General features: G+C 43.5%; 2 protein-coding genes across 3 annotated transcripts in view; one reads left to right on the top strand and one right to left on the bottom strand.

Moving 5' to 3' along the window:
• tmem198aa (transmembrane protein 198aa) overlaps positions 1 to 29,800 on the top strand; it is a 29,998-nt gene extending 198 nt beyond the window's left edge. The window contains exons 2-6 of the mRNA XM_029702058.1: positions 10,718 to 10,953; positions 11,974 to 12,167; positions 13,518 to 13,663; positions 21,174 to 21,469; positions 29,282 to 29,800. Of these exons, the coding sequence (XP_029557918.1) occupies positions 10,718 to 10,953; positions 11,974 to 12,167; positions 13,518 to 13,663; positions 21,174 to 21,469; positions 29,282 to 29,437 (1,028 nt within the window). The 3' untranslated portion in view covers positions 29,438 to 29,800. The remainder of the gene's footprint in view (positions 1 to 10,717; positions 10,954 to 11,973; positions 12,168 to 13,517; positions 13,664 to 21,173; positions 21,470 to 29,281) is intronic.
• A 12,388-nt stretch (positions 29,801 to 42,188) lies between these two features.
• On the bottom strand, positions 42,189 to 62,742 carry LOC115155439 (desmin). Of its 2 annotated transcripts, XM_029702056.1 has the most exons (10): positions 62,069 to 62,742; positions 56,874 to 56,934; positions 55,978 to 56,073; positions 48,835 to 48,996; positions 48,099 to 48,224; positions 46,696 to 46,916; positions 46,123 to 46,202; positions 45,544 to 45,629; positions 45,241 to 45,279; positions 42,194 to 42,760 (listed from the first exon to the last, which is right to left on the bottom strand). In XM_029702056.1, exons 1-10 carry the CDS (start codon positions 62,644 to 62,646, stop codon positions 42,719 to 42,721), a joined length of 1,491 nt encoding a protein of 496 aa, XP_029557916.1. In that variant the 5' UTR covers positions 62,647 to 62,742; the 3' UTR covers positions 42,194 to 42,718. The 2 variants fall into 2 exon arrangements, with proteins under 2 accessions (XP_029557917.1, XP_029557916.1); XM_029702057.1 differs by lacking the exon at positions 45,241 to 45,279 and having other exon boundaries at positions 42,189 to 42,760; positions 62,069 to 62,741.
• Between the last annotated feature and the right edge of the window lie 9,347 nt (positions 62,743 to 72,089).

Raw genomic sequence — 72,089 nt, 5'->3', positions numbered from 1 at the left:
CGTTAATCCACTGGGCAAAAAAAAAAAAACGGGTTGAATAAACATTGTTTCCATGTCGTTTGTACAACAACAACAAACAAAAACATGATTTGTGATGATGTTGAATCAACGTGGAAAACTGTTTTTTTTTTTTTAAGTCATCAACGTAAGGGAATTTTTTATTTTTTTTCACCTAACTTCTTACCTATATTCAATTACACGGTGGGATTTTTGTTGTTGTTGATTTCACATTGAATTCAGGTTAGTTGACAACTCAAACAAATGTAAATCAAAACTATATGTTGAACTGACGTCTGTGCCACGTGGAAAGTTACCACAACCCGCTTCTTTGGTAAGACCATAGAGATAATGTAATGTAGAATGTAATGTGTATTCTTTGGTAAGACCATAGAGATAATGTAATGTAGAATGTAATGTGTATTCTTTGGTAAGACCGTAGAGATAATGTAGAATGTAACGTGTATTCTTTGGTAAGACCGTAGAGATAATGTAGAATGTAACGTGTATTCTTTGGTAAGACCGTAGAGATAATGTAATGTAGAATGTAACGTGTATTCTTTGGTAAGACCATAGAGATAATGTAATGTAGAATGTAATGTGTATTCTTTGGTAAGACCGTAGAGATAATGTAGAATGTAACGTGTATTCTTTGGTAAGACCGTAGAGATAATGTAATGTAGAATGTAACATGTATTCTTTGGTAAGACCGTAGAGATAATGTAATGTAGAATGTAATGTGTATTCTTTGGTAAGACCGTAGAGATAATGTAGAATGTAACGTGTATTCTTTGGTAAGACCGTAGAGATAATGTAATGTAGAATGTAACATGTATTCTTTGGTAAGACCGTAGAGATAATGTAATGTAGAATGTAACGTGTATTCTTTGGTAAGACCGTAGAGATAATGTAGAATGTAACGTGTATTCTTTGGTAAGACCGTAGAGATAATGTAATGTAGAATGTAACGTGTCCATTGTCTATCAGAATGACTTTTAGTTCATCTTAACTCCACAGCAACGTGTTTAGCTTGTCTTATTGACGATAATCACCATAACCGCTTGATTTTAATGTGGATTAAAAAAAAAACTGTCACGTCGTCTCGATTCAGAGCGACCGATCTCAGTTAATTGCTGTTGGTTTATAACATAACAGCTGTCATCTCACCACGCTTGTTACTTCTCAATCTGTTGTGTGATCGAGACAAACCAAGAGAAGGGGGAATAATGTATGTTAACAGTTTGTTTGTTAGTCTTCTTCGTTAGAGCAAGAAAAAGACAATTGATTTTATCCTCCTTCACTTAACGCACAAAATATATAACCTGGTTTACCCAGACGAGCTGAAGAGCAGGAGGTTGTTAATAACCTGGTTTACCCAGACGAGCTGAAGAGCAGGAGGTTGTTAATAACCTGGTTTACCCAGACGAGCTGAAGAGCAGGAGGTTGTTAATAACCTGGTTTACCCAGACGAGCTGAAGAGCAGGAGGTTGTTAATAACCTGGTTTACCCAGACGAGCTGAAGAGCAGGAGGTAGTTGATAACCTGGTTTACCCAGACGAGCTGAAGAGCAGGAGGTTGTTAATAACCTGGTATTACCCAGACGAGCTGAAGAGCAGGAGGTTGTTAATAACCTGGTATTACCCAGACGAGCTGAAGAGCAGGAGGTTGTTAATAACCTGGTTTACCCAGACGAGCTGAAGAGCAGGAGGTTGTTAATAACCTGGTTTACCCAGACGAGCTGAAGAGCAGGAGGTTGTTAATAACCTGGTTTACCCAGACGAGCTGAAGAGCAGCAGGTTGTTTAACAGGGCCTCAGCTGTAGTTTTCACCCAGATTATAATCTGATGGTTGATCCTTGTGGTAGAAGAAGACAGTGGGCTGGGAGTCAGAGTACAGGAGCACATTCACTAATGAATATAGAGACTTCCCTGTGTCCCAAATGACATCCTATTCCCTAGGACCCGGGTCAATAGTAGTGCACTATGTAAGAGACAGGGTACCATTTGGGACAGATTAAAGGATAAAGTCTGCTTCTCTTTCTCTCTCTCTGTCTCTCTCTCTCTCTCTCTCTCCTCTCTCTCTCTCTCTCTCTCTCTCTCTCTCTCTCTCTCGTTCTCTCTGTCTCTCTCTCTCTCATTCTCTCTGTCTCTCTCTCTCTCTCTCTCTCTCTCTTCCTCTCTCTCTCTGTCTCTCTCTCTCTCTCATTCTCTCTGTCTCTCTCTCTCTCTTTCGCTCTTTCTCTCCCTCTTTCTCTCTTTCTCTCTCTCTTTCTGTCTTTCTCTCTCTCTTTCTCTCTCTCTTTCTCTGTCTTTCTCTCTCTCTCTCCCTCTCTCTCACCGTCTCTCTAGCTCCTCTCTCTTTATCCCTATGTCTTCCTCTCTAGCTCCTCTCTCTTTATCCCTATGTCTCCTCTCTCTCTCTCCTTAAGCTCTCACTTGACTATTCATCATTAAAAAGGAATAATTGTCATAAGATATAAGCTCAAATGTTCATAATTTAAAGGAATAGCATAACTAGGTTAACTCAGCTATAGAAAATGTCATATTTTTATGCAACCTCCCTCTCCCAACCCACCCACCCAGCTCTGTACAGTATAGCTTTCCGCTTGTCTCTTTCTTTCTTTGACTCTCTCTCCTTTTTTTCTCTCCCATCTCCTCCTCCATGCTGTCTGTGTATCTCTGATCTGTCTCTATATCTCTCAGCCAAGCCTGACTATCTGTCTGTCATTGACCTGTCTCTATATCGCTCAGCCAAGCCTGACTGCCTGTGTAGCTCTGACCTGTCCCTATATCTCTCAGCCAAGCCTGACTATCTGTCTGTCATTGACCTGTCTCTATATCGCTCAGCCAAGCCTGACTGCCTGTGTAGCTCTGACATGTCTCTATATCTCTCAGCCAAGCCTGACTGCCTGTGTAGCTCTGACCTGTCTCTATATCTCTCAGCCAAGCCTGCCTGTCTGTCATTGACCTGTCCCTATATCGCTGAGCCAAGCCTGACTGCCTGTCTGTCATTGACCTGTCTCTATATCTCTCAGCCAAGCCTGACTGCCTGTGTATCTCTGACCTGTCTCTATATCACTCAGCCAAGCCTGACTGCCTGTGTAGCTCTGACCTGTCTCTATATCTCTCAGCCAAGCCTGACTGCCTGTGTATCTCTGACCTGTCTCTATATCGCTCAGCCAAGCCTGACTGTCTGTGTAGCTCTGACCTGTCCCTATATCGCTCAGCCAAGCCTGACTGTCTGTGTATCTCTGATCTGTCTCTATATCTCTCAGCCAAGCCTGCCTGTCTGTGTATCTCTGACCTGTCTCTATATCTCTCAGCCAAGCCTGCCTGCCTGTGTATCTCTGACCTGTCTCTATATCTCTCAGCCAAGCCTGACTGCCTGTGTATCTCTGACCTGTCTCTATATCTCTCAGCCAAGCCTGACTATCTGTGTAGCTCTGACCTGTCTCTATATCTCTCAGCCAAGCCTGACTGCCTGTGTAGCTCTGACCTGTCTCTATATCTCTCAGCCAAGCCTGACTGCCTGTGTAGCTCTGACCTGTCTCTATATCTCTCAGCCAAGCCTGACTGCCTGTCTGTCATTGACCTGTCTCTATATCTCTCAGCCAAGCCTGACTGTCTGTGTAACTCTGACCTGTCTCTATATCTCTCAGCCAAGCCTGACTGCCTGTTTATCTCTGACCTGTCTCTATATCGCTCAGCCAAGCCTGACTGCAAATAACATAATATACTGTGTATAATATAATGATAGACTGTATATAACATAACAATATACTGTATATAACATAACAATATACTGTATATAACATAACAATATACTGTATATAACTTACCAATATACTATATATAACATAACAATATACTGTACATAATATAACAATATACTGTACATAATATAACAATATACTGTATATAACAGCAATATACTTTATATAACATAACAATATACTGTATATAACATAATCATATACTGTATAACATAACAATATACTGTATATAATGTAATCATATACTGCACAGAATGTAATCATATACTGTATATAATATAGTCACATACTGTATATAATATTTTCACGTTTTATTAGTTGTATGTACGGGATACACATGGTATACAAATCAAATCAAATTCTGACTAAAATACAGTAGAATAGAATACAGTATATACATATGAGATGAGTAAAGCAGTATGTAAACATTATATAAAGTGACTAGTGTTCGATTATTAAAGTGACCAGTGATTCCATGTCTATGGGGCAGCAGCCTCTTAGGTGCAGGGTTGAGTAACTGGGTGGAAGCCGGCTAGTGATGGCTATTTAACAGTCTGATGGCCTTGAGATTGAAGCTGTTTTACAGTCTTTCGGTCCCAGCTTTGATGCACCTGTACTGACCTCACCTTCTGGATGATAGCGGGGTGAACAGGCAGTGGCTCGGGTGGCTGATGTCCTTGATGATCTTTTTGGCCTTCCTGTGACATCGGCTGCTGTAGGTGTCCTCGAGGGCAGGCAGTGTGCCCCCGGTGATGCATTTGGCAGACCGCACCACCCTCTGGAGAGCCTTACGGTTGCGGGCGGTGCAGTTGCTGTACCAGGCGGTGATACAGCCCGACAGAATGCTCTCAATTGTACATCTGTAAAAGGGTTTTAGGGGCCAAGACACATTTTTTCAGCCTCCTGAGGTTGAAGAGGCACTGTTGCGCCTTCTTCACCACACTGTCGGTGTGGGTGGACCATTTCAGATCGTCAGTGATGTGTACGTCAATGAACTTGAAGCTTTCCAATTTCTCCACTGCAGCCCCGTCGATGTAGATAGGTGCGTGCTCCCTCTGCTGTTCCCTGAAGTCCACGATCAGGTCCTTTATTTTGTTGACGTTGAGTGAGAGGTTATCTTCCTAGCACCACTCTCCCAGGGCCCTCACCTCCTCCTTGTAGGCTCTCTTGTCATTGTTGGTAATCAGGCCTACTACTGTTGTGTCGTCTGCAAACTTGATGATTGAGTTGTAGGCGTGCGTGGCCACGCAGTCATGGGTGAACAGGGAGTACAGGAGGGGGCTGAGCACACACTCTTGTGGGGCCCTAGTGTCAAGGATCAGCGAAGTGGAGGCATTGTTTCCTACCTTCAGCACCTGGAGGCGGCCCGTCAGGAAGTCCAGGACCAAGTTGCACAGGGCGGGGTTCAGACCCAGGGCCCTAAGCTTAATGATGAGCTTGGAGGGTACTATGGTGTTGAATGCTGAGCTGTAGTCAATAAACAGCATTCTTACATAGGTATTCCTCTTGTCCAGATGGGATAGAGCAGAGTGATGGCGATTGCGTCGTCTGTGGACCTGTTGGGGCGATAAGCAAATTCGGAGTGGGTCATCGGGTGACAGGTAGGGTGGAGGTGATATGATCCTCAACTAGTCTCTCAAAGCACTTCATGATGACAGAAGTGAGTGCTACAGGGCGATAGTCATTTAGTTCAGTTACCTATGATTTCTTGGGTACAGGAACAATGGTGGACATATTGAAGCAAGTGAGGACAGCAGACTGGAATAGGGAGTGATTGAATATGTCCATAAACACTCCAGCCAGCTGGTCTGTGCATGCTCTGAGGACGCGGCTAGGGATGCCGTCTGGGCCGGCAGCTTTGCGAGGGTTAACACACTTAAATGTCTTACTCACGTCGGCCACGGAGAAGGAGAGCCCGCAGTCCTTGGTAGCGGGCCACATCGGTGGCACTGTGTTATCCTCAAAGCGGGCGAAGAGAAAGTGTTTAGCTAAGCAAGACATCCGTGACGTGGATGGTTTTCCCTTTGTAGTCCATTATTGTATCTAGACCCTGCCACATACGACTCGTGTCTGACCCATTGAATTGCGACTCCACTTTGTCTTTGTACTGATGTTTTGGCTGTTTGATTGCCTTACGGAGGGAATAACTACACTGTTTGCAGTGGTTCGCGCTTTCAGTTTTGCATGAATGTTGCCATCTATCCACGGTCTCTGGTTTGGGTAGGTTTTAATAGTCACAGTGGGTACAACATCTCCTATACACTTCCTGATGAACTTAGTCACCGTATCCTTGTATTCGTCAATGCTATTCTCAGAGGCTACCCGGAACATATCCCAGTCCATGTCATCAAAACAATCTTAAAGCATGGATTGCGATTGGTCAGACCAGCTTTGAATAGTCCTTTGCACGGGTACTTCCTGATTGAGTTTCTGCCTATATGAAAGGAAAAGCAAAATGGAGTTGTGATCAGATTTGCTGAAAGGAGGGCGGGGGAGGGCCTTGTAGGCATTTCGAAAAGTTGTGTAGCAGTGGTCCAATGTTTTTCCAGAGTGAATACCACAGTCAATGTGTTGACTATAGAACTTTGGAAGCGTTTTCCTCAAATTTGCTTTGTTAAAATCCCCAGCTACAATAAATGCGGGCTCAGGATATATGTTTTCCAGTTTTGCATAAAGTCCAGTGTAGTTTGTTGAGGGCCGCCGTGGTATCGGCTTGAGAGGGAATATACACATCTGTGAATATAACCACAGAAAATGATCTTGGGAGGTAATACAGTCGGCATTTGATTGTGAGGTATTCTAGGTCGGGTGAACAAAATAACTTGAGTTTCTGTACATTATTACAATCACACCATGAGGAGTTAATCATGAAACATACACCGCCGCCTTTCTTCTTCCCGGAGAGTTCTTTAATCCTGTTTGGCCTAGGGGGCAGTATTGAGAATTTTGGAAAAAATATGTGCCCATTTTTAACTGCCTCCTACACCAACTCAGAAGCTAGAATATGCATATTATTGTTCAGGTTTGGATAGAAAACACTCTGACTTTTCTAAAACTGTTTGAATGGTGTCTGTGAGTATAACAGAACTCCTATGGCAGGCAAAAACCTGACAAGGTTTCACGCAGGAAGTACCCTGTCTGACAAGGAGTCGTGCGTCTTGCATCTGTTTATTGAAAAGTAAGGATCTTAGCTGTAACGTGACAATTCCCAGGGCTCCGATAGGCTCTCAGAACCCGGGAAATACCTGAAGGTTTACGAGGCAGCCTCAGGCTGAAACACATTATCGCCTTTGGCAAGTGGCCGATCAGAGGACCTTTGAATGAGGCGCGTGCACGATTTGCTCCTGAGGAGAAATTTAATTCGGCTGTTTAGGCTCAATGCATATTCCCGGTCGGAATATTATCACTTTTCTACGAGATAAATGGCATAAAAATTGGTTTTAAACAGCGGTTGACATGCTTCGAAGTACGGTAATGGAATATTTAGACATTTTTTGTCACGCCAATGCGCCATGCTCGAGACCGTGATGAAGCATTCTGATAGTGTCTAGAACTCACGAACAAAACGTCGCTGTTTGGATATAACGATGGATTATTTGGGACCAAACCAACATTTGTTATTGAAGTAGAAGTCCTGGCAGTGTATTCTGACGAAGAACAAGCAAGGTAAGACCATTTTTCTTATAGGAAATGTGATTTTGGTGGAGGCTGACCTGGGTGTGTGTCTAAATAGCTAGCCCTGTGATGCCGGGCTATGTACTTAGAATATTGCAAAATGTGCTTCATCCGAAAAGCTATTTTAAAATCGAACATATCGAGTGCATAGAGGAGTAATGTATCTATAATTCTTAAAATAATTGTTATGCTTTTTGTGAACGATTGTGAGGTATTCTAGGTCGGGTGAACAAAATAACTTGAGTCTCTGTACGTTCTCACAATCACACCATGAGTAGTTATTCATGAAACATACACCCCCGCCTTTCTTTTTCCCGGAGAGTTCTTTATTCCTGTCTGTGCGATGTACTGAGAACCCAGCTGGCTATATGGATGGGGACAGTATATCCGGAGAGAGCCATGTTCCTGTGACGCAGAGTATGTTACAATCCCTGATGGCTCTCTGGAAGGAGATCCTCGCCCTGAGCTCATCTATTTTATTATCCAGAGACTGAACATTAGCGAGTAATATCCTCGGAAGCGGTGGATGGTGTGCACACCTCCTGAGTTGGACAATAAGTCCACTCCGAATACCTCTTCTCCGCCGGCAGGGTTTTGGAGCTGGAATAAGTTCAATTGCCCTGGGGGGTACGAATAAAGATTCCATTTCGGAAAAGTCGTATTCTTGGCCGTATTGCTGGTGAGTTACCGCTGCTCTGATATCCAAAAGTTGTTACTGGCATGATGTAATAACACAAAAAAGTTCTGGGCCGATAATGCAAGAATTAACACGCAAAAAAAAACGAATTACTGCAAAGTTGCTTCTGTCAGTGTCATTTTCGCATCCAACTAAATTCTCACTTGCAGGTTCCTTCTCGACAATGCAACAACAATAAGAACTAATAAAAGATAAGAATATACGAACGTAAAGTAAATAGAATTAGAATTAAATAAACGTTTTAGCATAAGTATAATACAGGAAGGCACAATGTATAGTCCAATAGTTACACGTTTTGGGGAAGGGAGGATTGGGGGGCAAGTGTTTAAATTGGTGCAATATTTAGCAATCATCATAATAGTCTGATTGCAGCTGTTGTTATTTGTGTGTGTGGCATGAATGTGTGTGTGTCTGTGTGTGTGTGGCATGAATGCGTGTGTCTGTGTGGGTGTGTGGGTGTGTGTCTGTGTGGGTGTATTGGATGAATGTGTGTGGTTGGGTGTCTGTGTGGCTGTGTGTCTGTGTGGGTGTGTGTCTGTGTGTGTCTGTGTGGGTGGGTGTCTGTGTGGGTGTGTGTCTGTGTCTGTGTGGATGTGTGGGTGGGTGGGTGTCTGTGTAGGTGGGTGTCTGTGTGTCTGTGTGGGTGAGTTAGTGCAGTTATCTCAGACTCTCTAGACTAACCTGTTGTGTCTCTCTCTCTCCTCCTGCAGGCTACCGCTGCTTCAAGGCAGTGATGTTCTCTAACCTCTCTCTGGTCACTCCTTGGTTTCTAACATGTCTCCTGCCTCTCTCTCTCTCTCCTCCTGCAGGCTACCACTGCTTCAAGGCAGTGATGTTCTCTAACCCCTCTCTGGTCACTCCTTGGTCTCTAACATGTCTCCTCTCTCTCTCTCTCCTCCTGCAGGTTTCCGCTGCTTCAAGGCAGTGATGTTCTCTAATCTCTCTCCTGTCTGGCTCTAATCCAGGGGTGGGCAACTTTGATGGGAGTGGGGGGGAGATTTAGAAATGTTATAATGAATTTCTTGCAATGCTTCATATTTTGCCATAGGGTGGAGAGAAATATTTGCAATGTTTGCAGTATGATATCTGAGTGTGACTGACTAACAAAATCAGTGGGGGGGGGGGGGGGGTCCCCCGGCCAGTAATTCAACCATGATAACAAGTTTAATAGCTGGCACCGAACCTAATTTAGCAATGTAAAAAATGTTAGTGGACATGGGCTAATTGACTGACTATCAGAGACATGTGGTCCCATGTGGCTCAGTTGGTAGAGCATGGTGTTTGCAATGCCAGGGTTGTGGGTTTGTTTCCCACGGGGGGCCAGTATGGAGAAAAAATGAATAAAATGCATTCACTACTGTAAGTCGCTCTGGATAAGAGCGTCTGCTAAATGACTAAAATGTAAATGTAAAATAACAAGTCTAAAAAAAACTGCTTGTGGACAACCAAGGTTAGAAATGTCATCTTGGTGTATTCGATTATTCTGTCAACAGTAGGTTGAGACCAATGACATATAAATATATATAAACCCTGGATTGCTGATACTATGTTTTAGACATGGAGAGGCTTTGAAGCCACCGGTCCTCCATATTGGAACTCCTCAGAAAAAACTGCCTTCCATATGAATGAATGGAATTTTACAGTATTTCATTTAAAATGTTTCAAGGACAAAATTACGTGTTTTTAAGTATTTTTCGTTGTTGAAGTGGGGACAGTAACATTAGCGTCAGGAGCGTCGTAAAGGACAGACCAAGGCGCAGCGGGTATCGTGCTCGTCTTCTTTTTTTATTACGAGTGAACACTTAAACAAAATTAACCATATATAAATATTAACTAACGCCAAACAACAGTTCCGTAAGGACACAAATACTATACAAAAAACAACCACCCACAAAACCCAAAGGAAAACAGGCTGCCTAAGTATGGCTTCCAATCAGAGACAACAAAAGACACCTGCCTCTGATTGGAAACCACACTCGGCCAAACCTGGAAAACGGAACATAGAAAATGAAAACTAAAACCAAAATCCACTAGAGCAAAAACCCCAAAACACACAAAACAAACACCCCCTGCCACGCCCTGACCATACTACAATGACAAATAACCCCTTTACTTTTCCAAACATTGTAAGAAAAATAGTTTTAGATATTATATTTATATAATATATATATATATTATGTTTAGCTCACATAATGTATTAAGGTATATGTAATAGATTTAGCATGGCAAAAACACATGTAGATTAATACATGCATTTTAATTATCTATAGCTCTGTCTCTAACATGTCTGTCTGTCTGTCTGTCTGTCTGTCTGTCTGTCTGTCTGTCTGTCTGTCTGTCTGTCTGTCTGTCTGTCTGTCTGTCTGTCCTTCAGGCTCTAACATGTCGTCTGTCTGTCTTTCAGGCTCTAACATGTCTGCCTGTCTGTCTGTCTCTCTGTCTCTCTGTCTGTCTGCCCTTCAGGCTCTAACCCTCCTCTCCTCTCCTCCTCGCAGGCTTTAACCTGTCTCTCTTTCTCTTCTCCTCCTTTCAGGCTTTAACCTGTCTCTCTCTCTCTCTCCTCTTCTCCTCTCCAGGTTACCGTTGTTTCAAGGCGGTGATGTTCCTAACAGGCTTGATGTTTGGCTCCGTCATCATCTTTCTGCTGTGTTATAAAGAGCGTGTTCTGGACACCCAGCTGAGCGTGGAGGCCTCGGTGGGAATCGGCCTGGGCATCGGTACCCTCTGTGGCCTGGTCACCATGCTGGTGCGCTCTGTTGGACTATACATGGTGGGGCTCCTGCTGGGACTGCTGCTGGGCATCGCCTCACTGGTAAATAAGAGAATACAGTCTTTATCTGTGTGTGTTTGTGTGTTTGTTGAGTGTGTGTGTGTGTGTGTGGGGGGGAGTTGTGTGTTTTTTGAGTGTGTGTGGGGGTGGGGTTGTGTGTTTTGTTGAGTGTGTGTGTGTGTGTGTTTTGTTTAAGTCTGGAAGAAGATTAACACATTTGTATTTTTTTTATGTAATTCCCCTTTTAGTTGCACATCTAGCGAGTGAGGAATGTCTAATGTAATCTTCTAGTGATGGTTCTATACTGCTGCAGCTCATTTCATGGCAACGTTTACAAATAATTAATAATAGATTCAAATGGTATACTTCCTCCTGATATACTTCTGCCAGGTAAGACTACTTTGCAGTTAACATTTAATTGAGAAGGTTTTGGGGGAAGTATTTCTGTCAACCCACAAGACGGTTATAACATCAACTGTCTAGAGTGTGTGTAGCAAATGGGCGCACCAGGCCGAAACGGGCGCACCCGACCGAAACACCGAAACGGGCGCACCAGACCGAAACGGCACACCAGACCGAAACGGCCGCACCAGACCGAAACGGCACACCAGACCGAAACGGCCGCACCCGACCGAAACGGGCGCACCAGACCGAAACGGGCGCACCAGACCGAAACGGGCGCACCAGACCGAAACGGGCGCACCAGACCGAAACGGGCGCACCAGACCGAAACGGCGCACCAGACCGAAACGGGCGCACCAGATCGAAACGGGCGCACCAGACCGAAACGGCGCACCAGATCGAAACGGGCGCACCAGATCGAAACGGCGCACCAGACCGACCGACAGGGCAATATTGCTGGAAATGAATTGTCAGATATTGTTTTAGGTTTGGCATTTTAAGCCAATAGAGGCTAGCCAGTGGTGGGATATGTTAGATTGATTAGATAGTAATTGGGAGATTGCATTGTCTGAGCTTGCGCTATCAAACCAGGAAATGTTTTCCTGATGTACTATTGGCTATCTGAATAAAATAAAACTTAACACAAATCTCTCCATTCAGGTGGTAATGGAGGAATTCCACCACCCCCGGACAGTGTGGGTTCCGCTGGGGGTGTTGTTGGGGTCAGGCATGCTGTTCGCCGTCCTGACCCTCCAATGGCAGCGCTTCTTCACCACCCTCTCCACCGCTGTGTTTGGCTCGGCTGTCATCACCGTCACTGTGGACTATTTCATCGAACTGTTTGCTCTTGTCAGGTATATTAAAGACACATATATTATATTATATATTACAGATGCATATTATATATTACAGATACATATTATGTATTAGAGATGATATATATTACAGAGGATATTATATATCACAGACATATATTATACATTGCATATGATATTATAAATTACAGATACATATTATATATTACAGATACATATTATATATCACAGATAAATATTATATATTACAAATACGTATTATATATTACAGATAAATATTATATATCACAGATACATATTTTATATTACAGATATGATATATTGTAGATGATATTATATGTTACATATGATATTATATATTACAGATTATATTATATATTACATATGATATTATATATTACAGATTATATTATATATTACATATGATATTATATATTACATATGCTATTATATATTACAGATTATATTATATATTACATATACATATTTTATATTACAGATTATATTATATATTACAGATGATATTATATATTTCATATACATATGATATATTACAGATACGTATTATATATTACTGATGATATTGTATATTACATATGATATTATATATTACTGATGATATTATATATTACTGATGATATTATATATTACTGATGATATTATATATTACATATGATATTATATATTACTGATGATATTATATATTACTGATGATATTATATATTACATATGATATTATATATTTATATGATATTATATATTACAGATGATATTATATATTACAGATGATATTTTATATTACATATGATATTATATGTTACATATGATATTATATATTACATATGATATTATATATTACATATGATATTATATGTTACATATGATATTATATATTACTGATGATATTATATATTACATATGATATTATATGTTACATATGATATTATATATTACTGACGATATTATATATTACAGATTATATTATATATTACATATGATATTATATATTACATATGATATTATATATTACAGATGATATTATATATTACAGATGATATTATATATTACTGATGATATTATATATTACTGATGATATTGTATATTACTGATCATATTATATGTTACTGATGATATTATATATTACTGACGATATTATATATTACAGATTATATTATATATTACATATGATATTATATATTGTAGATGATATTATATATTACTGATGATATTGTATATTACTGATCATATTATATATTACTGATGATATTGTATATTACTGATCATATTATATATTACAGATCATATTATATATTACTGATACATATTATATATTACATATTATATTATATATTACCTATTATATATTACAGATGATATTATATATTACAGATACATATTTGAGAGGATCAAGGTGGCTCCGCCCCGTCCTGTCTGCTGGTTCACCTGGGTCATCATGGGGGTGTGGCCTGTACTGGCATTGCTGGGGGTCCTCATCCAATGGAAGGTCACCGCCGAGGGATACTCACACACTGAGGGTAAGTCTGAACCCTAACCGTTAACCCTTAACCCTTAACCGATACTCACACACTGAGGGTAAGTCTGAACCCTAACCGTTAACCCTTAACCCTTAACCGATACTCACACACTGAGGGTAAGTCTGAACCCTAACCGTTAACCCTTAACCCTTAACCGATACTCACACACTGAGGGTAAGTCTGAACACTAACTGTTAACCCTTAACCCAGCACCACCCCAACATCAACATATGTGAAAATGGCGCCTTTTTTTGTAGTTTTTTGGGGGTTTTGTAGTTAAAAAGATCGAGCATGATGAGCTTTTCATCGTGTGATTTTAACCACTTATCCTCATCTAACTTTTTTACCTCAAAACATAGACATGCCCCATTTTCACATACACTATACACTGTATACAAAAGTATGTGTACTCCCCTTCAAATAGGTGGACTTGACTATTTCAGCCATACCCGTTGCTAATAGTTGTATAAAATTGAGCACACAGCCATGCAATCTCCACAGACAAACATTGGCAGTAGAATGGCCTCTCGGAACAGCTCATTGACGTTCAACGTGACACCGTCATAGGATGCCACCTTTCCAACAAGTCAGTTCGGCAAATTTCTGTCCAGCTAGAGCTGTTATTATGAAGTGGAAACGTTTAGGAGCAAAAACGGCTCAGCCACGAAGTGGTAGGCCACACAAGATCACAGAAAGGGACCACCAAGTGCTGAAGCGCGTAGCGCATAAAAATCGTCTGTCCTCGTTCGCAACACTCACTACCGAGTTCCAAACTGCCTCTGGAAGCAACGTCAGCACTAGAACTGTTGGTCAGGAGCTTCATGAAATGGGTTTCCATGGCCGAGCAGCCGCACACAAGCCTAAGATCACCATGCTCAATGCCAAGCATTGGCTGGAGTGGTGTAAAGCTTGCCGCCATTGGACTCTGGAGCAGTGGAAACGCGTTCTCTGGAGTGATAGATCACACTTCACTATCTAGCAATCTGATGGACGAATCTGGGTTTAGCAGATGCCAGGATAACGCTACCTGCCCAAATGCATAGTGCCAACTGTAAAGTTTGGTGGAAGAATAATTTTCTGGGGCTGTTTTTCATGGTTTTTCATTTCCAGTAAAGGGAAATCTGAACGCTACAGCATACAATGACATTCTAGATGATTCTGTGCTTCCAAATTTGTGGCAACAGTTTGAGGAAGGCCTTTTCATGTTTCAGCATGACAATGCCCCCGTGTACAAAGCGAGGTCCATACAGAAATTTGGGATGAATTGGAATGCCAACTGCGAGCCAGGCTTAATCTCCAAATATCAGTGCCTGACCTCACTAATGCTCTAGTTGCTGAATGGAAGCATGTCCCCTGCAGCAATGTTCCAACATCTAGTGGAAAGCCTTCCCAGAAGAGTGGAGGCTGTTATAGCAGCAAAGGGGGGGACCAGCTCCATATTAATGAATTTTGGGGGGGAATGAGATGTTTGACTTGCATGTGTCCACATACTTTTGGTCACATAGTGTATGTTGATGTTGGGGGGGTGGTGCTGGAGGTGATGGTGCTGGAGGTGAATATGATGTTTAACATTTTAGAAGTATCCCTTTCATCAGGTTCTAACCGGCTTGTAGTGTGGTAGGAGGTAGGCTATATACCACCACAGAATCAGCGGTTTCAGAGAACCAGAGTTATTTTTTTACCATATAACAAGACATCACACATCTAATGTGATAAAGCTGTGAAAATGTGATGCCTTGTGATCAAAAGCAAAAGGGAGGAAAAGAAGCTTTGGAGGAGGTGGTGGCGTGGTTCTGATCTGGTGGTTGTCACAGTACCAGCCTGGTTCCCCCCCCCTTCTACCCCTGGTCTCCCTGGGTTAAAAGTTTTTGATTACTGGGCTTTGAAGGGTGTCAGGCGATAGGAAGAAGGGGGGTAAGAGAGAGGTGTGAGGGTGAGTGGGGGCAGGGAGAGGTTGACGGGAGGCAGGGTGGAGGACAAGAGGAGGCGAGGGGGCAGAGAGAGGGTAGGGGGCAGCGAGGAGGACAATAAGGGGCAGGGTGAGGATGGGGTGGCAGTGATGAGGGTAAGAGGGGGCAGGGAGAAGGTGGGGGGCAGAGAGAAGGTAGGGGCATCAAGGTGGACAGGAGGGGGCAGGGTGAGGATGGGGTCAGCGAGGAGGACAGGAGGGGGCAGGGTGAGGATGGGGGGCAGCGAGGAGGACAGGAAGGGGCAGGGTGAGGATGGGGGGGCAGAGAGAGGGTGGGGGCAGAGAGAGGGTGGAGGGCAGAGAGAAGGTAGGGGCAGCGAGGAGGACAGGAGGGGGCAGGGTGAGGATGGGGGGCAGCGAGGAGGACAGGAAGGGGCAGGGTGAGGATGGGGGCCAGCGAGGAGGACAGGAGGGGGCAGGGTGAGGATGGGGGGCAGCGAGGAGGACAGGAAGGGGCAGGGTGAGGATGGGGGCCAGCGAGGAGGACAGGAGGGGGCAGGGTGAGGTTGGGGGGCAGCGAGGAGGACAGGAGGGGGCAGGGTGAGGATGGGGTCAGCGAGGAGGACAGGAGGGGGCAGGGTGAGGATGGGGGGGCAGTGATGAGGGAGAGGGGGCAGAGAGAGGGTGGGGGGCAGGGTGAGGATGGGGGGCAGTGATGAAGGAGAGGGGCAGGGAGTGGATGGAGGGGCAGTGATGAGGATAAGAGGTGGTGAGGGGGCAGAGAGAGGTGGGGGGGCAGGGAGAGGGTGGAGGGCAGAGAGAAGGTAGGGGGCAGAGAGAGGGTGGAGGGCAGAGAGAAGGTAGGGGCCAGCGAGGAGGACAGGAAGGGGCAGGGAGTGGATGGGGGGCAGCGAGGAGGGTAAGAATTGATGAGGGGGCAGAGAGAGGGTGGGGGCAGAGAGAAGCAACGAGATGCAGAGAGATGGGCGAGGAAGGGCAAGAAATCCATTAAGTGGAGACGCTGACAGATGTTGCCTCTACCTCTCTGACAGATGCTGTCTAGGCACACATAAAAAGAGAGATCCCCATGTATGACACAAATTATCCTGCTACTGCTGCTGGTAATGAACAGGGAACAGTATTATTAAATCTGATCAAACTTTATTTGTCACATACACATGGTTAGCAGATGTTAATGCGAGTTTAGCGAAATGCATGTGCTTCTAGTTCCGACCATGCAGTAGTATCTAACAAGTAATCTAACAATTTCACAACTACCTTATACAAGTGTAAAGGAATGACTAAGAATATGAACATATGAACAAGAAACAGTATTATTAGTCCTGCTGCTAATGAACAGGGAACAGTATTATTAGTCCTGATGATAATGAACAGGGAAAAGTATTAGTAGTCCTGCTACTGATAATGAACAGGGAACAGTATTATTAGTCCTGCTGATAATGAACAGGGAACAGTATTATTAGTCCTGCTACTGCTGATAATGAACAGGGAACAGTATTATTAGTCCTGCTGCTGATAATGAACAGGGAACAGTATTATTAGTCCTGATGATAATGAACAGGGAACAGTATTATTAGTCCTGCTGATAATACTGATAATGAACAGGGAACAGTATTATTAGTCCTGCTGATAAAGAACAGGGAACAGTATTATTAGTCCTGCTGATAAAGAACAGGGAACAGTATTATTATTCCTGCTGATAATGAACAGGGAACAGTATTATTAGTCCTGCTGATAATGAACAGGGAACAGTATTATTAGTCCTGCTACTGCTGATAATGAACAGGGAACAGTATTATTAGTCCTGCTGCTGATAATGAACAGGGAAGAGTATTATTAGTCCTGCTGATAATGAACAGGGAACAGTATTATTAGTCCTGCTGATAATGAACAGGGAACAGTATTATTAGTCCTGCTGGTAATGAACAGGGAACAGTATTATTAGTCCTGCTGATAATACTGATAATGAACAGGGAACAGTATTATTAGTCCTGATGATAATGAACAGGGAACAGTATTATTAGTCCTGCTGATAATGAACAGGGAACAGTATTATTAGTCCTGCTGATAATGAACAGGGAACAGTATTATTAGTCCTGCTGATAATGAACAGGGAACAGTATTAGTAGTCCTGCTGCTGCTAATGAACAGGGAACAGTATTAGTAGTCCTGTTGATGATACTGACAATGAACAGGGAACAGTATTATTAGTCCTGCTACTGCTGATAATGAACAGGGAACAGTATTATTAGTCCTGATGATAATGAACAGGGAACAGAATTATTAGTCCTGCTGATAATGAACAGGGAACAGTATTATTAGTCCTGCTGATGATACTGACCATGAACAGGGAACAGTATTATTAGTCCTGCTGATAATGAACAGGGAACAGTATTATTAGTCCTGCTGATAATACTGATAATGAACAGGGAACAGTATTATTAGTCCTGCTGATAATACTGATAATGAACAGGGAACAGTATTATTAGTCCTGCTGCTGATAATGAACAGGGAACAGTAGTATTAGTCCTGCTGCTGAAGATAATGAACAGGGAACAGTATTATTAGTCCTGCTGATAATACTGATAATGAACAGGGAACAGTATTATTAGTCCTGCTGATAATGAACAGGGAACAGTATTATTAGTCCTGCTGCTGATAATGAACAGGGAACAGTATTATTAGTCCTGCTGATAATGAACAGGGAACAGTATTATTAGTCCTGCTGATAATACTGATAATGAACAGGGAACAGTATTATTAGTCCTGCTGATGATACTGACCATGAACAGGGAACAGTATTATTAGTCCTGCTGATAATGAACAGGGAACAGTATTATTAGTCCTGCTGATAATACTGATAATGAACAGGGAACAGTATTATTAGTCCTGCTGATAATGAACAGGGAACAGTATTATTAGTATTATTATTATTATTAATTAGTATTAACATTATTATTAGTATTATTATTATCAGCTGGGCTTGACAATCTGGACCCTTTCTTTCTAAAATGATCTGCCGAAATTATTGCAACCCCTATTACTAGCCTGTTCAACCTCTCTTTTGTGTCGTCTGAGATTCCCATAGATTGGAAAGCAGCTGCTGTCATCCCCCTCTTCAAAGGAGGTGACACTCTCGACCCAAATTGCTACAGACCTATATCCATCCTACCCTGCCTTTCTAAGGTCTTCGAAAGCCAAGTCAACAAACAGATTACCGACCATTTCGAATCCCACCGCACCCTCTCCGCTATGCAATCTGGTTTCAGAGCTGGTCATGGATGCACCTCAGCCACGCTCAAGGTCCTAAACGACATCGTAACCGCATCGATAAGAAACAATACTGTGCTGCCGTATTCATTGACCTGGCCAAAGCTTTTGACTCTGTTAATCACCACATCCTCATCGGCAGACTCAGTAGCCTTGGTTTCTCAAACGATTGCGTCGCCTGGTTCACCAACTACTTCTCTGACAGAGTTCAGTGTGTCAAATCGGAGGGCCTGCTGTCCGGACCTCTGGCAGTCTCTATGGGGGTACCACAGGGTTCAATTCTTGGGCCAACTCTTTTCTCTGTATACATCAATGATGTCGCTCTTGCTGCTGGTGAATCTCTGATCCACCTCTACACAGACGACACCATTCTGTATACTTCTGGCCCTTCTTTGGACACTGTGTTAACAACCCTCCAGACGAGCTTCAATGCCATTCAACTCTCCTTCCGTGGTCTCCAACTGCTCCTAAACACAAGTAAAACTAAATGCATGCTCTTCAATCGATCGCTGCCTGCACCTGCCCGCCTGTCCAGCATCACTTCTCTGGACGGTTCTAACTTAGAATTTGTGGACAACTACAAATACCTAGGTGTCTGGTTAGACTGTAAACTCTCCTTCCAGACTCACATCAATCATCTCCAATCCAAAGTTAAATCTAGAATAAGCTTCCTATTTCGCAACAATGCATCCTTCACTCATGCTGCCAAACATACCCTCGTAAAACTGACCATCCTACCAATCCTCGACTTCGGCGATGTAATTTACAAAACAGCCTCCAATACCCTACTCAACAAGCTGGATGCAGTCTATCACAGTGCCATCCGTTTTGTCACCAAAGCCCCATATACTACCCACCACTGCGACCTGTACGCTCTCGTTGGCTGGCCTTCGCAACATAATCGTCGCCAAACACATTGGCTCTACAAGACCCTGCTAGGTAAAGTCCCCCCTTATCTCCGCTCACTGGTCACCATAGCAGCACCCACCTGTAGCACGCGCTCCAGCAGGTATATCTCTCTGGTCACCCCTAAAGCCAACTCTTCCTTTGGTCGTCTCTCCTTCCAGTTCTCTGCTGCCAATGACTGGAACAAACTATAAAAATCTCTGAAACTGGAAACACTTATCTCCCTCACTAGCTTTAAGCACCAGCTATCAGAGCAGCTCCCAGATCACTGCACCTGTACATAGCCCATCTATAATTTAGCCCAAACTACTACCTCTTCCCCTACTGTATTTATTTTATTTATTTTGCTCCTTTGCACCATATTATTTATATTTGAACTTTGAACTTTCTTCAAACTACAAATCTACCATTCCAGTGTTTTACTTGCAATACTTTATTTACTTTGCCACCATGGCCTTTTTTGCCTTTACCTCCCTTATCTCACCTGATGATAATGAACAGGGAACAATATTATTAGTCCTGATGATAATGAACAGGGAACAGTATTATTAGTCCTGCTACTGCTGCTGATAATGAACAGGGAACAGTATTATTAGTCCTGCTGCTGCTGATAATGAACAGGGAACAGTATTATTAGTCCTGCTGCTGATAATGAACAGGGAACAAACAGTATTAGTAGTCCTGCTGCCTGCATGGGGGAAAGTGTCAAAACATTTTAGGATTATTTTTGTGGAATCCCCATGCTGGGTGTAGTTGTTTGAAAGAGAGCATGTTTGATGACAATGTTTGGAGCAGGCGCGTTCTCTCTCTTTCTCTCCCTGTTTTTTTCTCATTGTCTCTTATCCTATCCTGCTGTCTCTCTCTCCCTCCCTTTGTCTCCCTCTCGCCACTCTCACTCTATCTATTTTCCTCCCCGTCTTTTCTATCATCCTCTCCTGCGCTCTCCCCCTCCCTCTGTCTCCCCTCTCAACTCTCAATCTATCTATTTCCCTCCCCCTCTTTCCTCTCATCTGCTCCTGCTCTCTCTCCCTCCCCTTCTTTCTCTCGTCCTCTCCTGCTCTCTCTCCCTCCCCCTCTTTTCTCTCATCCTCTCCTGCTCTCTCTCCCTCCCCCTCTTTCTCTCGTCTTCTCCTGCTCTCTCTCCCTCCCCCTCTTTTCTCTCATCCTCTCCTGCTCTCTCTCCCTCCCCTTCTTCCTTCCGGCCTCTCCTGCTCTCTCTCCCTCTTTTCTCTCATTCTCTCCTGCTCTCTCTCCCTCCCCTTCTTCCTTCCGGCCTCTCCTGCTCTCTCTCCCTCTTTCTCTCATTCTCTCCTGCTCTCTCTCCCGCCCCCTCTTTTCTCTCGTCCTGTCCTGCTCTCTCTCCCTCCCCCTCTTTTCTCTCATTCTCTCCTGCTCTCTCTCCAGTGGTTCTCAGTCGACAGCAGCGGAGGGTCCAGTTGATGAGGATCCACCAGAAGGAAGAGAGGATGCAGAAAGAAGTGAGGAAGAAGAAGAGACAGAAGCAACAACAGCATCAGCAGCCGGAGCAACTCCAGCATCAGCAGTACCACCGCCCTCCTCCACCTACCTACCCTCCTCCTCCTACCACCGCCACCACCGCCACCACCACCACCAACAACAAACCCCTCCTCCCTGAGCCTATCACCTACCACAGGAAACCAAACCCTATTCGACGCTTCGATGGGGACGTGCTGTCTCCTGTAAGACCCTCTTTCTTTCTCTGTCAGTGTGTATGGGCTGCATCCCACTGGACTGTCTTTGACTTCGCCATCTATTGTTATCTCCAAAGTTTTGGCATCCGCCATAGAAATCCTTAGAAAGAATAAGATAAAGCTATTGAAAGATAGCCCGATATGTGTTTTTCTACATTGTAATGGACACGGTGCAACCTTTGGTAGGTAGGCTGCTGGCAGGCTTCGGCTGCGGTACAGCAGAACCAAATCAGCCGGTTGTCATAGTTATCACTGGGGAAGTAAAATGATAGGCTACAATGACTTTGTTTATGATTATGCACACCACAAATGAAATGTAACTATTTGTTTCTTTAATTTTATTTTCTGGATGCCTTTTTATTATCTGGATAGACACAACGGTTACACCAATCAAAACGTTAGACGAATCAAAACGTTACACCAATCAAAACGTTAGACGAATCAAAACGTTACACCAATCAAAACATTACACCAATCAAAACGTTACACCAATCAAAATGTTACACCAATCAAAACGTTACACCAATCAAAATGTTACACCAATCAAAACGTTACACCAATCAAAACGTTACACCAATCAAAGCAGTGGAACTGTCTACAGTGTCTCAGACCCCTTGGATTTATTTACATTTTATTGTGTTACAAAGTGGGATTAAAATGAATTTATTTCAACAATCTACACAAAATACTCCATAATGTCAAAGTGGAAGATTATTCTTTTTTTATAAATATAAAATGTATAACTAAAATATAGTTATTGCGTAAGTGTCCAGACCCTTTGTTTAGGCAAGCCTACATTAGTTCAGGGGTCAAATTTGTCTTAACAAATCGCATAATAAGTTACATGGACTCACTTTGTGTGAATGACTAGCCCTTCCTCTGTCCCCCATACATACAGTACAACATCTGTAAGATCTCTCATCAAGTATTACATTTGAAGCACAGATTCAACTACAAAGACCAGTAAGCTTTTCAAAAGCCTCATAAAGAAGGGCAGTGATTGGTAGATGGGTAACAATAACAAATCAGGCTTTGAATATCTCTTTAAGTATGGTCAAGTTAATAAGTATGCTGTGGATTACGTATTAAACCCCCCAGACACATCAAAGATACCGTTGTCCTTCTGAACTGAGCTGCAGGACAGGAATGAAACTGCTCAGGGATGTTGCCATGGGGCCATTGGTGTTTTTAAAACAGCTACAGAGCTCAATGTCTATGATGATAGAAAACTGAGGATGATCAACAACATTGTAGTGACTCCACAATAATGACCTAAATGACTAACACAAATATACAGAATATCTTGTATGCAACAAGGCACTGAAGTAATACCGCAGAAAAAAAGCACAGCAAAGGAATACACTTTTTGGCCTAAATGCAAAGACTTATGTTTGGGGCAAATTCAACACAGCACTCAGTAAATGCCACCTTATTTTCAAGCATGGTGGTGGCTGCATCATGGTATGGGTATGCTTGACATCGGCAAATACTGGGCAGTTTTTCAGGATAAAAAGAAATGGGATGGAGCTAAGCACAGGTGAAATCCTAGAGGAAAACCTGGTTCAGTCTGCTGGTGAATTCATCTCTTAGTGTCTGTTGGAAAACAGACTGAACCAGGTTTTCCTGTAGAATTTTGCCCGTGCTTATAGCTGTATTCCGTTTATTTTTATCCTAAAAAACACTCCCTATTCCTTGCCAATGACAAGCATACCCATAACATGATGCAGCCACCACCATGCTTAAAAATATGAAGAGTGGTACTCAATGATATATTCAGGACAACAAGTTCATTTCTTTGACCCATTTTTGCAGTATTATTTAAGTGCCTTGTTGCAAGCACGATGCATGTTTTGGAATATTTGTATTCTGTACAGACTTCCTTCTTTTCACTCTGTAAATTAGGTTAGTATTGTGGAGTAACTACAATGTTGTTGGTCCATGCTCAGTTGTATCCTATCACAGCCATTAAACTCTGTAACTGTTTTAAAGTCACCATTGGCCTCGTGGTGAAATCTCTGAGTGGTTTCCTTCCTCTCTGGCAACTGAGTTAGGATGGATGCCTGTATCTTTATAGTGACTGGGTGTATTGAGAAACTATCCAAAGTGTAATTAATAGCTTCACCATGTTCAAAGGGATTTTCAATGTCTGTTTTTAATATATTTACCAATCGGTGCACTTCTTTGAGAGGTATTGGAAAACCTCCCTGGTCTTTGTGGTTGAATACCTCCCTGGTCTTTGTGGTTGAATACCTCCCTGGTCTTTGTGGTTGAATACTTCCTTTGTCTTTGTGGTTGAAAACCTCCTTAGTCTTTGTGGTTGTACCATAATACCCTGTATATAGCCTCCACTTTGACTCTGTACTGGTACCCCCTGTATATAGCCTCCACATTGACTCTGTACCGGTACCCCCTGTATATAGCCTCCATAATTGACTCTGTACCGGTACCCCCCTGTATATAGCCTCCACATTGACTCTGTACTGGTACCCCCTGTATATAGCCTCCACATTGACTCTGTACCGGTACCCCCTGTATATAGCCTCCACATTGACTCTGTACCGGTACCCCCTGTATATAGCCTCCACATTGACTCTGTACCGGTACCCCCCTGTATATAGCCTCCACATTGACTCTGTACCGGTACCCCCTGTATATAGCCTCCACATTGACTCTGTACCGGTATCCCCTGTATATAGCCTCCACATTGACTCTGTACCGGTACCACCTGTATATAGCCTCCACATTGACTCTGTACCGGTACCACCTGTATATAGCCTCCACATTGACTCTGTACCGTTACCCCCTGTATATAGCCTCCACATTGACTCTGTACCGGTACCCCTGTATATAGCCTCCACATTGACTCTGTACCGTAATACCCTGTATATAGCCTCCACATTGACTCTGTACCGGTACCCCCTGTATATAGCCTCCACATTGACTCTGTACCGGTACCACCTGTATATAGCCTACACATTGACTCTGTACCGGTACCACCTGTATATAGCCTCCACATTGACTCTGTACCGGTACCACCTGTATATAGCCTCCACATTGACTCTGTACCGGTACCCCCTGTATATAGCCTCCACATTGACTCTGTACCGGTACCCCTGTATATAGCCTCCACATTGACTCTGTACCGTAATACCCTGTATATAGCCTCCACATTGACTCTGTACCGGTACCCCCCCTGTATATAGCCTCCACATTGACTCTGTACCGGTACCACCTGTATATAGCCTCCACATTGACTCTGTACCGGTACCACCTGTATATAGCCTCCACATTGACTCTGTACCGGTACCACCTGTATATAGCCTCCACATTGACTCTGTACCGGTACCCCCTGTATATAGCCTCTACATTGACTCTGTACCGGTTCTCCCTGTATATAGCCTCCACATTGACTCTGTACCGGTACCCCCTGTATATAGTCTCCACATTGACTCTGTACCGGTACACCCTGTATATAGCCTCCACATTGACTCTGTACCGGTACCCCCCTGTATATAACCTCCACATTGACTCTGTACCGGTACCCCCTGTATATAGCCTCCACATTGACTCTGTACCAGTACCCCCTGTATATAGCCCCGCTATTGTTATTTTACTGCTGATCTTTAATTATTTGTTATTCTCTCTTACTTTTTTAGGTATTTTCTTAAATCTGCATTGTTGGTTAAGGGCTTGTAAATAAGCATTTCACTGTAAGGTCTACACCTGTTGTATTCGGTGCATGTGACAAATACGATTGGATTTGATTTGATTTGATTTAAAAACCTCTCTGCTCTTTGTGGTTGAATCTGTGTTTATAAACTCATTGCTCGACTGAGGGACCTTGCAGATAATTGTATGTGTGGGTTACAGAGGTGAGGTAGTCATTCAAAAATCAAGTCAAAACACTGTTTTAAAGACGGAATGTGTCAATACAAATTATTATGTGATTTTTTTCACATGAATTTATTTAGGCTTCCATAACAATGGGGTTGTATACTTATTGACTAAAGACATTTCAGGTTTACATTTTTTATTCATTTCAAAAGTAATTCTACTAAAAAAATTCCACTTTGACATTATGGGGTATTGTGTGTATATCAGTGACATAAAATCTCAATTTATGAATTTTAAATGCAGCCTGTAATACAACAAAATGTGGAAAAAGTCAAGGTGTGTGTGAATACTTTCAGAAGGCTCTGTATATTGTACTTTGACTAAAACAATGACTTATTGACTTAAATTGTTGTCAATCAATCAAATTTATTCATAAAGCCCTTCTTACATCAGCTGATGTCACAAAGTGCTGTACAGAAACCCAGCCAAAAACCCCAAACAGCAAGCAATGCAGGTGTAGAAGCACGGTGGCTAGGAAAAACTCCCTAGAAAGGCCAGAACCTAGGAAGAAACCTAGAGAGGAACCAGGCTATGAGGGGTGGCCAGTCCTCTTCTGGCTGTGCCGGGTGGACATTGTAACAGAACATGGCCAAGATGTTCAAATGTTCATAGATGACCAGCAGGGTAAAATAATAATAATCACAGTGGTTGTCGAGGGTGCAACAGGTCAGCACCTCAGGAGTAAATGTCAGGTGGATTTTCATAGCCGATCATTCAGAGTATCTCTACCGATCCTGCTGTCTCTAGAGAGTTGAAAACAACAGGTCTGGGACAGGTAGCACGTCCGGTGAACAGGTCAGGGTTCCATAGCCGCAGGCAGAACAGTTGAAACTGGAGCAGCAGCACGGCCAGGTGGACTGGGGCCAACAAGGAGTCATCATGCCAGGTAGTCCTGAGGCATGGTCCTAGGGCTCAGGTCCTCCGAGAGAGATAAAGAAAGAAAGAAAGAAAGAAAGAAAGAAAGAAAGAAAGAAAGAAAGAAAGAGGGGAGAGAGAGAGAGAAGGAGAGAAGGAGAGAAGGAGAGAGAGAATTAGAGCAAGCGTACTTAAATTCACACAGGACACCGAATAAGACATGAAAAATACTCCAGATATAACAGACTGACCCTAGTGCCTTTCCGTTCACCTTCACACCCCTGGGCCAGACTACACTCAATCATAGGACCTACTGAAGAGATGAGTCTTCAATAAAGACTCATCGGTTGAGACCGAGTCTGCGTCTCTCACATGGGTAGGCAGACCATTCCATAAAAATGGAGCTCTATAGGAGAAAGCCCTGCCTCCAGCTGTTTCCCTAGAAATGCTAGGGACAATTAGGAGGCCTGCATCTTGTGACCGTAGCGTACTTGTAGGTATGTACGGCAGGACCAAATCGGAAAGATAGGTAGGAGCAAGCCCATGTACTGCTTTGTAGGTTAGCAGTAAAACCTTGAAATCAGCCCTTGCCTTAACAGGAAGCCAGTGTAGAGAGGTTAGCACTGGAGTAATATGATCACATTTTTTGGTTCTAGTCAAGATTCTAGCGGCCGTATTTAGCACTAACTGAAGTTTATTTAATGCTTTATCCGGGTAGCCGGAAAGTAGAGCATTGCAGTAGTCTAACCTAGAAGTGACAAAAGCCTGATAATGATGTGCAACATTATGGGTATTTCAGCTCGAAAAAGTGGATTTTTACTGGTGTGGGCTTTTAAAATTACAGTGCATTTAAGTAAAAGAAAGAAAAAAAACTTTTGCGGGAAAGCAAGAAAATTGAGTTAAAAAAAATTGATAATTCGTGGATTATTGTGGATACCATTATCCCAGTGAGCCTCCCAGGCCCATGTTGTCCAGGTTTAAGAACATAAACTGTATATTAAAAATGAATAATATTATATTGTATTCTATTACACCCTCTTAACATATCCCACAGATCCCTTGGACAAAATTAGTTTAATCTGCCACTATTACCCCCCCCCCCCCCCCGCCAAATGTACAACTAAAATAAAAACTATTTTATTGTGGAGATCAGCCCACTGACGCAGTGCAGTGCCGCAGCAGTTGCTGCAGTACCTCCTTGAGAACCCCTGCCCTATATAGTGCAGTACTATGGGTCCTGGTCAACAGTAGTGCACTAATATGGGTCCTGGTCAACAGTAGTGCACTACTATGGGTCCTGGTCAACAGTAGTGCACTACTATGTGTCCTGGTCAACAGTAGTGCACTACTATGGGTCCTGGTCAACAGTAGTGCACTACTATGTGTCCTGGTCAACAGTAGTGCACTACTATGGGTCCTGGTCAACAGTAGTGCACTACTATGGGTCCTGGTCAACAGTAGTGCACTACTATGGGTCCTGGTCAACAGTAGTGCACTACTATGGGTCCTGGTCAACAGTAGTGCACTACTATGGGACCTGGTCAACAGTAGTGCACTTTTATGGGTCCTGGTCAACAGTAGTGCCCTACTATGGGTCCTGGTCAACAGTAGTGCACTACTATGTGTCCTGGTCAACAGTAGTGCACTACTATGGGTCCTGGTCAACAGTAGTGCACTACTATGTGTCCTGGTCAACAGTAGTGCACTACTATGGGTCCTGGTCAACAGTAGTGCACTACTATGGGTCCTGGTCAACAGTAGTGCACTACTATGGGTCCTGGTCAACAGTAGTGCACTACTATGGGTCCTGGTCAACAGTAGGGCACTACTATGGGTCCTGGTCAACAGTAGTGCACTACTATGTGTCCTGGTCAACAGTAGTACACTACTATGGGTCCTGGTCAACAGTAGTACACTACTATGGGTCCTGGTTAACAGTAGTGCACTACTATGTGTCCTGGTCAACAGTAGTGCAATACTATGGGTCCTGGTCAACAGTAGTGCACTACTATGGGTCCTGGTCAACAGTAGTGCACTACTATGGGTCCTGGTCAACAGTAGTGCACTACTATGTGTCCTGGTCAACAGTAGTACACTACTATGGGTCCTGGTCAACAGTAGTACACTACTATGGGTCCTGGTCAACAGTAGTGCACTACTATGTGTCCTGGTCAACAGTAGTACACTACTATGGGTCCTGGTCAACAGTAGTGCACTACTATGGGTCCTGGTCAACAGTAGTGCACTACTATGGGTCCTGGTCAACAGTAGTGCCTTACTATGGGTCCTGGTCAACAGTAGTACACTACTATGGGTCCTGGTCAACAGTAGTGCCTTACTATGGTTCCTGGTCAACAGTAGTACACTACTATGGGTCCTGGTCAACAGTAGTGCACTACTATGGGCCCTGGTCAACAGTAGTGCACTACTATGGGTCCTGGTCAACAGTAGTGCACTACTAGGGGTCCTGGTCAACAGTAGTACACTACTATGGGTCCTGGTCAACAGTAGTGCCCTACTATGGGTCCTGGTCAACAGTAGTGGCTTATTACTATGGGTCCTGGTCAACAGTAGTGCCCTATATAGAAAATACGGTACCATTTTGGATGCAACCACCGTCTATGTCTGTCTCAATACGGATGTAGGATCTTCATTTGACCTATATTGTCACAGCAAAGTAATCTTCATCTGTCTTCATCACTGTCTGTGTCTGTTGTCTCTGGACATCTGGAGTAATCGTTCTCTCTCTCTCTCTCTCTCCCTTTCCCTCTCTCTTTCTCCCTTTCTTTCTATCCTCTCTCACTCTCTTCCTCTACCCTCTCGTTCTCCCTCCCTCTACCCTCTCCTTCTCTCTCCCTCTACCCTCTCCTTCTCTCTCCCTCTACCCTCTCCTTCTCTCTCCCTCTACCCTCTCGTTCTCCCTCCCTCTACCCTCTCCTTCTCTCTCCCTCTACCCTCTCCTCTCTCCTTCTACCCTCTCCTTCTCTCTCCCTCTACCCTCTCCTTCTCTCTCCCTCTACCCTCTCCTTCTCTCTCCCCCTCCCTCCTCAGAGTTACATCGCTAGTTTCCGGGACAGACAGGTGGACAGACGGGATTACCCTCACCACGGCAGGCCCATCGCCAGGCACCACATGGCTGACCGAGACTACGACTGTGGATCCCAAGTACCCCTGACTGCCCCCAATGGACCGGCTGTACGAGTTTGACATTGACAATAACCTTTATATCCTGTGACAGTGCTCCTACTGGTTTGGAGTGGTACTGTTTTGTCCTTTTTCTTTTTTTTTGTCCAGTGAAGTTCTCCAGTGTCCAGATTGAATGTTAATCTCTGGACTAATGTATTCTGAGGTGGATATGGAAGGTTAATGTCACCTGTCCCCTTCTCTTTTCTTTTAGCCTGAAGCAAATCAGTGTCCAGACTGAGATTGACCTTTGAACCCTGGACTGACTTAGAAATGAAAGGCCTTTGATGTCTTCCATTGAACTCTCTTCCATTGCGTCCTTTAGTCTGTGGTTTACATGGGCTGCGGAACATAGAAACCCTGAGGTGGTTCCTTCGTCTCAGCTCTTATTAAATTAAAGACATCTATTTTTTTGGAGGGTTACAATTTCCCTGAACATGTACGTCGATACCTGTATAGGGTCTTAAAGGTGAAAGGAAGCGTAAAACGTTACCAACGTAAGACATCAACTTCCCTGGAAATATGTCACTACAGTTGAAATACCGTTTTCTCCTACTGTGTGATATGTGGGCCAGTGTTGATGTGTTGTGTGTCTAAGATCATTGTCCTGTGTGTCTGTGTGTGTCTACTGCCCACGACGGTCCATTATTAGTCAGCGCTAAGTCTCTTTAATCTGCTCATTTTAAACACGGCTAAGCGATGTTACCTTTAAATCTACTGTATTATTCAAAGAAACCTGCTATGGCTTCGATGTTGCCTTTACTGGTCTTGTGGGGGAGATGGAGTACAAATCACCTGCTATTTCTCTCCTCTCCCCCCTCTCCTCTCCCCTCCTCTCCCCCTTCTCCTCTCCTCCTCTCCCCCTTCTCTTCTCCTCTCTTCTCCCCCTTCTCCTCTCCTCTCTTCTCCCCCTTCTCCTCTCCTCCCCTCCCCCTTCTCCTCTCCTCCCCTCCCCCTTCTCCTCTCCTCCCCTCCCCCTTCTCCTCTCCTCCCCTCCCCCTTCTCTTCTCCTCCCCTCCCCCCTTCTCCTCTCCTCTCCTCCCCTCCCCCCTCTCCTCCCCTCCCCCTTCTCTTCTCCTCCCCTCCCCCTTCTCCTCTCCTCCCCTCCCCCTTCTCCTCTCCTCTCTTCTCCCCCTTCTCTTCTCCTCCTCTCCCCCTTCTCCTCTCCTCCCCTCCCCCTTCTCCTCTCCTCCCCTCCCCCTTCTCCTCTCCTCCCCTCCCCCTCTTCTCATCTCCTCTCCTCCCCCTTCTCCTCCCCTCCCCCTTCTCCTCTCCTCTCCTCCCCTCCCCCTTCTCTTCTCCTCCCCTCCCCCTTCTCTTCTCCTCCCCTCCCCCTTCTCTTCTCCTCCCCTCCCCCTTCTCCTCTCCTCCCCTCCCCCTTCTCCTCTCCTCCCTTCCCCCTTCTCCTCTCCTCCCCTCCCCCCTCTCTTCTCCTCTCCTCCTCTTCTCATCTCCTCTCCTCTTCTGCCTTTGTATTGTATTTACCCCTACAGTCAGATAACATCACAAGTCCGTTAGACACATTTTGTGCTGTGACGGAAAACAGGGACTGTTAGAGTCCATGTGGGGATATTATAGAGCATGTGATAATGTCTCCCTCTGTGTCAGTTACAGCACTATATCAGGTACAGCATATGAAGGGGGGCTCATTTCAACTCCTACATGAAGGGGGGCTCATTTCAACGTCTACATGAAGGGGGGCTCATTTCAACTCCTACATGAAGGGGGGCTCATTTCAACGTCTACATGAAGGGGGGGCTCATTTCAACTCCTACATGAAGGGGGGCTCATTTCAACGTCTACATGAAGGGGGGCTCATTTCAACTCCTACATGAAGGGGGGGCTCATTTCAACTCCTACATGAAGGGGGGCTCATTTCAACTCCTACATGAAGGGGGGCTCATTTCAACGTCTACATGAAGGGGGGCTCATTTCAACTCCTACATGAAGGGGGGGCTCATTTCAACTCCTACATGAAGGGGGGCTCATTTCAACTCCTACATGAAGGGGGGGCTCATTTCAACTCCACCATGAAGGGGGGGCTCATTTCAACTCCTACATGACTGTACTGAAAGCTTTCCCTCGACACTGTTCTTAACTGTGATCGAGTGTGAAATGGTAATCTTTTGTGTTGGCGGTTAGTAAGATGTGACTGAATACATACAGGAGCTAACAAAGAGAAGATTATATATATATGTATGTATGTACTGTGAGAGCGCTATTGAATATGTGGATCTGTATTAACAGAGAGTGACTTACGGTATATAGTACAGGCCTGGAAGTGTACTGAGAATTATTTCTGAAGATTCATTCATTTCTGAACAGGGATCCATCGTCCTTGCGTTTGTTGTTTTGCGAGTTTTTATACGCCACTTTTAACAGACGCTTTTATCCAAAGCGTTAAAGCGTGCGTACATTTTACGTATTGGTGGCCCCGGCGGGAATCAAACCCATGACCTTAGGTATTGCAAGCTCCGTGCGCTGAGCCAGACAGGGACGCTGTGTGTGTTTTATTACAAATATTACTAATATGTTGTACATATTAAAATGGGGGCAGACGTAATAGATGTTTTGGGGCTGGGTTCAATGGAGCCGTTCTCGGTGTTTCTTCTCGTGTCAGGAGAAAAAGCCCTGAACGTGACTTTGGGGGGGGGGGGGGAGGAATGAACACAGCACTATGAGTGAAGGACCAGCCAATGGGGAGTTACTTTGACTTTCTATCCTCCTTTCTGTTTTTTTTGTTACATAGTGAAAAAGGGCTTGAGGGTTTCGAACAGTTTTCTCTTCCTGTTGTTAAGTGACTGTCAGTCAAAATACTTTTAATGTCTTTATAAATACTGTACATCTTTTTGAATGCTGTGTGTGTATATATATATATATATATATATATATATATATATATATATAATATGTTGTGTGTTCTTGTTAATTATTGTCATAATTAGTAGTTGAATTGATTTAATGCTCTGATTTATCCTTTTCTAAGTATAATTACATACTGTATGTTGGCCGCGATTCAAGGAGCGATGTAGCGCAGCGTACTATAACAGATTGTAAAAAGGCATTTTACGCTGACATTTTCAGAGTTTTACCATGAATACGCTCACCTCTTAAAGTTCCTGGGAAAAATGTCTGGCTGTAGAGTGCCATTGCTGCTCTTTATTAGCTAGGCAGACATGATTATATGAGTTGTACTTTTCTCTTACGGACTGATCAGCTGTGGGTTTCCATGGCTGATTTTCAAATTATACAATATTTCCCTATATAGGGCACTACTTTTGACCGGGGCCCATAGTGCATTACTTTTGATTAGGGCCCATAGTGCTCTGGTCAAAAGTAGTGCACTATATAGGAAATAGGGTGCCATTTGGGATGTAATGGATTTACATTTACATTTACGTCATTTAGCAGACGGTCTTATTCAGAGCGACTTACAAATTGGTGCATTCACCTTATGATAATGCATGAGTTAAAGGTCTGATGCATACATTTTTATCTCAATATCAAATCAAGTACCTTACTGGGATTATTTTCAATCGAAAAGGTACAAAATGAAACAAAAGTAGCTTCTTAGCAAGACATTTCTCAAGTAAGAATTTTGCTAGGACTGTCTGGGAGTGGTCTGAGTGGGAAGGGGAAAACTGAAAATGATCTGTTATTGGCAGAGAGGTTTGGAACTCTCTTTCTTATTGGTCTATTAACTCATTTACCGCCTGGTGATGTCACCAGGCAGGCCAAAACTCCATCCATCCAACCAAAAACAGTCAGATATTTGAGGCGGTCTCTTCAAACAGCTCTTACGCTAAAAGGGCATTATGCATCATTAAAAAAAAGAATTCACAGTATTGTTCCAACCTCACTAGTGCGTAAATATATATAAAACACAGGGGGAAAAAACACATTTTTAACTGCACTGGGCCTTTAAAGGATTATTCTGTCATATGTGTAAAGGGGGCGTTAAAACAAAAGACCTGAGCCTTGTAGCTTTATTATTGTTGTTATTATTCAAATTATTATTGAGCATGTATTTGTATGAACCTGGATATGATAAATATTGTGATTCCAAAGATGTTGACTACGCTATTTATTACTGCAATTTGTTGTGTTTACGTCTATTATTTCAACTAATTACAGTAACTACTGTACATATCCTGCAGTAACAACATTAATATATATAGTAATTTACAGTAACTACTGAACATATTCTACAGTAACAACATGAATATATATTGTAACTTACAGTAACTACTGAACATATTCTACAGTAACAACATGAATATATATAGTAATTTACAGTAACTACTGAACACATTCTACAGTAACAACATGAATATATATAGTAATTTACAGTAACTACTGTACATATTCTACAGTAACAACATGAATATAAATATAGTAATTTACAGTAACTGCTGTACATATTCTACAGTAACAACATGAATATATATATAGTAATTTGCAGTAACTGCTGTACATATTCTACAGTAACAACATGAATATATATATAGTAATTTACAGTAACTGCTGTACATATTCTACAGTAACAACATGAATATATATATAGTAATTTACAGTAACTACTGTACATATTCTACAGTAACAACATGAATATATATATAGTAATTTACAGTAACTACTGTACATATTCTACAGTAACAACATGAATATATATATAGTAATTTACAGTAACTGCTGTACATATTCTACAGTAACAACATGAATATATATATAGTAATTTACAGTAACTGCTGTACATATTCTACAGTACCAACATGAATATATATATAGTAATTTACAGTAACTGCTGTACATATTCTACAGTAACAACATGAATATATATATATAGTAATTTACAGTAACTGCTGTACATATTCTACAGTAACAACATTAATATATATATAGTAATTTACAGTAACTGCTGTACATATTCTACAGTAACAACATGAATATATATATAGTAATTTACAGTAACTGCTGTACATATTCTACAGTAACAACATGAATATATTTATATAGTAATTTACAGTAACTGCTGTACATATTCTACAGTAACAACATGAATATATATATAGTAATTTACAGTAACTGCTGTACATATTCTACAGTAACAACATGAATATATATAAAGTAATTTACAGTAACTGCTGTACATATTCTACAGTAACAACATGAATATATATATAGTAATTTACAGTAACTGCTGTACATATTCTACAGTAACAACATGAATATATATATAGTAATTTACAGTAACTGCTGTACATATTCTACAGTAACAACATGAATATATATATAGTAATTTACAGTAACTGCTGTACATATTCTACAGTAACAACATGAATATATATATAGTAATTTACAGTAACTGCTGTACATATTCTACAGTCATCAAGGCTTCTTGAAGTGCATGGCTTGTATACATTAGATCAGTGGTCTTCCACTGGTTTTGCTTCTGGACCCAAATTGAAACGGGTTGTCTCAGTCGCGACCGAATAACCACACCGTGAATATGGTTTGAGACACCAAAATCAACCAAATCCACTACAGCTATATTGAAAATACTGTGATTTGAAGATGTTTTTTTTTTTTTTTCAAAGATTACATTTTTTTTTTTAAGTGTTTCATTATCATCTTTACAGTTCAGACTGGAGTATTTATAAACATACACTTTTTCATGATCCTTTGAGCTGGATAGGAACACTGTGCTCAGAGGATTTTATACAGCGTGAGAGAGTAATTTACAGTAACTACATATTCTACAGTAGCAACATGAATATATATAGTAATTTACAGTAACTTCATATTCTACAGTAACAACATGCATACATATAGTAATTTACAGTAACTACATATTCTACAGTAACAACATGAATATATAGTAATTTACAGTAACTACATATTCTACAGTAACAACATGCATACATATAGTAATTTACAGTAACTACATATTCTACAGTTACAACATGAATATATATATAGTAATTTACAGTAAATACATATTCTACAATACCGACTTTAATATATTCAAGCATCTTTTATGCATGTCTTGTATGCAAATATGAAATGTGACAGGCCATGCCTGCAGGGGATGTGTATTATAATGTCTGTTATAATGTGAGAGACCGTGTATGTAATGTATGTAATGTACTGTACTTCATGTAATGTACTGTACTTCATGTAATGTACTGTACTTCATGTAATGTACTGTATGTAATGTAATGTATGTTATGTACTTTATGTAATGTAATTAATGGAATGTATGTAATGTAATGTATGTAATGTAATGTACGCAATGTAATGTAATGTATGTAATATAATGTATGTTATGTACTTTATGTAATGTATGTTATGTAATGTATATAATGTGATGTATTTTATGTGATGTATGTAATGTAATTAATGTAATGTATGTAATGTAATGTACTTCATATAATGTAATGTAATGTATGTTATGTACTTTATGTAATGTATGTAATGTACTGTATCTTGCGTTTGTAATAATGTATGTAATGTATGTTATGTGTGTAATAATGTATGTAATGTGATGTATTTTATGTAATGTATGTAATTAATGTAATGTATGTAATGTAATGTATGTAATGTAATGTATGTAATGTCATGTATTTTATGTAATTAATGTAATGTATGTAATGTAATGTATTTTATGTCATGTATTTTATGTAATGTATGTAATGTAATGTAGTTAATGTAATGTAATGCAATGTAATGTATGTTATGTAATGTATCTTATGTGTGTAATAATGTATGTAATGTAATGTATTTCATGTAATGTACTGTATGTATTGTAATGTATGTATTATAATGTATGTAATGTACTGTATGTATTGTAATGTATGTAATGTACTGTATGTATTGTAATGTATGTAATGTACTGTATGTATTGTAATGTATGTAAAGTAATGTAATGTATGTATGTAATGTATTGTATGTACAGTAATGAATGTAATGTACTGTATGTAATGTATGTAATGTAATGTAATCTAATGTATGTAATTTAATTAATATAATGTACTGTATTTAATGTAATGTAGTGTATGTAATGTAATGTACACTACCGTTCAAAAGTGTGGGGTCACTTAGAAATGTCCTGTAAAGAGAAGCTTTATTTTTAGTCCATTAAAATAACATCAAATTGATCAGAAATACAGTGTAGACATTGTTAATGTTGTAAATGACTATTGTAGCTGGAAACGGCAGATTGTTTTTGGAATATCTACATAGGCGTACAGAGGCCCATTATCAGCAACCATCATTCCTGTGTTCCAATGGCACGTTGTGTTAGCTAATTCAAGTTTATCATTTTAACAGGCTAATTGATCATTAGAAAACCCTTTTGCAATTATGTTAGCACAGCTGAAAACTGTTGTTCTGATTAAAGAAGCAATAAAACTGGCCTTCTTTAGACTAGTTGAGTATCTGAAGCATCAGCATTTGTGGGTTCGATTACAGGCTCAAAATGGCCAGAAACAAAGCCCTTTCTTCTCCAGCCTCTAGGTCACCAGGCTGCTCTTTTTGGCGCACACCTGTCACCATCGTTATGCGCACCTGCTCGTCGTCAGACTCACCTGGACTCCATCACTTCCCTGATTATCTTCCCTATTATAAGTCACTTCCTTTGGTTCCTTCCCCAGGCGTTATTGTTTCTGTTTCCTGTCTGTGCATTGTTCGTGTTTCTTGTTTTGTTCATTTGTTTATTAAATGATGCACTCCCTGAACTTGCTTCCTGACTCCCAGCGCACACGTTAAAAGTCTATACTTGTTCTGAGAAATGAAGGCTATTCCATGCGAGAAATTGCCAAGAAACTGAAGATCTCGTACAACGCTGTGTACTACTCCCTTCACAGAACAGAGAAAACTGTCTCTAACCAGAATAGAAAGAGGAGTGGGAGGCCCCAGTGCACAACTGAGCAAGAGGACAAATACATTAGAGTGTCTAGTTTGAGCAACAGACGCCTCACAAGTCCTCAACTGGCAGCTTCATTAAATAGTACCCGCAAAACACCAGTCTCAATGTCAACAGTGAAGAGGTGACTCAGGGATGCTGGCCTTCTAGGCAGAGTTGCAAAGAAAAAGTCATATCTCAGACTGGCCAATAAAAAGAAAAGATTAAGATGGGCAAAAGAACACAGACACTGGACGGAGGAACTCTGCCTGAAGGCCAGCATCCCGGAGTCGCCTCTTCACTGTTGACGTTGAGTTCCTTTGTCCGGTGTCTGTGTTATTTTAACCATCTTAATCTTTTATTATTATTGGCCTGTCTGAGATACGGCTTTTTCTTTTCAACTCTGCCTAGAAGGCCAGCATCCCTGAGTCACCTCTTCACTGTTGACATTGAGACTGGTCAAGCCAAATCAAGCCAAATTTCTGCAAAGAAACCACTACTTAAGGACACCAATAAGAAGAAGAGACTTGCTTGGTCCAAGAAACACAAGCAATGGACATTAGACCTGTGGAAATTTGTCCATTGGTCTGGAGTGTATATTGGAGATTTTTGGTTCCAACCGCTGGACACACGACACACACGCACACGCAGACACACCCGGAAACACGCTTGGCTAGAAGAGAGAGACACTCTGGATAGGGAATAGGGCTCTGGTATAAACTAGTGCACTATATAGGGAATAGGGTGCAATTTGGCATGCAGACTCAGTGTCTGACACAGATCCTCTAGATGCTATGTTCTATCCTGTATCGCCAACCTCCTGTATCACCAGCCTCCTGTGTCACCAGCCTCCTGTGTCACCAGCCTCCTGTGTCACCAGCCTCCTGTGTCACCAGCCTCCTGTGTCACCAGCCTCCTGTATTTTTATTTAACCTTTATTTAACTTGGCAAGTCAGTTAAGAACAAATTCTTATTTACAATGACAGCCTAGGAACAGTGGATTAACTGCCTTGTTCAGGGGCAGAACGACAGATTTTTACCTTGTCAGGTCAGGGATTTGATCTAGCAACCTTTAGTTTGCTAGTCCAACACTCTAACCACTAGGCTATCTGCCGCCCCTACACTCTAACCACTAGGCTATCTGCCGCCCCTACACTCTAACCACTAGGCTACCTGCCACCCCTCCACTCTAACCACTAGGCTACCTGCCGCCCCTACACTCTAACCACTAGGCTACCTGCCGCCCCTCCACTGTAACCACTAGGCTACCTGCCGCCCCTCCACTCTAACCACTAGGCTACCTGCCGCCCCTACACTCTAACCACTAGGCTACTTATCACCAGCCCCCGAGACAGATCTCACATAGTTTTCTGAATTCCCTAAAACTGACTATAAATCGAAGGACCCCATCTTTACAGCACAGTGATTCTCTCTCTCTTTCTCATAAATATGGTTTGTATTTACAATGGTGTTTGTTCTTCACTGGTTGACCTTTTCTTGTGGCAACAGGTCACAAATCTTGCTGCTGTGATGGCACACTGTGGAATTTCACCCAGTAGATATGGGAGTTTATCAAAATTGGGTTTGTTTTCAAATTCTTTGTGGATCTGTGTAATCTGAGGAAAATATATCTCTAATATGGTCATACATTTGGCAGGAGGTTAGGAAGTGCAGATCAGTTTCCACCTCATTTTGTGGGCAGTGTGCACATAGCCTGTCTTCTCTTGGGAGCCAGGTCTACATACAGTGGTCTGTCTCAATAGCAAGGCTATGCTCACTGAGTCTGTACATAGTTAAAGCTTTCCTTAAATTTGGGTCAGTCACGGTGGTCAGGTATTCTGCCACTGTGTTCTCTCTGTTTAGGGCCAAATAGCATTCTAGTTTGCTCTGTTTTTTTGTTAATTCTTTCCAATGTGTCAAGTAATTATATTTTTGTTTAATTTGGTCTAATTGTGTTGCTGTCCTGGGGCTCTGTGGGGTTTGTTTGTGTTTGTGAACAGAGCACCAGGACCAGCTTGCTTAGGGGACTCTTCTCCGGGTTCATCTCTCTGTAGGTGATGGCTTTGTTATGGAAGGTTTGGGAATCGCTTCCTTTTAGGTGGTTGTAGAATTTAACGGCTCTTTTCTGGATTTTGATAACTAGTGTGTATCGGCCTAATTCTGCTTAGCATGCATTATTTGGTGTTCTCTTTCTCTGTCTCTCTCTGTCTCTCTGTACCTCTCTCTCTCTCTCTGTCTCTCTCTCTGTCTCTCGCTCTGTCTCTCTGTCTCTGTTTGCTGTCTTTGTTCAGTGTTAATTAAATCTGTCAAGTAGATCCCTCATAGCCTGGTCCCAGATCTGTTTGTGCTGTTGAGCAATCTCCTGTGGTCATTGCTCAAACAGATCAGTCTATATCAGAGCCTTAAAGGTCTTCATCATCCTAATAGTCCTCTCAATTCTTAACAGTGCTGATCTGCAACACACAGATAGTCAGAGAACAGAGACAGCAGCAGCAGCAGCAGCATGATAGGGAAAGGTTGTTGGGATATCACTGTCTGTCACACAGAGCTGCTTCTAACCCACAGGAAAGAAAGTTGAGTGAGGAGAGAGAGGGGGGTGGAGAATGGAGGTGAGGAGGGTGGAGAAGGAAGGTGAGGAGGGTGGAGAAGGGAGGTGAGGAGGGTGGAGAAGGGAGGTGGGGAGGGTGGAGAAGGGAGGTGAGGAGGGTGGAGAAGGGAGGTGAGGAGGGTGGAGAAGGAAGGTGAGGAGGGTGGAGAAGGGAGGTGAGGAGGGTGGAGAAGGGAGGTGAGGAGGGTGGAGAAGGGAGGTGGGGAGGGTGGAGAAGGGAGGTGGGGAGGGTGGAGAAGGGAGGTGGGGAGGGTGGAGAAGGAAGGTGAGGAGGGTGGAGAAGGGAGGTGAGGAGGGTGGAGAAGGGAGGTGGGGAGGGTGGAGAAGGGAGGTGAGGAGGGTGGAGAAGGGAGGTGGGGAGGGTGGAGAAGGGAGGTGGGGAGGGTGGAGAAGGGAGGTGAGGAGGGTGGAGAAGGGAGGTGGGGAGGGTGGAGAAGGGAGGTGGGGAGGGTGGAGAAGGGAGGTGAGGAGGGTGGAGAAGGGAGGAGAGGAGGGTGGAGAAGGGAGGTGGGGAGGGTGGAGAAGGGAGGTGAGGAGGGTGGAGAAGGGAGGTGGGGAGGGTGGAGAAGGAAGGTGAGGAGGGTGGAGAAGGGAGGTGAGGAGGGTGGAGAAGGGAGGTGGGGAGGGTGGAGAAGGGAGGTGAGGAGGGTGGAGAAGGGAGGTGGGGAGGGTGGAGAAGGGAGGTGGGGAGGGTGGAGAAGGGAGGTGGGGAGGGTGGAGAAGGGAGGTGAGGAGGGTGGAGAAGGGAGGTGGGGAGGGTGGAGAAGGGAGGTGAGGAGGGTGGAGAAGGGAGGTGAGGAGGGTGGAGAAGGGAGGTGGGGAGGGTGGAGAAGGGAGGTGAGGAGGGTGGAGAAGGGAGGTGGGGAGGGTGGAGAAGGGAGGTGAGGAGGGTGGAGAAGGGAGGTGAGGAGGGTGGAGAAGGGAGGTGGGGAGGGTGGAGAAGGGAGGTGAGGAGGGTGGAGAAGGGAGGTGGGGAGGGTGGAGAAGGGAGGTGAGGAGGGTGGAGAAGGGAGGTGGGGAGAAAAGGGAATGAGAAGGGAGGTGGGAAGAGAGAAGGAGGTCTTTGTCTTCATGTCTGTTTTATAGTAGCCTTGGTGACTACCTCCTGTTATTATGAAGACTAGTATTACCTCCTGTTATTATGAAGACTAGTATTACCTCCTGTTATTATGAAGACTAGTATTACCTCCTGTTATTATGAAGACTAGTATTACCTCCTCCTGTTATTATGAAGACTAGTATTACCTCCTCCTGTTATTATGAAGACTAGTATTACCTCCTGTTATTATGAAGACTAGTATTACCTCCTCCTGTTATTGTGAAGACTAGTATTACCTCCTGTTATTATGAAGACTAGTATTACCTCCTCCTGTTATTGTGAAGACTAGTATTACCTCCTGTTATTATGAAGACTAGTATTACCTCCTGTTATTATGAAGACTAGTATTACCTCCTCCTGTTATTATGAAGACTAGTATTACCTCCTCCTGTTATTATGAAGACTATTATTACCTCCTGTTATTATGAAGACTAGTATTACCTCCTGTTATTATGAAGACTAGTATTACCTCCTGTTATTATGAAGACTAGTATTACCTCCTGTTATTATGAAGACTAGTATTACCTCCTGTTATTATGAAGACTAGTATTACCTCCTCCTGTTATTATGAAGACTAGTATTACCTCCTCCTGTTATTATGAAGACTAGTATTACCTCCTCCTGTTATTATGAAGACTAGTATTACCTCCTGTTATTATGAAGACTAGTATTACCTCCTGTTATTATGAAGACTAGTATTGCCTCCTGTTATTATGAAGACTAGTATTACCTCCTCCTGTTATGAAGACTAGTATTACCTCCTGTTATGAAGACTAGTATTACCTCCTGTTATGAAGACTAGGAAGCTAAATCCTCTTTACTCCAATGTAATACACTGGTATCCATTATAGTAAACTTTAATGAGACAACAAATTAAACAAGGAACGGGTAGCTCATTAATTAACCCATCCCTGTTTTACTTTAGCAAATGGGACCCTATTCCCTATTTAGTGCACTACTTTTGACCAAAGCCCTGTTAGATCCAGTTAAAAGTAGTGTACTGTATAGGGAATAGGGTGCCATTTGGGATGCTGCCCCAATCTTAATCCATTTAATAGAATATGACTAATGCTTGACTAACCAAGTTACCCTAGCTTGATTGAAAAATCAAACGGTCTCAGATGAAGTGCAGAAATAGTAAATATCCAAGGAATAGAATCGATAGTATTCTCTTTTGAAGATACAGTATATTTTTTATTTCAAATCATTGGCCACTTTGAAACATTGTGAAGCAATGAGACCCACCCACACATAGACGTGCACTACAGAGATCCATCTCTTGACATTCTGGAGATCCCTTCTAGCCATGCATGTTCTGTTCTGGCCAGGGCCTGACTTGACTTTCACTCCACCTTGTTCCCACCTTCTGATTACTGTAACTTAACATTGTCTTCTTATGTTCTTCTCCTTCGGTGATGGGTCATATAACGTCTGATTAGTAGGAGTTCACGAGTTATAAACATTCCTATGGTGGACATAACCCTTCATAAGGTGGTTATAACGCTTCGTAAGGTGTTCATAACTCACTGCCTCTCAAAAAAGAGACCTTTTTAAAACGAGGCTTTGCTTAGAAACGGTAGCTAGAGAACCGCTCGTATCTTGGTATGTAAACATCCATTTTTTTTCCTAATTTAAGCTTGTTGTTGATGCTGTTGTTGATGCTGTTGTTGATGCTGTTGTTGTTGTTGTTTTTGTTTACATGATGTCCTGCTGGTGCTGTGTAGATTCACTGACCACCTGTGGGAGGAGAAGAGAGTCAGGGTGGATCAGGCACAGTGACAACAAACAGATGGCTTCGAGAGACACAGTGCAGTGTATTTTATGGTTTATATTGACCGTTTATTTCGACCCGGTGTCCCATTGAGACAAAAGTCTCTTTGACAAGGGAGCCTTGCATCGTACAATTACACACAATTTACAAAATACAACAGTCCCGTCATATAAATACCTTGGCGTAGTTAAATAAATAAAAATATATATTTTAAAATGTGGATCAATGACAAGTTTTCATTTAAAACACATATAAATTAACTAACCACAGGAGGCTGGTGGCACATTAATTAGAGAGGAAGTGCTTGTGGTAATGGCTGGAGTGGAAACGGTGAAATGGTGTCAAACAGAACAAACACATGGTTTCCATGTCAATTGAAAGGCTCTAATCTATGGATTTCGCATGACTGGGAATACAGATATGCATCTGTCCATATAAAAAATCTGCCGTTTCCAGCTACAATAGTCATTTACAACATTAACAATGTCTACACTGTATTTCTGAGCAATTTGATGTTATTTTAATGGACCATTTTTTTCCCCGCATTTTTCTTTCAAAAACAAGGAGATTTCTAAGTGGCCCCAAACTTTTGAACGGTAGTGTATACGGAATAAATATCAGAGTATCAGATGCATTAGAGACCGTTACAGTTTGGCCAGGACAGGACAGTGAAAACACATCTGTAGTTTAATGTGAAGAATAGTGTGTCTTACAAGGTTGGGTTCAATCAATCCCAATCAATTCAGGAAGTAAACTAAAATTCACATTTTAATTCCAATTCCGCTAAATGTTTTTTCTAAAAGGATTTTTTTAAATTTGGAATATGTACAATTCCTGAATTGATTGAATTTAAAATACATTGAACCCAACCCTGGTGTCCTCTGTAGGTATTTTAACTGTGAGAGGAGGGTGAGGTGCTCAGAGGTGGGGTGGAGAGAACACAGTCATCAGGTCTAATACTGAGGGAGAGAACACAGTCATCAGGTCTAATACTGAGGGAGAGAACACAGTCATCAGGTCTAATACTGAGGGAGAGAACACAGTCATCAGGTCTAATACTGAGGGAGAGAACACAGTCATCAGGTCTAATACTGAGGAGAGAACACATCATCAGCTGAGGGAGAGAACACAGTCATCAGGTCTAATACTGAGGGAGAGAACACAGTCATCAGGTCTAATACTGAGGGAGAGAACACAGTCATCAGGTCTAATACTGAGGGAGAGAACACAGTCATCAGGTCTAATACTGAGGGAGAGAACACAGTCATCAGGTCTAATACTGAGGGAGAGAACACAGTCATCAGGTCTAATACTGAGGGAGAGAACACAGTCATCAGGTCTAATACTGAGGGAGAGAACACAGTCATCAGGTCTAATACTGAGGGAGAGAACACAGTCATCAGGTCTAATACTGAGGGAGAGAACACAGTCATCAGGTCTAACACTGAGGGAGAGAACACAGTCATCAGGTCTAATACTGAGGGAGAAAACACAGTCATCAGGTCTAATACTGAGGGAGAGAACACAGTCATCAGGTCTAATACTGAGGGAGGAGAACACAGTCATCAGGTCTAATACTGAGGGAGAGAACACAGTCATCAGGTCTAATACTGAGGGAGAGAACACAGTCATCAGGTCTAACACTGAGGGAGAGAACACAGTCATCAGGTCTAATACTGAGGGAGAGAACACAGTCATCAGGTCTAATACTGAGGGAGAGAACACAGTCATCAGGTCTAATACTGAGGGAGAGAACACAGTCATCAGGTCTAATACTGAGGGAGAGAACACAGTCATCAGGTCTAATACTGAGGGAGAGAACACAGTCATCAGGTCTAATACTGAGGGAGAGAACACAGTCATCAGGTCTAATACTGAGGGAGAGAACACAGTCATCAGGTCTAACACTGAGGGAGAGAACACAGTCATCAGGTCTAATACTGAGGGAGAAAACACAGTCATCAGGTCTAATACTGAGGGAGAGAACACAGTCATCAGGTCTAATACTGAGGGAGAGAACACAGTCATCAGGTCTAATACTGAGGGAGAGAACACAGTCATCAGGTCTAATACTGAGGGAGAGAACACAGTCATCAGGTCTAATACTGAGGGAGAGAACACAGTCATCAGGTCTAATACTGAGGGAGAGAACACAGTCATCAGGTCTAATACTGAGGGAGAGAACACAGTCATCAGGTCTAACACTGAGGGAGAGAACACAGTCATCAGGTCTAACACTGAGGGAGAGAACACAGTCATCAGGTCTAATACTGAGGGAGAGAACACAGTCATCAGGTCTAGTACTGAGGAGGTGAGAACACAGTCATCAGGTCTAATACTGAGGGAGAGAACACAGTCATCAGGTCTAATACTGAGGAGGTGAGAATTTGAGAAGTGTGTTAATTAAAGGTGGTTGGTCAACAGTTGAGGTTTAAGCTGCACTTACACACAGAGCACTAGCACCATCTCTCATAGAATATGTCATCTAGAACAAAATGAACATTGGTTAGCTGTAAGGCCATGAAATACTATGTCGTTATTAGCTAGGCCTGCATGATCAGATGTACCTTCCCCTGCGGACTGACTGTCAGCTGTGGGTTTCCGTGGATACGTCCCAAATGGCACCCTTTTCCATAAATAGTGCACTACTTTTCACCAGAACCATGGTAGTGGTCTATATAGGGAATAGGGTGTTACTTGGAACAAAGCCGATAATGGATGCTATGTATCTTCTGTGTGTTGACTTTACCTCTCCATCGCGGGTCTCGATGGTCTTTATCAGGACTGTCTTCTTGGAGTGGACCTCTGCTGATCGTCCGACGTCTGGGCTGGTCTCTGCGGGACGGATCGGACAGAGTTAAGACAACCTCGTACTAACAGAAACACAAAACCAACCTAACATCAACCCAGAGTTGTATATATATGATTCACTATGCCTCAGCCTAACATCAAAAGCCACAGTTGAATTACCCCCAACCAAACAATCAATAAATCAATCAATCAACCAATCAACCAATCAACCAATCAATCAATCAACCAATCAACCAATCAATCAATCAATCAATCAACCAATCAATCAATCAATCAATCAATCAATCAATTAACTTCAATCATCCTCTATTGTTATCATTGAACTGATTGTGGTCTCAGTGATGCAAATATCCGAAATGCATCAATTCATGCTGTCAGTGTTTTCAGGTACAGCTGCTCCACCTTGTGGTGAAATGTGATTCTGCTCTCATGATCCCTTACTTTAAATGACTGTACATGTCTTATAGAACTCTTTGGTGATTGGTCAGTTGTGAGGAAGTGTGTTTAAAGTGGTCACCTCTGAATCCAACAGTGGAATATAATGATGCAGCAGAGTGGGAACCAGAGTGAGAAGACTGGGAGCCAGATACAGTGATTCTGGGGTAGAAAACACCAACAGAACAGTTATTTACAGGTGAAATGACCAGTTTATGATAATCTAAATCACTAATTTACAGCCATGTCCTCACCCCTCTATCCTGCCTCGCCCCCCCCCACACACTCTCTCTCTCTCTATCAATACGATCTATCCTTCTAGCTCTTCTCACTACAGAAGCATTCAGAACATATTCCACTTACTTCTCTCCAGTCCACTTCCTAATACTGTTTATCGCCTGTTAGGCAGCAATCTTTATGCCCAGGGCCATCTGTCATTCTTCTCTATCCCTCCCCCTGTTCCTCTCCTACCCCTCCATCTTCTCTATCCCTCCCCATACTCCTCCCTGCCCTCCCTATTCTCTATCCCTCCCCCTATGCCTCCATTCCCTCCCTCTTCTCTATCACTCCCCTTCCCTCCCTCCCTCTCCTCTATCCCTCACCTTCCCTCCCTCCGTCTTCTCTATCCCTCTCCCTACTCATCCCTCTCTCCTACCTGCTCTCCTCTCCCTCCAGTAGTTTCCTGTAGGTGGCGATCTCTATATCCAGGGCCATCTTGACATTGAGGAGGTCCTGGTACTCTCTGAGGTGACGAGCCATCTCATCTTTCATCTTGGCGATCTCAGCCTCCAGACGGGTGACGGAGTCCTGGTAACCTCCAGCCTCGTTTCCCAGACGATCCTCCATCTCCCTCATCTGCCTCAGCAGAGACTCGTTCTGTAGGGGAGAGAGAGAGAGAGAGAGAGAGGGATGATTACATAAACAGGTAAAGTAGTGAACAGGTACCATAGTTAGATTGAGAGGGGAGCCTGTGGAAAGGTGGTTGAAGTGATGATAGGTTAGGGAATTGTCCTGAAGTCTGTACTACTCCCCACCCATTTAAAAGGAAAAGCATTGGATTGGTGTAAAACATGGCTAGAGGGAGTTTCTAACATATTTCTTACACCAATCCATTCCTGTCAAATCCATGAAGGGAAGGAAACAAGAGTACACTTGGTACAGCAGGATATAGAGTAGGGTGTAGTAGTATAGAGTAGGGTGTAGTAATATAGAGTAGAATGTAGTAATATAGAGTAGAATGTAGTAATATAGAATATGATGTAGTAATATAGAGTAGAATGTAGTAATATAGAGTAGGGTGTAGTAATATAGAGCAGGGTGTAGTAATATAGAGTAGGGTGTAGTAATATAGAGTAGGGTGTAGTAATATAGAGTAGAATGTAGTAATATAGAGTAGAATGTAGTAATATAGAATATGATGTAGTAATATAGAGTAGAATGTAGTAATATAGAGTAGGGTGTAGTAATATAGAGCAGGGTGTAGTAATATAGAGTAGGGTGTAGTAATATAGAGTAGGGTGTAGTAATATAGAGTAGGATGTAGTAATATAGAGCAGGGTGTAGTAATATAGAGTAGAATGTAGTAATATAGAGTAGAATGTAGTAATATAGAATATGATGTAGTAATATAGAGTAGAATGTAGTAATATAGAGTAGGGTGTAGTAATATAGAGCAGGGTGTAGTAATATAGAGTAGGGTGTAGTAATATAGAGTAGGGTGTAGTAATATAGAGTAGGATGTAGTAATATAGAGCAGGGTGTAGTAATATAGAGTAGAATGTAGTAATATAGAGTAGGATGTAGTAATATAGAGTAGGGTGTAGTAATATAGAGCAGGGTGTAGTAATATAGGGTAGAATGTAGTAATATAGAGTAGGATGTAGTAATATAGAGTAGGGTGTAGTAATATAGAGCAGGGTGTAGTAATATAGAGTAGAATGTAGTAATATAGAGTAGGATGTAGTAATATAGAGTAGGGTGCAGTAATATATAGTAGGGTGCAGTAATATATAGTAGGGTGTAGTAATATAGAGTAGGATGCAGAAACAGAGTACTTACGGTTCCCTTGAGAGAGTCGATCTCACAGGTGTAGGACTGGATCTGATGCCTGAACTCCATGCTCTCCTGTTTGGCCTGTCTCAGAGCATCGTTGTTCTTGTTCACAGCCTGGTTCAGGTCTGACACCTGGAGAGGAGGTGAAGACATGAGTTAAAATAGATGCTACTGTCACTGTGTAGTGGTGCCGATGTAGTTATCTTAGCTACTGTCACAGTCCACATATCATATCCAGTTTTAACTTATCTAACACAGTCCACATATCATATCCAGTTTTAACTTAGCTAACACTGCTTTACTTCAAGTACTGGCAGTCACATGTTCTTTGCCAGGGTTGGGGACTTGGGGTCGATTTCATTTCATTTCAATGCAGTCAATTTAATTCCAATTCCAATTTAATTACTTAACTTAAACGGAATAGGCTCCAATCCTGTTCTGTACTGTCCTAAGCCAATTCTCTCAACCATCCCGAGCCTCTCTAACTATGACCCCACTGTCAATGCCCACCCATATTTCTAGTGTTTACCTTGGACTTGTACCAGTCCTGAGTACTGTACCATATGATATAATCAAATCAATTGTATTTATATAGCCGTTCTTAAATCAGCTGATATCTCAAAGTGCTGTACAGAAACCCAGCCTAAAACCCCAAACAGCAAGCAATGGAGGTGTAGAAGCACGGTGGCTAGGAAAAACTCCTTACTGTATAATACTACGGTGTATTATAAATGGTGTTTACCTTGGACTTGTACCAGTCCTCTGCCTCTGAGATGTTCTTGGCTGCGATGCCTTCGTACTGCATACGGATGTCCCTGAGGGCAGCAGTCAGGTCTGGTTTGGACATGTCCATCTGGACCTGCACCGAGGTCTCCTGCATCTGGCTCGTCAGCTCATGGATCTCCTGCAGGGGGTCAGAGAATAGAGTTCAGGGGTCAGAGGATAGAGTTCAGGGTTCAGAGGATAGAGGTCAGGGGTCAGAGGATAGAGGTCAGGGTTCAGAGGTCAGGGGTCAGAGTATAGAGGTCAGGGGTCAGAGGATAGAGGTCAGGGTTCAGAGGTCAGGGGTACATACAGGATTTAATTTAGATGATCAGCCTTTAGCATTAACATATATATTTTTTCTTCCACTCTCCTGATTCATTGACTTTACATCCGGCCCAGAGTTACACTGACTATACGGCTCACCAGGAAAAACCATGGCTCCTACAATACAGGTCCACTGGTCTCTCTCTATCTCTGTCCTACATAGACAGGACCACTGGTCTCTCTCTATCTCTGTCCTATATAGACAGGACCCCTGGTCTCTCTCTATCTCTGTCCTACAATACAGGACCACTGGTCTCTCTCTATCTCCTACATAGACAGGACCACTGGTCTCTCTCTATCTCTGTCCTACATAGACAGGACCACTGGTCTCGCTCTATCTCCTACATAGACAGGATCACTGGTCTCTCTCTATCTCTATCCTACATAGACAGGACCACTGGTCTCTCTCTATCTCCTACATAGACAGGACCACTGGTCTCTATCTCTGTCTCTCTCTCTGTCTCTCTCTCTCTGTCTCTCTCTCTGTCTCTCTCTCTGTCTCTGTCTCTCTGTCTGTCTCTGTCTCTGTCTCTCACTCTCGGTTTAATTTTAGCTGTGCATGTGTTGAACAATATTACAGAGGGCACTCCATGTCACGAACCAGCTGACACATGCCAGCATTTCTCTGAAGTCAAATGTCAGGGGGAAGGAGAGAGAGCATGAAAGGACTTCTGGCTTTAGAAGCTAGAAAAGTCCCTCTCCCCATCCACTGTATGCAGAGTAGCTGTATGGTTGGTAGTAGATGTGGTGTGTATAGTTGTTTGTGTGGTGTGTAGTTGGTTGTGTGGTGTGTATAGTTGGTTGTGTGGTGTGTATAGTTGGTTGTGTGGTGTGTGTGTAGTTGGTTGTGTGGTGTGTGTAGTTGGTTGTGTGGTGTGTATAGTTGGTTGTGTGGTGTGTGTAGTTGGTTGTGTGGTGTGTGTGTAGTTGGTTGTGTGGTGTGTATAGTTAGTTGTGTGGTGTGTATAGTTGGTTGTGTGGTGTGTATAGTTGGTTGTGTGGTGTGTATAGTTGGTTGTGTGGTGTGTGTGTAGTTGGTTGTGTGGTGTGTGTGTAGTTGGTTGTGTGGTGTGTATAGTTGGTTGTGTGGTGTGTAGTTGGTTGTGTGGTGTGTGTATAGTTGGTTGTGTGGTGTGTGTAGTTGGTTGTGTGGTGTGTATAGTTGGTTGTGTGGTGTGTATAGTTGGTTGTGTGGTGTGTAGTTGGTTGTGTGGTGTGTATAGTTGGTTGTGTGGTGTGTATAGTTGGTTGTGTGGTGTGTATAGTCAGTTGTGTGGTGTGTAGTTGGTTGTGTGGTGTGTGTATAGTTGGTTGTGTGGTGTGTATAGTTGGTTGTGTGGTGTGTATAGTCAGTTGTGTGGTGTGTAGTTGGTTGTGTGGTGTGTGTAGTTGGTTGTGTGGTGTGTATAGTTGGTTGTGTGGTGTGTGTAGTTGGTTGTGTGGTGTGTAGTTGGTTGTGTGGTGTGTAGTTGGTTGTGTGGTGTGTATAGTTGGTTGTGTGGTGTGTATAGTCAGTTGTGTGGTGTGTAGTTGGTTGTGTGGTGTGTGTAGTTGGTTGTGTGGTGTGTAGTTGGTTGTGTGGTGTGTATAGTTGGTTGTGTGGTGTGTATAGTTGGTTGTGTGGTGTGTGTATAGTTGGTTGTGTGGTGTGTGTGTAGTTGGTTGTGTGGTGTGTGTGTAGTTGGTTGTGTGGTGTGTATAGTTGGTTGTGTGGTGTGTAGTTGGTTGTGTGGTGTGTATAGTTGGTTGTGTGGTGTGTATAGTCAGTTGTGTGGTGTGTAGTTGGTTGTGTGGTGTGTGTAGTTGGTTGTGTGGTGTGTAGTTGGTTGTGTGTGTGTGTATAGTTGGTTGTGTGGTGTGTAGTTGGTTGTGTGGTGTGTATAGTTGGTTGTGGTGTGTGTATAGTTGGTTGTGTGGTGTGTGTATAGTTGGTTGTGTGGTGTGTGTGTGTTGGTGTGTGGTGTGTATAGTTGGTTGTGTGGTGTGTATGTGTGGTGTGTATAGTTGGTTGTGTGGTGTGTGTATAGTTGGTTGTGTGGTGTGTGTGTGTAGTTGGTGGTGTGGTGTGTATAGTTGGTTGTGTGGTGTGTATAGTTGGTTGTGTGGTGTGTGTGTAGTTGGTTGTGTGGTGTGTATAGTTGGTTGTGTGGTGTGTAGTTGGTTGTGTGGTGTGTGTAGTTGGTTGTGTGGTGTGTGTAGTTGGTTGTGTGGTGTGGTGTATAGTTGGTGTGTGGTAGTGGTGTGTGGTGTGTAGTAGTTGTGTGTGTTAGTGGTTGTGTGGTGTGTATAGTTGTTTGTGTGGTGTGTATAGTCAGTTGTGTGGTGTGTAGTTGGTTGTGTGGTGTGTAGTTGGTTGGGTGGTGTGTATAGTTGGTTGTGTGGTGTGTAGTCAGTTGTGTGGTGTGTAGTTGGTTGTGTGGTGTGTAGTTGTTGTGTGGTGTGTATAGTTAGTTGTGTGGTGTGTGTAGTTGGTTGTGTGGTGTGTGTAGTTGGTTGTGTGGTGTGTGTATAGTTGGTTGTGTGGTGTGTATAGTTGTTTGTGTGGTGTGTATAGTCAGTTGTGTGGTGTGTAGTTGGTTGTGTGGTGTGTAGTTGGTTGTGTGGTGTGTATAGTTGGTTGTGTGGTGTGTAGTTGGTTGTGTGGTGTGTATAGTTGGTTTTGTGGTGTGTAGTTGGTTGTGTGGTGTGTATAGTTGGTTGTGTGGTGTATAGTTGGTTGTGTGGTGTGTGTAGTTGGTTGTGTGGTGTGTAGTTGGTTGTGTGGTGTGTATAGTTGGTTGTGTGGTGTGTAGTGTTTGTGTGGTGTGTGTAGTGTTGTGTGTGGTGTGTGTAGTTGGTTGTGTGGTGTGTGTAGTTGGTTGTGTGGTGTGTGTAGTTGGTTGTGTGGTGTGTATAGTTGGTTGTGTGGTGTGTAGTTGTTTGTGTGGTGTGTGTGTAGTTGGTTGTGTGGTGTGTGTAGTTGGTTGTGTGGTGTGTGTGTAGTTGGTTGTGTGGTGTGTATAGTTGGTTGTGTGGTGTGTATAGTTGGTTGTGTGGTGTGTAGTTGTTTGTGTGGTGTGTGTGTAGTTGGTTGTGTGGTGTGTATAGTTGGTTGTGTGGTGTGTGTATAGTTGGTTGTGTGGTGTGTGTATAGTTGGTTGTGTGGTGTGTGTATAGTTGGTTGTGTGGTGTGTGTAGTTGGTTGTGTGGTGTGTGTAGTTGGTTGTGTGGTGTGTGTAGTGGTGTGTGTGTGGTGTGTGTGTAGTTGGTTGTGTGGTGTGTGTGTAGTTGGTTGTGTGGTGTGTGTAGTTGGTTGTGTGGTGTGTATAGTTGGTTGTGTGGTGTGTGTGTAGTTGGTTGTGTGGTGTGTATAGTTGGTTGTGTGGTGTGTGTAGTTGGTTGTGTGGTGTGTATAGTTGGTTGTGTGGTGTGTAGTTGGTTGTGTGGTGTGTGTAGTTGGTTGTGTGGTGTGTATAGTTGGTTGTGTGGTGTGTATAGTTGGTTGTGTGGTGTGTGTAGTTGGTTGTGTGGTGTGTGTGTAGTTGTGTTGTGTGGTGTGTATAGTTGGTTGTGTGGTGTGTGTAGTTGGTTGTGTGGTGTGTGTGTAGTTGGTTGTGTGGTGTGTATAGTTGGTTGTGTGGTGTGTATAGTTGGTTGTGTGGTGTGTGTAGTTGGTTGTGTGGTGTGTGTAGTTGGTTGTGTGGTGTGTGTGTATAGTTGGTTGTGTGGTGTGTATAGTTGGTTGTGTGGTGTGTGTAGTTGGTTGTGTGGTGTGTGTATAGTTAGTTGTGTGGTGTGTAGTTGGTTGTGTGGTGTGTGTGTAGTTGGTTGTGTGGTGTGTGTGTATAGTTGGTTGTGTGGTGTGTGTATAGTTGGTTGTGTGGTGTGTGTATAGTTGGTTGTGTGGTGTGTATAGTTGGTTGTGTGGTGTGTATAGTTGGTTGTGTGGTGTGTGTGTAGTTGGTTGTGTGGTGTGTGTAGTTGGTTGTGTGGTGTGTGTAGTTGGTTGTGTGGTGTGTATAGTTGGTTGTGTGGTGTGTATAGTTGGTTGTGTGGTGTGTGTATAGTTGGTTGTGTGGTGTGTGTAGTTGGTTGTGTGGTGTGTAGTTGGTTGTGTGGTGTGTAGTTGGTTATGTGGTGTGTATAGTTGGCTGTGTGGTGTGTATAGTTGTTTGTGTGGTGTGTGTATAGTTGTGTTGTGTGGTGTGTATAGTCAGTTGTCTGGTGTGTAGTTGGTTGTGTGGTGTGTATAGTTGTTTGTGTGGTGTGTGTATAGTTGTGTTGTGTGGTGTGTAGTTGGTTGTGTGGTGTGTGTAGTTGGTTGTGTGGTGTGTATAGTTGGTTGTGTGGTGTGTAGTTGGTTGTGTGGTGTGTAGTTGGTTGTGTGGTGTGTAGTTGGTTGTGTGGTGTGTAGTTAGTTGGTTGTGTGGTGTGTAGTTAGTTGGTTGTGTGGTGTGTGTAGTTGGTTGTGTGGTGTGTATAGTTGGTTGTGTGGTGTGTGTAGTTGGTTGTGTGGTGTGTATAGTTGGTTGTGTGGTGTGTATAGTTGGTTGTGTGGTGTGTGTGTAGTTGTTTGTGTGGTGTGTGTGTAGTTGTTTGTGTGGTGTGTGTGTAGTTGGTTGTGTGGTGTGTGTAGTTGGTTGTGTGGTGTGTGTGTAGTTGGTTGTGTGGTGTGTATAGTTGGTTGTGTAGTGTGTAGTTGGTTGTGTGGTGTGTGTGTAGTTGGTTGTGTGGTGTGTGTTGGTGTGTAGTTAGTTGTGTGGTGTGTGGTAGTTGGTCTGTTTGGTGTGTATAGTCCAGTTGTGTGGGTGTCGTTTGGCTTGTGTTTGGTGTTGTAGTTGGTTGTGGTGGTGTGTGTAGTTTTTGTTGGTGTGGTTGTGTAAGTGGTTTGTGTCGGGGTGTCATGTTGGTTGTGTGTGTGTAGATGGTTGTGTGGTGTGTAGTTGGTTTTTGTGGGTGGTGTAGTGGTTGTTGGTCTGTGTGTAGTTGGTTGTGTGGTGTGTATAGTTGGTTGTGTGGTGTGTGTGTGTAGTTGGGTTGTGTGGTGTGTGTGTAGTTGGTTGTGTGGTGTGTGTAGTTGGTTGTGTGGGTAGGTGTGTGTATAGTTGGTTGTGTGGTGTGTAGTTGGTTGTGTGGTATGTGTGTAGTTGGTTGTGTGGTGTGTGTGTGTAGTTGGTTGTGTGGTGTGTGTGTAGTTGGTTGTGTGGTGTGTATAGTTGGTTGTGTGGTGTGTGTAGTTGTTTGTGTGGTGTGTGTATAGTTGGTTGTGTGGTGTGTGTATAGTTGGTTGTGTGGTGTGTGTAGTTGGTTGTGTGGTGTGTGTATAGTTGGTTGTGTGGTGTGTGTAGTTGGTTGTGTGGTGTGTATAGTTGGTTGTGTGGTGTGTGTATAGTTGGTTGTGTGGTGTGTATAGTTGGTTGTGTGGTGTATAGTTGGTTGTGTGGTGTGTATAGTTGGTTGTGTGGTGTATAGTTGGTTGTGTGGTGTGTGTATAGTTGGTTGTGTGGTGTGTATAGTTGGTTGTGTGGTGTATAGTTGGTTGTGTGGTGTGTATAGTTGGTTGTGTGGTGTGTGTAGTTGGTTGTGTGGTGTGTATAGTTGGTTGTGTGGTGTGTGTATAGTTGGTTGTGTGGTGTGTATAGTTGGTTGTGTGGTATATAGTTGGTTGTGTGGTGTATAGTTGGTTGTGTGGTGTGTGTATAGTTGGTTGTGTGGTGTGTGTAGTTGGTTGTGTGGTGTGTATAGTTGGTGTGGTGGTGTATAGTTGGTTGTGTGGTGTGTGTATAGTTGGTTGTGTGGTGTGTGTAGTTGGTTGTGTGGTGTGTATAGTTGGCTGTGTGGTGTGTGTAGTTGGTTGTGTTGTGTGGTGTGTGTAGTTGGTTGTGTGGTGTGTATAGTTGGTTGTGTGGTGTGTGTATAGTTGGCTGTGTGGTGTGTGTAGTTGGTTGTGTGGTGTGTATAGTTGGCTGTGTGGTGTGTGTAGTTGGTTGTGTGGTGTGTGTATAGTTGGCTGTGTGGTGTGTGTAGTTGGTTGTGTGGTGTGTATAGTTGGCTGTGTGGTGTGTGTAGTTGGTTGTGTTGTGTGGTGTGTGTAGTTGGTTGTGTGGTGTGTAGTTGGTTGTGTTGTGTGGTGTGTGTAGTTGGTTGTGTGGTGTGTGTAGTTGGTTGTGTGGTGTGTATAGTTGGTTGTGTGGTGTGTATAGTTGGTTGTGTGGTGTGTGTATAGTTGGTTGTGTGGTGTGTAGTTGGTTGTGTGGTGTAGTATTTACATTATATTTCCCACCATAAAATGTCAATCAGAAGGAACAGCTGCAGGTTTGGTGTATTGAAGGGTTGGACGTGATAAAGGCTGATGGTAAAGAACACATGGGAACTGACATCGACTGACGTACAGACAATGGTACCGTTTTCTGCAGCGTAAATAAGCCTTGTCCAATCCAGAAAGGCTCCTGCCCTATGGACCAATCTCCTGTTTCTGCTGCATACTGGATATGTTCTAGACACAATGACCTTCTAGTTTGGTTCCAGCAACTATGGTAGATTAGTAAACAGGCCAGCCCGGTTCAGCTTGGCCCGGCCCGGTTCAGCTTGGCTCGGCCCGGCTCAGCTTGTCCCGGCCCGGCTCAGCTCGGCTCAGTAGCGTTATAAGGGTATAAGTAAGTAGCCTTATCTGAGCCAGAATTACCCATAGGGCTGCAGTCTTATCGCCTGTTTCTGTAGCATGAGGCTTGTTGTACAAGTACAACCCCCTGAACAAGATGCTATTCTATTGCGGGGTGAAAAAGGGGTTAAAAAGGGGGTCTGGGACACTACTGACCTCCTCGTGAATCTTCTTAAGGAAGGTGATCTCCTCCTGCAGGCTCTCAATGCGTCTCTCCAGGTCCAGCCTGGCCAGCGTGGCAGAGTCCACATCCTAGAGAAACAGAACAAGAAAAGTGGATATGGTAGAGGATGTTTTAATGTCGACATTTCACATTAAGGCCTTTCCCAAGACGAGAGTTGACATAACACACTGACACATAGACAGAGAGAGAAACAGAGAAAGATGGACGGACAGACAGACAGACAGACAGACAGACAGACAGACAGACAGACAGACAGACAGACAGACAGACAGACAGACAGACAGACAGACAGACAGACAGACAGACAGACAGACAGACAGACAGAGACAGATAGACAGAGAGAGAGAGAGACAGACAGAGAGAGAGAGACAGACAGAGAAAGAGACAGACAGACAGAGACAGACAGACAAAGAGAGAGAGAGAGACAGACAGACAGACAGACAGACAGACAGACAGACAGACAGAGACAGAGAGAGACAGACAGACAGACAGACAGACAGACAGACAGACAGACAGACAGACAGACAGACAGAGAGGGAGACAGACAGAGAGAGAGAGAGAGACAGACAGACAGACAGACAGACAGACAGACAGACAGACAGACAGACAGACAGACAGACAGACAGACAGACAGACAGACAGACAGACAGACAGACAGACAGACAGAAAGACAGAGAGAGAGAGAGAGAGAGAGAGACTCAGAAGTTACTCTAGGGAACGATAGCAGCTTCGGTCTATGTTGGTGTCACACGCTGCACTGTTATCATTGATCTAACCTGACAGCATGTACTTCATTGATCATTTGGGAAGAGAGACAGTTCTGAAGGCAGACAGAGAAAGAGAGAAGGAGAGGGAGAGTGTGACTCACAGCTCTGAAGGCAGACAGGTTGTTCTCTGCATCTTCCTTCTGGTGGATCTCCTCCTGCAGTCTGGAGGGAGGGAGGGAGGGAGGGAGGGAGGGAGGGAGGGAGGGAGGGGGAGAGAGAGGGAGGGAGGGAGAGAGAGAGGGAGGGAGGGAGAGAGATTAAAGAAAAGGCTCAGTTGGAGTTTAAACAGATTCAGAGACAACCTTTTCCTCCCTATCTGAGCCTGTAGGTAGGTGTTGTGATTTTTGATTTGATATTTATTAGGATCCCCATTAGCCCGACAGCTAGTCTTACTGGGCTCGGACACATAACAAAAAAACACATTACAGACAAAATACTTTACAGTTTACATACATTTAAAAACATTAACACATTGTGTGTGTGTGTGTGTGTGTGTGTGTGTGTGTGTGTGTGTGTGTGTGTGTGTGTGTGTGTGTGTGTGTGTGTGTGTGTGTGTGTGTGTGTGTGTGTGTGTGTTGGTGGGTGGGTGGGCGTGCGCATGTGTGTGTGCATCTATCAATTCTACATACACGTCAGCACATACACACAACAAGTAGGTCACATGGAGGAGAGGCGCTGTGCCTTGAGGTGTTTTTCTAAACCAGGTTCGCTGTTCACTTGCGTTATATGAGATGAAAGGGAGTTCCATTCACTCATAGCTCTATATAATACTCTACGTTTCCTTGAATTAGTTCTGGACCTGGGGACTGTGAAAAGACCCCTGGTGGCATGTCTGGTGGGGTAAGTGTGTGTGTCAGAGCTGTGTGTAAGTTGACTATGCAAACAATTTGGAACAGTAGACTTTACACAGTTTAACTAAATGGTGTGCTGTTATCACTTCCCTGTGGCTCAGTTGGTAGAGCATGGTGTGTGCAATGCCAGGGTTGTGGGTTCGATTCCCACAGGGGGGCAGTACAAAAAAAAAAAATGTATGAAATCTATGCATTCGCTACTGTGAGTCGCTCTGGATAAGAGCGTCTGCTAAATGGTTAAAAATATAATCACTTTATCTTTAAAGCACAGTCTCTCTCTGTGCCTAGAGGAATTTCCTCCAGAGACACACATTCCTTGTACAGTGGACCCCTTCAGCTGTTCTAAGGCAGGTCAAGGGTCAAACAGAAAGGCAGTGAGCTACAGAGATGGCTGTAACCCTTACAAAAGCATTTGATATCCTTTTTGTGTCCTGGTTGCTTCCTGATTGGCTAAACATAGCTGACTGACACTGTGTCAGTACTGTTGATGCAGACTCCTATACTGTGTCAGTACTGTTGATACAGACACTCTGGATCAAAGTGTCTGATAAATGGCAGTTATTGTTGCTATATTATCTAGCGTGGCGTGCAGTATATAATGGTTGGCAGGCCAGGCACGTCAGGAATCTGCATTTAGATCACAGAGGAGGCGAAGAATGGCCACCACGCTGTCTATGTGTCTCATGTTGCCGTCTGCGATAAACACTTTTACAGAGCAGACAGAGAGAGGGGAGCAGACAGACTGAGGGGAGCAGACAGACTGAGGGGGGCATGTAGAGCAGACAGACAAGGGGGAGCAGACAGACAGAGAGGACCAGACAGACAGAGGGGAGCAGACAGACAGAGGGGTGCAGACAGACTGAGGGGATAATGTAGAGCAGACAGACAGAAGGGAGCAGACAGACAGAGGCGACTATGTAGAGCAGACAGACAGAGGGGAGCATGTGAAGTAGACAGACTGAGGGGAGCAGACAGACAGAGGGGAGCAGGTAGACAGAGGGGAGCATGTAGAGCAGACAGACAGAGGGGAGCAGACAGACTGAGGGGAGCAGACAGACAGTGGGGAGCATGTAGAGCAGACAGACAGAGGGGAGCAGACAGTGGGGAGCATGTAGAGCAGACAGACAGAGGGGAGCAGACAGACTGAGGGGAGCAGACAGACTGAGGGGAGCAGACAGACAGAGGGGAGCATGTAGAGCAGACAGACAGAGGGGAGCAGACAGACTGAGGGGAGCAGACAGACAGTGGGGAGCATGTAGAGCAGACAGACAGAGGGGAGCAGACAGACTGAGGGGAGCAGACAGACTGAGGGGAGCAGACAGACAGAGGGGAGCATGTAGAGCAGACAGACAGGGGGGAGCAGACAGACAGAGGGGAGCAGACAGACAGAGGGGAGCAGGTAGAGCAGACAGACAGAGGGGAGCATGTAGAGCAGACAGACAGAGGGGAGCAGACAGACAGAGGGGAGCAGGTAGAGCAGACAGACTGAGGGAAGCAGGTAGAGCAGACAGACAGAGGGGAGCAGACAGACAGAGGGGAGCAGACAGACTGAGGGGAGCATGTAGAGCAGACAGACTGAGGGGAGTAGGTAGAGCAGACAGACGCTGGAGACTGTTCTACTGCAGTGCAGGACATGTATGTATCAAGTGTATCAGAGTAAGAGTGTCTGATCTAGGATCAGGTCCCTCCTGTCCACATCATCTGATTCATTATGATCTAGGATCAGGTCCCTCCTGTCCACCTCATCTGATTCATTATGATCTAGGATCAGGTCCCTCCTGTCCACCTCATCTGATTCATTATGATCTAGGATCAGGTCCCTCCTGTCTGTATCATCTGATTCATTATGATCTAGGATCAGGTCCCTCCTGTCCACCTCATCTGATTCATTATGATCTAAAAGGCATAACTGATCCTAGATCAGCGCTCCTACTCTGAAACACTATGAATCCCAACCCTGAGTTGATCTAAAGGTCAGTATGACACAGCAGCTGTGTGTTCCAACCCCAGAACCTTCTCAAACGTTCACTCACCCCTTTCCACCTTCAATTTCAACAGTAGTTTGACTCTCCCTCATTCCTCCGTCTACACTGCACCCAAACCCCTCCCTCGCATGCCTTGAAGGAGCTTGACAACGTCAGCTGTTTACAGCTGGAGAGAAAATCCCATAAAGAAAAAAACCCAGAGACGATTTCACACCGTTGATCCTGTACCTCGAAATAGAAACGTCTATTTTAACAACACTACAATAACAAAAAAAAAACATGCCACCACTAAATGTTCTTATTTCTATTTCTCCTGTGTTTTTGTTCTACTTTATTTATTTCTACTATTACTGATATTGATTAACGCATCGTTGGGAAAGAGCAAGAAAAGACATTTCACTGTAGCAGTGCACGTGACAATAAAAAAACACTGTTGAATGCTTCCACAGTTTATGGTTATAGACTCTCATGAGGCCTTGCACGCCACAGAGTAAGACACAGCATCCAATAGGCCTGCTGATACCGGGTTATATTTAGGAGAAGTACAGTAGGCACTCAGGGTAAATAGGGATGGATAAGAATTGTGGTCTAATATGGGAATGGTATTCTGCGACAGCTGATTCTTGAGGGCTCTGAGCAAGTGGTGGACAATGAGGAGCTGTTTGCCTGTCTATCTCTCTGTCTATCTCGGTCTGTATTTCTCTGTCTGTATTTCTCTGTCTGTCTGTCTGTCTGTCTGTCTGTCTGTCTGTCTGTCTGTCTGTCTGTCTGTCTGTCTGTCTGTCTGTCTGTCTGTCTGTCTGTCTGTCTGTCTGTCTGTCTGTCTGTCTGTCTGTCTGTCTGCATGTCTGTCTGTCTATCTGCATGTCTAGGTGTCTCAGTCTGTCTGTCTGCATGTCTCTGTCTGTCTGTCTGTCTGTCTGTCTGTCTGTCTGTCTGTCTGTCTGTCTGTCTGTCTGTCTGTCTGTCTGTCTGTCTGTCTGTCTGCCTGCCTGCCTGCCTGCCTGTCTGTCTGTCTGTCTGTCTGTCTGTCTGCATGTATGTCTGTCTATCTGCATGTCTAGGTGTCTCAGTCTGTCTGTCTGCATGTCTCTGTTTGTCTGCATGTTTCTGTCTGTCTGTCTGTCTGTCTGCCTGCCTGCCTGCCTGCCTGCCTGCCTGCCTGCCTGTCTGTCTGTCTGTCTGTCTGTCTGTCTGTCTGTCTGTCTGTCTGTCTGTCTGTCTGCCTGCCTGTCTGCCTGCCTGCCTGCCTGTCTGTCTGTCTGTCTGTCTGTCTGCCTGCCTGCCTGCCTGCCTGCCTGCCTGTCTGTCTGTCTGTCTGTCTGTCTGTCTGTCTGTCTGTCTGTCTGTCTGTCTGTCTGTCTGCCTGCCTGCCTGCCTGCCTGCCTGCCTGCCTGCCTGCCTGCCTGTCTGTCTGTCTGTCTGTCTGTCTGTCTGTCTGTCTGTCTGTCTGTCTGTCTGTCTGTCTGTCTACTATGGGTCCACTTTGAGACAGTACGGGTAGTGTCTGTTTATCCATCCTGCATTCAGCTCTCATTCTTTCTGCTCTTCACAATAATGGTAATCCTCTTTGCTTTTCCCCTCACTTTTACCGTTAGCAACAGATTCAGGTTTATAATCTCATCACTTTCTCTCTGTCTTCTGACATCCTCTTTCTCAATCTCTTCTGCATTCATTCTCAAGCATTTTCTCTTGTGGGTAAATTATAAAACTATATATATATATATATATATAGCTTCAGCAATGCAGGAGAGAACTGTCACTGGGCATGACATGGCTGTTGTATTCCTACTCACTCTAAGATGGAGGATAACCAAAACACTGTATTACTCTTTCCAATTCAGCAGAAAAAAACATGACACTTATTCAGATCATATCACCATTCAGTCTTTGGCTACATTCTAAGGAGTGACTTTCACTCAACACAACAGATAACACCTGTTCCACTATGTATTGATACATCTTTGGTAGTTCCAGACTGAAAATGTACACTTATTGGAATATAAAAGCGTTGATATATATATATTGGGAACCATAATCAAACGGCCCTAATTTCTCAAGCGAATAACTTAATCAAGAACATATTACAGTAGTAATAGGTAACAGGTAGTTTCAGTGATTCTCTTAGTTTGTTTTTGTTTTTTTTAACTAACTTCTACATCATGCAGTTTGAAATAAATCTACTTCCATTGTCTTCCAACAGTGATCTTGAATGTAATAACCTCCTCTCTTCTGTTTTTAGTAACTTGTCTTTCTTCTTTCTCATGCCATTTTATTTCTTAATGAAGAGCGTATTATCCAGTGATTTTACTAACGTCTCTCTCATTGAACACTGCGTTGTTTTGGAACAGCTTGCAGGTTAGCATTTCATTGTACTGTTGACACATGTTGTATCCTGTAACACGTGACAAATAAACTTTGATTTGATTTGCTGTGTGTTTTTGACCCCTGACCTCTCACCTGAGTTTCAGTTTCTGCAGGTCATCAGCCAAGTTGTCTCTCTCCACCTCCATGCGGGCTCTGTCATTGGACATGCCTTCCACCTGACGCCTCAGCTCTCTCATCTCCTCTTCGTACATCTCGGCCACGCGGGTCGGCTCGTGACCCCTCATCCTCTCGATCTCCACCACCAGAGTAGCGTTCTGCTGCTCTAGAAAACGGACCTTCTCGATGTAGCTGGCAAACCGGTCGTTCAGGTGTTGCAACTCTGCCTTCTCATTGGTTCTGGTGTCCAGGAAGTCGCGGTTAGTGGCGTCGGCCAGGTTGAAGTCCAGCTTCTCGCCCATCCCAGCGTACGAACGCATCGCGCCGCCGGAAGAGGAACGAATGCTGCCAGAGGAGTAGCTGGGACGGGCGGAGGTTTTGGTCATCTCGTACACTCTGGAGGACATGTGGGCCGAGCCGGAGGAGCCGGAGGAGCCGCGTCCGCCGTGGGAGAACATGGAGGACATGCCTGGGGTGGATCCAACACCGGAGCCGAAGGTCCGGCGGTAGGAAGAGGCTGACTGGGCGGATTGGGAAGAGAAGGACTTGCTCATGGTGGACGTTGTCCGAGGATCTAGCTGAAAGAACTGGGTTGCTGTTGGAGGTGGATGACTGAATGAGGGGCTGTTAGGGGCTGTTGGACAGGAGATCTGCTATTTGTAGACATACAACGCCCACTCCATAACTCCAAGCCCCCTGCCTCCAACTCCCTCAATCACCCCCACTCTCTCTCTCTCTTCTCATATCTCTCTCTATCTCTCGCTCATTTCTATTCCCACTCTTTGATTCAGCTGTCATAGGCTCTGGTTTCCAGTAGCAGTGTGGAAGCTAGCCAGTGTGGGGGTGTAGGAAGTGGGTGTGGGGGTGTAGTAGTTGTTGGAAGTGGGTGTGGAAGTGGGTGTGTAGGGGTTGTTGGAAGTGGGTGTGTAGGAGTTTTTGGAAGTGGATGTGGGGGGGGGTGTTAGTCTCATGGCCTTCTTAAAAACATGAGATTACATTTACCGTAAGTTACCCTACACATCTCTATCAGAGGGACAGAAACATGCCTAGTCGACCACATATTTATTCTTACATTTTCCAACTATACTGCTGTGTTAAAGGATTGTAGTCTTTTTTAACTGGTGGAAACGTTCAGAACCCATCAAACTGTGTTTATACGTTATGTAGGAAGTATTTGTTATGTAGGAAGTATTTGTTATTTAGGAAGTATTTGTTATGTAAGAAGTATTTGTTATGTAAAAGTTATTTGTCACATAAGAGGTATGTTATGTAAGAGGTATTTGTTATCAAATCAAATGTATTTATAAAGCCCTTCTTACATCAGCTGATGTCACAAAGTGCTGTACAGAAACCCAGCCTAAAACTCCAAACAGCAAGCAATACAGTAGTAGAAGCACGGTGGCTAGGAAAAACTCCCTAGATAGGCAGGAACCTATGAAGAAACCTAGAGAGGAACCAGGCTATGAGGGCTGGCCAGTCCTCTTCTGGCTGTGCCGGGTGGAGATTATAACAGCACATGGCCAAGATGTTCAAATGTTCATAGATGACCAGCAGGGTCAAATAATAATAATCACAGTGGTTATCGAGGGTGCAACAAGTCAGCACCTCAGGAGTAAATGTCAGTTGGCTTTTCATAGCCGATCATTCAGAGTATCTCTACCGCTCCTGCTGTCTCTAGAGAGTTGAAAACAGCAGGTCTGGGACAGGTAGCACATCCGGTGAACAGGTCAGGGTTCCATAGCTGCAGGCAGAACAGTTGAAACTGGAGCAGCAGCACGGCCAGGTGGACTGGGGACAGCATGGAGTCATCAGGCCAGGTAGTCCTGAGGCATGGTCCTAGGGCTCAGGTTATGTAAGAGTTATTAAGAGGTATGTGTTATGTAAAAGGTATTTGTTATGCAAGTAGGCTTCAGTCAGATCCACACTCCATTTACATGACACTACAACATTCTATGGCAGCCATGTTAGCGTCCCATTAAAGAGCGTCCCATCAAATCTCATTAAAATATGTTCATATACACCCTCGGGAAGAATACAACGCATTTTGTGACAACACAAACTTAAGTTTTCAGACATGAATCGAGACAGGTATTTGTGAAAATTCTACAGTAATATGAGTGAGAATGCGGACGTGCATTTTGGCAATTAATAGACAATGCAGTAAATAAAACCTCAAAGAATAGGCCGCAATAACACACAACATTGTTCTGACTATTCTTTGGGTGCTGAAATCGGTCGATGTTTTGATCAAAACTTAATTTTATGTGACGGCTATCTCTCTTTTATTTGCCTATGCCCAACAACAAAAACAATGTTAGCTAGCCTGAACCAGATGAGCTAAAATCTATCACAGGGGACGGTAGATAAACCATCTCAAAACTTTTTCATGAAGTTGACAGTCAAAATTGTACCGGGAATACGATGGGGAATAGTAGTCTGCTTGGCCTCCTGCTGCAGCCCCCTCAGTCCCAAAATAGTGAATGAGGTTAACAGCTTGCCCCGCCTGCTCATTTGTATGATGCCAAATACATTTTAATTGACAACTAAGAGATATGCTAACAGTCGTTGAAGTTTGAGTAAATGAGTAACTAGTTTAGTAAGTCCCATTTTGTGGTAGCTTATCCCAATAGCTGTAGCCACCAAATTTGAAAATAAAATGTTTTGGGGGAAAAGTCTGCTTCTCACCCACTTTTTCTGGAGATAACAAGACATCCTTCCAGCCGCTAGCTAGCTAGCTAGCTCCATATCAGTTTAGGTTCTAGCTAGCTAGCTAGCTCCATATCAGTTTAGGTTCTAGCTAGCTAGCTCCATATCGGTTTAGGTTCTAGCTAGCTAGCTAGCTAGCTCCATATCAGTTTAGGTTCTAGCTAGCTAGCTCCGTATCAGTTTAGGTTCTAGCTAGCTAGCTAGCTAGCTCCATATCAGTTTAGGTTCTAGCTAGCTAGCTAGCTCCATATCAGTTTAGGTTCTAGCTAGCTAGCTCCATATCAGTTTAGGTTCTAGCTAGCGAGCTAGCTCCGTATCAGTTTAGGTTCTAGCTAGCTAGCTAGCTCCGTATCAGAGTTACGGTTAGGGTTCAACATTCTAACCCTAACCCTACGTGTTGTTTGTGTCACACTGCTTTGCTTTATCTTGACAAGGTCACAGTTGTAAATGAGAACTTGTTCTCAACTGGCCTACCTGGTTAAATAAATGTGAAATAAAAAAAATAAAAAATAAAAAAGGCTTGTATACACATTATCCCCAATGCTAATCAATAAAAATCATCTGATAAATTCGCTGCTCTGCTTTGCTTGTTTACTGCGGCTCATATAATAGGGAATTGTCGGAATTGCTGTCTTGTATTGTTACATCACATAAATGTAGAGAATATGGCCAAACTTTGATAGAGATTAGGGTAGATCAGAAGGCCCAGACTGGTGAGTCTGGGCTACTCTCTGGCCCTGAGCCCCTGATGAGCCCCAGCTCTCTCTCTCTCTCTCTCTCTCTCTCTCTCTCTCTCTCTCTCTCTCTCTCTCTCTCTCTCTCTCTCTCTCTCTCTCTCGTGACCTGATGATACACAGATACCATTTGACTACTGTCTAAATAGTTTTGATTTCCCAACTTCCTTGCGTAAGACTTGGAAGTACGGTAACGCTGACTAGTAAGTAAGAGGGTGGAGATCTGTCATTGAAAAATTATCTAAAACATTAGCATTGCTATTCAAGACGTCAGAGGCCCAATACAAGTGTGTCATTACGTTCCAACACATAAAAATACAGTTCAGCTGCTGGTGTGTGTGTGTGTGTGTGTGTGTGTGTGTGTGTGTGTGTGTGTGTGTGTGTGTGTGTGTGTGTGTGTGTGTGTGTGTGTGTGTGTGTGTGTGTGTGTGTGTGTGTGTGTGGGTGCGTATGGCTCAGCTGCTGGTGTCACAGCTATTGTTAGCCTCTCAGTCTGAACTCTTGTCACTGCATGGCCCAGGACCCTAAGAGCGGCCCTGTCAAGGAAGCAGAAAATAAACCTCCGGTCTAATCTCTTACATATTGGACTGTGGGCGATAATTGGCGGATAACACTGATATTTATAGGGGAAGCCTAATTTCCAAGTTAGAAACTGTGTAAAACTACTAAACTTGAAGCAAGGAGCACTGCAACTCTAGGCAATACTGAGATGGAGTAGAACATGTACAGGTCAAAAGACATTCCTGGTTGGTAACAGTTTCACGACTTAGCCTAGGCCTCTTTGTCCTTGATGGTAACATGTACCAGCTGTTACAATAGTCACTAGGTCTCTTTGCCCTTGATGGTAATATGTACCAGCTGTTACAATAGTCACTAGGTCTCTTTGTCCTTGATGGTAATATGTACCAGCTGTTACAATAGTCACTAGGTCTCTTTGTCCTTGATGGTAACATGTACCAGCTGTTACAATAGTCTCTAGGTCTCTTTGTCCTTGATGGTAACATGTACCAGCCGTTACAATAGTCACTAGGCCTCTTTGTCCTTGATGGTAACATGTACCAGCTGTTACAATAGTCACTAGGTCTCTTTGTCCTTGATGGTAACATGTACCAGCTGTTACAATAGTCTCTAGGTCTCTTTGTCCTTGATGGTAACATGTACCAGCTGTTACAATAGTCTCTAGGCCTCTTTGTCCTTGATGGTAACATGTACCAGCTGTTACAATAGTCACTAGGTCTCTTTGTTCCAACACTAACACACCTCACTAAGAACTGACTGGATTGGACCAGTTCCAATACTAACACACCTCACTAAGAACTGACTGGATTGGACCAGTTCCAACATTAACACACCTCACTAAGAACTGACTGGATTGGACCAGTTCCAACATTAACACACCTCACTAAGAACTGACTGGATTGGACCAGTTCCAACATTAACACACCTCACTAAGAACTGACTGGATTGGACCAGTTCCAACACTAACACACCTCACTAAGAACTCACTGGATTGGACCAGTTCCAATACTAACACACCTCACTAAGAAACCTCACTATGAACTGACTGGATTGAATATATGTTTGCTGTGTACTGACACTAATAGGGAGGAGCTTTGCAACCTGCTGTAGAAAAAATCAGGGTTAAAAAGTTGTTTGTTCCAAAAACGAAGGGGAATTCTCAGTGGGACCTGATTGTGAATCCCCTAAAATAGTGGCACAAATGTTGGCAATATTAAAACTGAAACAGTACCATCTGGTAGCTGGATTGATAAGTAACTTGTAATACATCAAAGGACAGGAAATTCCCCCCTGGAGACATGATCTCTGATCTCACCATAACAACATAAAAATACACCTTTCTAAGTCCCAAATGAGATCCTATTCCTGTAAAAAGTAGTACACTATATAGGGAATACGATGCAATTTGGGACATGATATGTCCCATTCAGAGATAAGGGGTCTTCCGTTGGCTGGCAACCCCAAGCAGAGGGACAGAAGCTGACATGTGCTCTAGATATTCTTAACCAAGTATAGCCCCGAGCCCCGTGCCCAGTCTGCCCTGCGCCACTGCCAACAGTCATATAATATCTATACTATGTCTCTGAAATATTCCCAATGCTTTCTACTTCTTTCTACAGACAGGTGAGCAATGCCATGGTTTTATTATCAGCATAAACTCTGACGAAGGCCTTGAGGCCGACACGTAAATCTTATTAAATAGCAGTGAGACTAGCCAGAGCAGTGAGACTAGCCAGAGCAGTGAGACTAGCCAGAGCAATGAGACTATCAAGAGCAGTGATACTATCAAGAGCAGTGTGACTATGAAGAGCAGTGAGACTATCAAGAGAAGTGATACTAGCCAGAGCAGTGAGACTATCAAGAGCAGTGAGACTATCAAGAGCAGTGATACTAGCCAGAGCAGTGAGACTATCAAGAGCAGTGATACTAGCCAGAGCAGTGAGACTAGCCAGAGCAGTGAGACTAGCCAGAGCAGTGATACTATCAAGAGCAGTGAGACTAGCCAGAGCAGTGAGACTAGCCAGAGCAGTGATACTATCAAGAGCAGTGATACTATCAAGAGCAGTGAGACTTGCCAGAGCAGTGAGACTAGCCAGAGCAGTGAGACTAGCCAGAGCAGTGAGACTAGCCAGAGCAGTGACACTATCAAGAGCAGTGATACTATCAAGAGCAGTGAGACTATCAAGAGCAGTGAGACTTGCCAGAGCAGTGATACTATCAAGAGCAGTGATACTATCAAGAGCAGTGATACTAGCCAGAGAAGTGAGACTATCAAGAGCAGTGATACTATCAAGAGCAGTGAGACTTGCCAGAGCAGTGAGACTAGCCAGAGCAGTGAGACTATGAAGAGCAGTGATACTATTAAGAGCAGTGATTCTATCAAGAGCAGTGATACTATCCAGAGCAGTGATACTATCAAGAGCAGTGAGACTAGCCAGAGCAGTGATTCTATCAAGAGCAGCGATACTATCAAGAGCAGTGATACCATCAAGAGCAGTGATACTATCAAGAGCAGCGATGCTAGCAAGAGCAGTGAGACTAGCCAGAGCAGTGATACTATCAAGAGCAGTGAGACTAGCCAGAGCAGTGATTCTATCAAGAGCAGCGATGCTAGCAAGAGCAGTGAGACTAGCCAGAGCAGTGAGACTATCAAGAGCAGTGATTCTATCAAGAGCAGTGAGACTATGAAGAGCAGTGATACTATCAAGAGCAGTGATACTAGCCAGAGCAGTGATACTATCAAGAGCAGTGATTCTATCAAGAGCAGTGAGACTATCAAGAGCAGTGAGACTAGCCAGAGCAGTGATACTATCAAGAGCAGTGAGACTATCAAAAGCAGTGATACTGTCAATAGCAGTGAGACTATCAAGAGCAGTGAGACTATCAAGAGTAGTGATACTAGCCAGAGCAGTGATACTATCAAGAGCAGTGAGACTATCAAGAGCAGTGATACTATCAAGAGCAGTGTGACTATGAAGAGCAGTGAGACTATCAAGAGTAGTGATACTAGCCAGAGCAGTGAGACTAGCCAGAGCAGTGAGACTATCAAGAGCAGTTAGACTATCAAGAGCAGTGATACTATCAAGAGCAGTGATACTATCAAGAGCAGTGAGACTAGCCAGAGCAGTGAGACTAGCCAGAGCAGTGATACTATCAAGAGCAGTGAGACTATCAAGAGCAGTGAGACTATCAAGAGCAGTGAGACTATCAAGAGCAGTGATACTAGCCAGAGCAGTGAGACTAGCCAGAGCAGTGAGACTAGCCAGAGCAGTGAGACTAGCCAGAGCAGTGATACTATCAAGAGCAGTGAGACTAGCCAGAGCAGTGAGACTAGCCAGAGCAGTGATACTATCAAGAGCAGTGATACTATCAAGAGCAGTGAGACTTGCCAGAGCAGTGAGACTAGCCAGAGCAGTGAGACTAGCCAGAGCAGTGAGACTAGCCAGAGCAGTGACACTATCAAGAGCAGTGATACTATCAAGAGCAGTGAGACTATCAAGAGCAGTGAGACTTGCCAGAGCAGTGATACTATCAAGAGCAGTGATACTATCAAGAGCAGTGATACTAGCCAGAGAAGTGAGACTATCAAGAGCAGTGATACTATCAAGAGCAGTGAGACTTGCCAGAGCAGTGAGACTAGCCAGAGCAGTGAGACTATGAAGAGCAGTGATACTATTAAGAGCAGTGATTCTATCAAGAGCAGTGATACTATCCAGAGCAGTGATACTATCAAGAGCAGTGAGACTAGCCAGAGCAGTGATTCTATCAAGAGCAGCGATACTATCAAGAGCAGTGATACCATCAAGAGCAGTGATACTATCAAGAGCAGCGATGCTAGCAAGAGCAGTGAGACTAGCCAGAGCAGTGATACTATCAAGAGCAGTGAGACTAGCCAGAGCAGTGATTCTATCAAGAGCAGCGATGCTAGCAAGAGCAGTGAGACTAGCCAGAGCAGTGAGACTATCAAGAGCAGTGATTCTATCAAGAGCAGTGAGACTATGAAGAGCAGTGATACTATCAAGAGCAGTGATACTAGCCAGAGCAGTGATACTATCAAGAGCAGTGATTCTATCAAGAGCAGTGAGACTATCAAGAGCAGTGAGACTAGCCAGAGCAGTAATACTATCAAGAGCAGTGAGACTATCAAAAGCAGTGATACTATCAATAGCAGTGAGACTATCAAGAGCAGTGAGACTATCAAGAGTAGTGATACTAGCCAGAGCAGTGATACTATCAAGAGCAGTGAGACTATCAAGAGCAGTGATACTATCAAGAGCAGTGTGACTATGAAGAGCAGTGAGACTATCAAGAGTAGTGATACTAGCCAGAGCAGTGAGACTAGCCAGAGCAGTGAGACTATCAAGAGCAGTGAGGCTATCAAGAGCAGTGATACTATCAAGAGCAGTGATACTATCAAGAGCAGTGAGACTAGCCAGAGCAGTGAGACTAGCCAGAGCAGTGATACTATCAAGAGCAGTGAGACTATCAAGAGCAGTGAGACTATCAAGAGCAGTGAGACTATCAAGAGCAGTGATACTAGCCAGAGCAGTGAGACTAGCCAGAGCAGTGGGACTAGCCAGAGCAGTGATACTATCAAGAGCAGTGAGACTAGCCAGAGCAGTGAGACTAGCCAGAGCAGTGATACTATCAAGAGCAGTGATACTATCAAGAGCAGTGATACTATCAAGAGCAGTGAGACTATCAAGAGCAGTGATACTATCACTAGAAGTGACGCTCATTGGGGAGAGAGTGAGAGGGAGGAGTTGTCCAGACTTTTCACACTCTTGCTTTGACCACCAGACCAGAAAGAAAACAGTTATGAGCTGAACATAACAGTATGACAGTGGAAGGGAGGACAGTAGAAGGTAACCCAACTGTGGTTTGTGACTACTAAGATTTAAGATTTCCCTTTGTAGCCAATTCAATCGCAGAAAATTCACAACAACACTATAACTAATGGATAGGTTTACCTTAACTTGTTACTTCTGTGAACTTTCATTATCCTCCCTCATGAGGGAGAAAAATGTGAAAATATCTTAAAGAAATGTAGGCTTTTAGTAACGGAATTACAAGGCACAAGGCAATGCTTCTTAAACTTACAGAAGGCAGAAAAAAATATCCAAAACTAAATATAAGTGTTGATTATGAATTAGTTGTCAGGGGATCTTTTACTTCAATATCAATAAGAGATTATAGCTTTCACCTGGATTCTCCTGGAGACAGTCTGTGTCCTGGAAAGAGCAGGTGTTCCTAATGTTTTGTACACTCAGTGTAAGCGTTGATATCAGTTGGCAGGGATCTTTACTGCAATGTTACTGTGTTTTGATTTAAGACTTTTTCTGGTAGATGTTTTCTCAGACCCCTTTTCCATCTGTTTGACATTTTTTAGGATGCAAAATGGTGAAAAAATGTATATATATATATATATATATATATATATATATACACTGCTCAAAAAAATAAAGGGAACACTTAAACAACACATCCTAGATCTGAATGAAAGAAATAATCTTATTAAATACTTTTTTCTTTACATAGTTGAATGTGTTGACAACAAAATCACACAAAAATAATCAATGGAAATCCAATTTATCAACCCATGGAGGTCTGGATTTGGAGTCACACTCAAAATTAAAGTGGAAAACCACACTACAGGCTGATCCAACTTTGATGTAATGTCCTTAAAACAAGTCAAAATGAGGCTCAGTAGTGTGTGTGGCCTCCACGTGCCTGTATGACCTCCCTACAACGCCTGGGCATGCACCTGAGGAGGTGGCGTATGGTCTCCTGAGGGATCTCCTCCCAGACCTGGACTAAAGCATCCTCCAACTCCTGGACAGTCTGTGGTGCAACGTGGCGTTGGTGGATGGAGCGAGACATGATGTCCCAGATGTGCTCAATTGGATTCAGGTCTGGGGAACGGGCGGGCCAGTCCATAGCATCAATGCCTTCCTCTTGCAGGAACTGCTGACACACTCCAGCCACATGAGGTCTAGCATTGTCTTGCATTAGGAGGAACCCAGGGCCAACCGCACCAG

Source organism: Salmo trutta, chromosome 20, assembly GCF_901001165.1.
Source record: "Salmo trutta chromosome 20, fSalTru1.1, whole genome shotgun sequence".
In the NCBI taxonomy this organism is placed as follows: Eukaryota; Metazoa; Chordata; class Actinopteri; order Salmoniformes; family Salmonidae; genus Salmo; species Salmo trutta.
Note: the sequence above shows the minus strand (reverse complement) of the source record. Positions and strands in the feature narration are given on the sequence as shown.

Excerpts from the sequence above, each read along its gene's own strand:
- LOC115155439 (XM_029702056.1), bottom strand. The coding sequence starts at position 62,646 with ATGAGCAAGTCCTTCTCTTCCCAATCCGCCCAGTCAGCCTCTTCCTAC. Across the intron at positions 48,997-55,977 it reads TTAAGAAGATTCACGAGGAG|GAGATCCATGAGCTGACGAG; the intron begins GTCAGTAGTGTC and ends GACCCCCTGCAG. Across the intron at positions 46,917-48,098 it reads TCGACTCTCTCAAGGGAACC|AACGAGTCTCTGCTGAGGCA; the intron begins GTAAGTACTCTG and ends TCTCCCCTACAG.